At 41.9% G+C, this 71,587-nt stretch overlaps 5 protein-coding genes across 8 annotated transcripts; 1 reads left to right on the plus strand and 4 right to left on the minus strand.

Annotated features, from left to right (window-relative positions):
* The first annotated feature begins 10,258 nt into the window (after positions 1–10,258).
* Positions 10,259–13,490, plus strand: LOC307013353 (E3 SUMO-protein ligase ZBED1-like). Its single transcript, XM_079640715.1, has 2 exons — positions 10,259–12,134; positions 12,336–13,490. Exons 1-2 carry the CDS (start codon positions 11,908–11,910, stop codon positions 12,997–12,999), a joined length of 891 nt encoding a protein of 296 aa, XP_079496841.1. The 5' UTR covers positions 10,259–11,907; the 3' UTR covers positions 13,000–13,490.
* A 1,390-nt stretch (positions 13,491–14,880) lies between these two features.
* Positions 14,881–38,971, minus strand: LOC307045768 (uncharacterized protein). 3 transcript variants are annotated; one of them, XM_079691716.1, is made up of 10 exons: positions 38,719–38,971; positions 38,108–38,268; positions 36,907–37,096; positions 36,193–36,305; positions 35,872–36,091; positions 35,191–35,259; positions 22,446–22,508; positions 22,284–22,350; positions 21,753–21,914; positions 14,881–16,370 (listed from the first exon to the last, which is right to left on the minus strand). In XM_079691716.1, the coding sequence occupies exons 3-8, from the start codon at positions 36,926–36,928 to the stop codon at positions 22,292–22,294; spliced, it is 546 nt and encodes a 181-aa protein (XP_079547842.1). In that variant the 5' UTR covers positions 36,929–37,096; positions 38,108–38,268; positions 38,719–38,971; the 3' UTR covers positions 14,881–16,370; positions 21,753–21,914; positions 22,284–22,291. The 3 variants fall into 3 exon arrangements, with proteins under 3 accessions (XP_079547842.1, XP_079547841.1, XP_079547843.1); XM_079691715.1 differs by having other exon boundaries at positions 21,313–21,914; XM_079691717.1 differs by lacking the exon at positions 14,881–16,370 and having other exon boundaries at positions 20,429–21,914; positions 35,174–35,259.
* LOC307045765 (uncharacterized protein) lies at positions 23,301–29,342 on the minus strand. The gene is made up of 5 exons (XM_079691712.1): positions 26,912–29,342; positions 25,589–26,170; positions 25,337–25,480; positions 24,427–24,682; positions 23,301–24,300 (listed from the first exon to the last, which is right to left on the minus strand). Exons 1-5 carry the CDS (start codon positions 27,659–27,661, stop codon positions 23,639–23,641), a joined length of 2,394 nt encoding a protein of 797 aa, XP_079547838.1. The 5' UTR covers positions 27,662–29,342; the 3' UTR covers positions 23,301–23,638.
* On the minus strand, positions 30,242–34,589 carry LOC307045764 (uncharacterized protein). 2 transcript variants are annotated; one of them, XM_079691710.1, is made up of 7 exons: positions 34,283–34,589; positions 33,245–33,662; positions 32,393–33,016; positions 31,999–32,269; positions 31,756–31,892; positions 31,426–31,629; positions 30,242–31,085 (listed from the first exon to the last, which is right to left on the minus strand). In XM_079691710.1, exons 2-7 carry the CDS (start codon positions 33,659–33,661, stop codon positions 30,306–30,308), a joined length of 2,433 nt encoding a protein of 810 aa, XP_079547836.1. In that variant the 5' UTR covers position 33,662; positions 34,283–34,589; the 3' UTR covers positions 30,242–30,305. The 2 variants fall into 2 exon arrangements, with proteins under 2 accessions (XP_079547836.1, XP_079547837.1); XM_079691711.1 differs by lacking the exon at positions 33,245–33,662.
* Positions 38,972–52,279: 13,308 nt separating the features above from the next.
* LOC307045766 (E3 SUMO-protein ligase ZBED1-like) lies at positions 52,280–55,197 on the minus strand (the record flags this gene model as incomplete). Its single annotated transcript, XM_079691713.1, has 2 exons — positions 52,280–53,671; positions 54,279–55,197. The coding sequence occupies 2 exons, from the start codon at positions 55,195–55,197 to the stop codon at positions 52,656–52,658; spliced, it is 1,935 nt and encodes a 644-aa protein (XP_079547839.1). The 3' UTR covers positions 52,280–52,655.
* Between the last annotated feature and the right edge of the window lie 16,390 nt (positions 55,198–71,587).

Consider the following 71,587-nt stretch of genomic DNA (forward strand, 5'->3'; position numbering starts at 1 on the left):
GACCGAAAAGCTTCAACCACCTTGTACTTCTCAGCAACAGTGTGGTTCTTGCCTTGCACAAGCAGGTTAAGGTGATTTAGATGAGACATGATGTCACACAAAAAATGAACATCTGCTATCACCTTGGTGTCAGTTAAAAAGCTCAAAAACTCATGGGCTTTTTGGCTCTGCAGGCTTGATAAGAACGACACCAGTTCATCACGCAGGTCTCACACCCTCTCCAACACACGGCCCTTGCTCAGCCAGCGAACATCGTTGTGTAGTAAGAGATCCTTGTGTTCAGATGACATTTCCTCTAGCAACGATCTAAAAAGGCGATGCTGCAGACTAGAGCTCTTACGCACAAAGTTAACCAGTCTCGTCTCAGTATCCATCGTTTCTTTCATTTTTCCACACAGTTTTGCGCACAAAACTGATTTGTGAATGATGCAGTGAAATGTCAGAAGCGCCGGGTTAACGGCGGACAGCCTGCTTACCAAGCCTTTGTGCTTTCCAACCATCGACGGAGCCCCGTCAGTTACAACAGAGACGATTTGACTCACATTCAAACCATTCTTTTCGAAGAACTGTGTCAGCTCGTGGAAGAGCTCTACCCTACTTTTATAATTTTCGAATCTTAAATCTAATCGATAGAAGATAGATAGCGCCACTGCACCACTCTCACCGCCGTTAGAAAGTAGCAAGCAACTGAAGCAAGTGCAATTATGGAGGGTGGAAATGTGGAGTATTTAATCAAAAATAATTGTACTAAACTTCCGCTGCAGCAGCAACAACAAATACAATCTGATGACAGGCCAATGCCCAAACTGGAGCTGTGTACAGCGAGGAACAAAGGAGTGAACCGGACGTAAAACGTTAAAGGTCTCCTAATTTAGTTTGTGAATGAATGCTTATTAGAGTTTCGGCTGGAGAGTGCGTGCGGACCTGTCGGTCAGATAACAGGCGTGTGTAAGTCCTGCATCTGTATGATACAAATGTGTGTAAAATGATACCGGCCGCTGTAATCACTCATCTGGTTAAGTTATTACATTGACCACCACACCCCCCCCACCCCAAAAGAAAGGACGTATTATTGGCTTCCCCTAATTTTTTCCCCACGCCACGCCACTGGATATTTCAACCCCGAAGGGACTCGAAACCCTCAATCTTCTGATCCGAAGTCAGACGCCTTGTCCATTAGGCCACATGGTCACAAAAATTGCACATTTCACAAGTGCCATTGTTCATCAGCTTATCTAAAGCCAGTTGAGTAGCACTTGAAATGTGTTAGCTCTATGAAACCTGATGTACTTATATGATTCAGTTTTCTTCAAGTTTGTATCTTGTTGGTCGAACGCACTTATTGTAAGTCGCTTTGGATAAAAGCGTCAGCTAAATACAATGTAATGTATGTGTGTGTGTGTGTGTGTGTGTGTGTGTGTGTGTGTGTGTGTGTGTGCGTGTGCGTGTGCATGTGCGTGTGTGTGTGTGTGCGTGTGGGGGGGGGGGGGGTGTGTGTATGTGTTGTTGGAGATTGAGGATGTTTAAAACCAACCTCGTCTCCGCGTGTCGTTTGGTAAACTGGGTAAATTTGTAAAAAGGAAGGGATTAAGAAACACCAGAATGCAAGTTAAACAATAATCTTGTTTTAATGACACAAAGTAATAATACAAATAGAAAGGAAGTACTTCCTGCTCTTTCTCCTGTCTTACTCTCTGGTCAGCCTGAAGAAAAAGAGAGCGAACCAAAGGAAAACACAGGCTTTCATACTAAAAACACAGGAGGAGGTGTGTGGATGTTTTCCCCCAGAGGTCATCTTATTGGGAGAGACCAACACATGGCCTGTCGCACCCAATCAGCGCGACACAGCAGAAGAAACCCGGAAACAAAAAGTCTCTTTCAGTTTGACGAAAACCAGATACCTTTTGGTGTCTGGAACGAACCTGCTCTAAACAACAAGTTTCCTTATCTTATTTCACATCTTGCAGCCAGCACACAAACATTCCCCTTTATGGCTCTTTGTCCCTGTGTCCATCCCCCCCCCCTCAGGTTACCACACACAAGTTAAAAGTATGTTTTAAGATATAGTTGTTATAGTTGGCTAAATATACGTAATACATGTAAATTACTTCCATATCAATACTAACGAGGAACACATTACCTATGCTCTTAAGCAGTATTAGAGATGCTTTTCAAATAGTCAAACTTCACACAGGCCCAATATAGAGAACACACTCATTTGTCCTGCAGCCTTTCCAGCCATTTGATCTATTGTTCACATCTTTACTTCAAATAAAAGGTTTCACATTACATATTTCCAGCTTCCTTTACACATACTGTTATTATTAATACAAAGTAATTAACCACACACATCTATTTAAAACAAGTAGATTTCCCTGATAATTGACATGCTGAAAATCTTAAGAAGAGTGTCCCCTCCCCCAGCTCTCTCGTCCCTGTCATAAAAGCTGCTTCCATTTCATATAGAGTAATAAAACATGTTTAAGCTAATTTCTCCACAATGTTTGTAGCCATTTACAGATGGAGCACTGAATTTCGGACTCCAGCTTACAGCTTCCTGCCTACCACCAGCCAAAGACCAGTATAGAGGAATGTTAAGCCCTCCCACTATTTTCCAAGAGGGCGTTGCCAGATTTTCAATTTAAGGTTTTAACCAGGAGATGGCGCTTCATTCACAAATACAGAAAGACAAGTTTCATGGACTTTCAGTTGTGTTTTGAAGAGCATTTTAACACATCAATATTTTAGATCAACTAAAGTATATCTAATCTTGTAATTCAATAATATATAGTCTTTATATATTAAATAATCATAATTATAATGTAAATGTTTACATTACACTTCTTTATTTGTTATGCTCATACTTTAACCTTTACAATCGTTTGCTTTAATATGCAGTATATTTTTGTGTTTGCTACCTCCTGCTCCCTTTCGGACACATACTGTATGATTTATTATTATTATTAATATGAAGATATTATTAAGATAAGATAAGATGTTACTTTATTGATTGAACATTTTAGTTTAGAATGTGCTGTCCCACGGTAATTCAGAAGGCTCACAGGTCACATTCCGACCATTATTTAAAACAATAGGTGCTTTCACACCGTCTACAGTTTGATTTGTATAGAGGGAGCTCTGTCAGTTTTCGAATTACCCATTTGCTTTTGGGGAGCCCTATTTTTCAGAGCACATCCTGCTACTAAATATGTCACACGCACGCTCTCTTGACTGGCGCAGCAGCGCGGATGCGATCAATTGCTATAAAAACACTCTTCTACTAATACAGACGGTGTCACTATGCCGGCGGATGTGGCCGTTGTTGAAGCCTCTTCAGGCTCCGCATCGGCAGGCCTCTCCCTCGTGTGGAGCTGTCAAACTCGACCCTAACGCCGCTGACATCCGGCCAACTAAAAGTTGTTTTCCGTTCACGTTGTCATTTTTAGACTCCTTCGCTTCTTTGCTTGTGAATCCAAAAGCTGTGACGCTTGGCTGTTTTCGTTTTGCCATATTTTTTTATTACACAGCCAGAGTTAAAAAAATATCAATATGAACATTTCAAATACCACGCCGGCATCACCGCCATAACCATAGCAACGTAAGTAAGAATGCAGCGCCGCCACATACAGATGGCAACACCCAGACATATTCACAAATATAAAACAAATATTCAGAAACTGTAATGAACAATAACTATTATTTATTTCAAGAACTGTTATTTACAGAAACTCAACATTTCTAATCTGTGTGACACAAATATGCACGACTGTTTTGGGCTCCCCCTAATTATCTCAAAGTCAGCCTTCGGGGGAGCTCCCTCCCTCTTCGGGGGAGCCAAGCTCCTCCTAGCTCCCCCCCATTTCGAACAGTGTCTGTGGCTGAATGGCCAGCGATTAGGTGCGGCGCATTTGTCATAGGTGATCAGAGCTAACTGCCTGCCGTCAGATTTCATTTAAAAAACAGATCTGATTTTAAGACTATTTCTGCGCTCATAAAGAATGATAAGAATAAGAATAATGCGTATTGAACTGGTTTCATTAATTAGTGAGTTTATTTAATACTAGAACCGCCAATCGGGTCAATTTGTGTGATGTGTGTTGTGTGTGTGCAATGTAACTTTTTTTCAATAAAATATTAAAGTCTCCCAGTCCCTGACTTTTCCTGAAAGTGTGTTATGTAGCACCCTATGTTGTTAAAAATTGCATTCTAATAGCGGTATTTGACAGGTTTAGGTAGGCCTATACAAAAACCTCTGGCGGTTCTAGTGTTAAGGTAATTAGGTACAGTAGAAGCCCTTTTTTATCAGTAACGAATTTATCAGTTGAACATAAAAGTCAACTAACTGAGGGTCACTTGCAATGACAGTGTTGTGTCTAACTGTAAGCTTGTCACTCAGAGTAACCTACCGTTAATTTAGCTGCTGGAGAAGAAAGATCAAGGGGGGAGGGGGGGAGAGAGCTGTGGTTGATGGGCCATTAGTTGTGTAAATACACAGCTGAGAGCTGCCGTTTCATTCAGACTGTTTAAAAAACTGTAACAACGGACTATTTTTCTTAGCGGATGCATGTCAATTTAAATCAATACATACAACTATTTTTTAAATCAATACATACAACTATTTTTTAAATCAATAAAAACATTTTCTAAATCCATAAAAGCATTTCAATTAATATTGGGAGTCATGTCGTTACTTTGTTGAGAATTTGGCCGTGTAATAAGCGGGATAATTTGCAGCGACTTGTTCCTTATGGGGAAAATAACACCCGTCATGTGTGTGTAGTAGAGGTGTGTGTGGTTAAAACACTTTCATGAAGTGAAGGAATTTCCTTCTATAAAACAGCTGTGGGCAGCAGTGAGTGTCACGGACATGAATTCATAGATCAAGGCAGACTGTTGCACACACTCTCCTGTCCTGCCAGGCGACACGCCCGTTCTAAGCCGTGTCCCTCACTCCTCACATCCCAAGCATCCCCACAAGTGTATTATGTTGTTACATCGTTTCAGATGTTATGTTTCAGTTGTGCTCTGTCTATGTTCAGTGATGCAAACTTGTCACCTTTCGGCAAAATTCGCCGTTTTTAATCCAAAATAAGTCGTTTGTGTGATTCATGTAGATCTGCAATACAAATATTTTTGGGGTATGGGGGGGGCTGGGACCCGGAGTAATCTGCGGCCGTGAGCTGATGTGCCATCATGACACGCATGGTGTTCTTTTTTTATATATTATAATGAAGTACGAGCTGTGTGCTCGAGTCTTCCTGCCTGTCGGCTCTGCTCATGGATGTATAATAAGGCTCTGCTGCTCCGAGATGATGGTCTAGCTTCAGCAGCTACATTACCTACGGGTGCGTTCGTTAATATTAACTGTGCGTCCGGAGTCACTGTGGCACAGACTGGACCGCTGGTGAACAGCTGTTAGAACGGGCTGTTCAGGTGTTCAGAGCAGAGCTCCCTGTCGGAGCGGCAGAGCGTGATGTGAACTGAAAAGTTTTTCTGTGGCAATATTATTTAAGGAATCGTAGAGCTAGCTAGCTAGCATACATTGTCACTATTTGCTAACGTTAGCTTTAGCCTTCTATTTCTAATAGTTTTTTTCATAGGCTATAAACAGAGGTGGTATAAGTATATATAGTACTTGAGTAAAAGTAGAAGTACTCAGATCTTGTACTTGAGTAAAAGTAATAGTCCCAGAGTGTAGGAATACTCTGTTACAGTAAAAGTCCTGCATTCAAAATGTTCCTCAAGTAAAAGTAGAAAAGTATTATCATCAAAATATAGTGAAAGTAGCGACAGTAAAAGTAGTCATTGTGCAGATTGTTCCATTTCAGAATAATAGATATGATATGTTTTATAATGATTGATCATGAAAGTGTTCTCAAAGCTGGTAAAGGTGCAGCTAGTTTGAATGACTTTGTATACTGCAGGGTAGCTTGTGGATTTACTCCAGGTGGAACTAAAGTCTGATTTAACACTTGATTATATTTCACTTAATTAATCCAGATCTGTGAAGTAACTAAAGGTAATAAATACATGTAGTGGAGTCAAAGTACACCATGTACCTCTGAACTGTAGTGGAGTAGAAGAACAAAGTAGCAAAACATTGAAATACTTAAATAAAGTACAAGTATCTCAAAATTGTGCCCAAGTATAGTACTTGTTGAGTTTATGAACTTAGTTACTTTACACCATGTGGCTATAAAGATAAAAAGACTTAAGCCTTGCACAGAGGCCTGAAAATGAATTTTCAAAATGCTCAACAGTGCTGCCAAAATTATAAACTGACTGCTCCACAATTTGAAATAAATGCTTTTATATATTTATATTATGTGACTCTTTGGCGTTTCTGTTATTATTAACACTGCTGCTTTAGTTGTTCTGACTGCTAAAATCCTCTGTCATTCCGTGGGGTGGGGGAGCCGGGGGCTCGGATTCTTGTCACCTTTTTCATACCTGATGAGTTTGCATCCCTGTATGTTGAAAAGCCTCAGTCACCTTAATTCATGTAATAAAAACATCTCAGGTCAGTAACACTCAAAGCTAAATGTGCAATACCATGTTCAGCTATGTTACTATTTATAATGTTATTGTTGTTATATCAGAAGATGTACATATTAGAATGATTTCTTAACTTACAGTAGGCTATTTTTTACAATGTGTGTTGGAAGGATTTATTAAATTACAATGAATATTGTCATTGTTGAAGGATTTTAGAGAAGGGTGAACTATAAGCCTGAATTACATAACATTTTATACCTAAAAACATAAAAGCCACAATAAATAAGTCACAATTATTGTAGTTATTTTTACCTCCCGTATTGCTTTCAACCCACCAGCTTTTATGGTGTTGTTACGTCACTAACTGTAAGCTTGTCACATACAGTCTATGGTCACTCAGAGTAACCTACTGTTAATTTAGCTGCTGGAGAAGAAAGATCAGGGGGGGAGGGGGGGAGAGAGCTGTGGTTGATGGGCCATTAGTTGTGTAAATACACAGCTGAGAGCTGCCGTTTCATTCAGACTGTTTAAAAAACTGTAACAACGGACTATTTTTCTTAGCGGATGCATGTCAATTTAAATCAATACATACAACTATTTTTTAAATCAATAAAAACATTTTCTAAATCCATAAAAGCATTTCAATTAATATTGGGAGTCATGTCGTTACTTTGTTGAGAATGTGGCCATGTAATAAGCGGGATAATATGCAGCGACTTGTTCTTTATGGGGAAAATAACACCCTTCATCCAGATGAGGATCCCTCCGCTACACTTTGGGATCCTGATCGACCGACGAAACTCCATTAAAATATACATATTTTTGGTGAATTACTGAGTTTAGGCACGTTAATAACGTTTTAATGAAGTTGAATACAGTATATTCATATGTGTCAGTGATTTCATGTCAATTCGGCGAACATAAACATAAATGATCGTGGTGAAGATGATGATTAAATTAGGATTAAAAATCGAGAGCCGGGCTGCATTTCCTCCCGTTCGTTTTTTTTGAATAACAAAATTATTTTGTTAAATAACAACATGTTGATGTTTTGTAAATGATTACATGTCTCTTATTTAGCACAGAGTATGATATCCGTGACATATGGATCTTAATAAAGTTCCGCTGTACATCCAGCGTACTGTATCTGACTTTATTTCACATGAGCTCCAGTGTGGAACCCCACTGCACCTCCTGGTGGATCAATGATCCATTGCAGCTGGCTTCATTATAAATACATTTATCTATCACGGGGGCGGTCTCATGTCAAGCTGGAGTTTTTCCCTTGAGCGAGGGCAGATCACGTACCAATCACGGCCCTCGCGTTTCAAACTGTCCAAAATGCATCGCTCCATCTGTAGTACCCACACATGAAAGAATAAAAACAGAGGTATAGTTGAACAGTAATCACGCAGCACATATATTTACTGCAATGAAAACACACACATGTGCCCTAAGCATGTGTAATGCATCCTTTTCTTTTATGAGGGAAACATTCCAGAGTTTTGGAGCTATCCCCAAACAAGGATGTCCCCTGCTCACATCCCTCTCTAAACACAAAGACTTCACCTCAATATATTGGGGAGGAAAAATATACTTTGTCCCTTCAAATTTAACACACATGAATATATATAAGGTGACATTAAAATGAATATACCAGATTGAACTTTCCTGCCATAACACGTTACTTTAATCCTTCAAATAATGCAAATAATACTTCAGTCTGTGTGTGTGTGTGTGTGTGTGTGTGTGTGTGTGTGTGTGTGTGTGTGTGTGTGTGTGTGTGTGTGTGTGTGTGTGTGTGTGTGTGTGTGTAGGCATAAGTGGTTTATGAAACCAATATTCAGGTTTACATACCAGCATTACAAGACCGATCGGGTTATGAGACCAATTTTGGTGGTCTCGTAAACCTGGGAATTTAAATTAATATAATTATTGAACAATAATATTTTAATACATAATTAATAATTCTATACTCAGTACCATGTCTGTATTATTAGATAATATTGCTATTTGACTGTTTTCACCCCCCACACATGTTGTATGACCTTTACAAATATTGACCTCATACACCATGATGTGTGTGTGTGTGTGTGTTACACATTCTCCCGCCATTTTACACACAAAATGGCGCCAAATGTCAGCCTCGCGCATGTAAGTCATACGTCATACTAAGAGACCTCGCCCCCGCGTCTGAGTGTTACCCGCAAATGACGGCATTATTATCATCCTGGATCTTCAACGAGTCGCCTGGATAATGGAACATAGTGAAGTAAGTGGTTCAAATTTGATACATTAAAAACTATATGTCTGATAGATACAACTGAATAAAGTGAACGTTAACTTATGATTTTGATCATGTCCAACTGTCCATAATTTCCCTCTGCCTCGACTGTCAAAGCAGAACTTTAAGATCAATGTTAACATTAGGCTATAAATTATACATTATTTTATAAGCTACATAATACTTTATCACTTATTTTATTATTAAAACTTCAGTCACGAAAACAGTGAGGGCAGCAAAGTTAGGTTTGTCATCATTTTAACGTAATTAGTAAATGAGCATTCTGCTTTTAAAGAAAAATACAAAGCTTTTAAATTCATGAGGTTATTTTAAAGTGTTATTTCACCGTTCAATATTTTTCTTGGTGTCAAATAATCACCCTTAGATAGATAGATGTGTGCTTATAGAAGAGACGGCAGTAAAATGCCCCCAGATATTAGTTCTCAATAATGCTGTATTTGTGTGAACAGATTACAATATTACACATATTAATATTATTATATTGTGTCCGTGGAGACTGATTTGTCATAATATTTTTTAGTCAGCATGATGAGAAGTACAAGAGGACTTAACCCCTGTCAAGAAGCAGAACGTCAAATCCGAATGGGAAAAGATAAGGACAATTTGAGATGGGAGCACATCAACACCAGCAAAGATAAGATTTGTTTTCTGTTAACTTGTTTGACCTCTGTTATGTGATATAGAATGTTCTGGGGCCTCATTTATAAAGGGATATACGCTCAAAAAATGTTTCTACGCAATGTTTGCGATTGTGTTTGTTTTGCGATTTATAAAATACTAACTTGACGGGAAAACTTGCGGTCCTCCACGCAAACTCTAACCCATGCATACGCACTAAGCACAAATACGGGAGAGACGAGAAACTGAGACACCGTTGGCAGAAGGAAGAATGGAGAGAAATATGTGGAAATAATACCATCAATAAAATGTTACCTCTCATTTATGATATATCAAGAATTCATTTTCACAAATTGATTAAAGCCAATCTTAAAATGATTAAACAAACGCCTGTTTGAGACTCCTCATTGCACACAAAAACATAACTTGGAGAAATAAATAAATATGGATATGTTATTTAAAACCACCTCGAATATGTTGTGTTAATGTTATGAAATGTTTTCTCATAAATGATGTGGTAAGCAGGAGGACATAATTAGGTCTAAACTGATGCCGTTTTGCATTTCTATAGGTTGTAGATACGAGCATGGTTTTATATACTAACACGTTTAATCATGTTTTATGCCGTTTGCCAAGACTGGATAAGTCGCTCGTAAAACACAGGAGGCAGATCATGTGGTAAATTGTAGGCCTACAGCTAATATTACGCAACACATTAGTTGTATTTCCTTTAACTGGGGGGGGGGTTGAGATGCACAGGCTGCAGCGGAGACGCTGCGCACAGCTGATCGACAGCTGGGACACAAACCACCAAATACAAAAAAAAAAAATTCAGATCCAGTCGTCATGACTCCACTCCAGAGGGATTCCCCGATCATTTCTTAGAGTTTCTCATTAAGGGGGTGTCTCCTGTCGCCGGTAAAAACACACTGCCTGAGGAAGGTTAGGCTATGTGTATTATTTTTGTCATTAACCTTTTTTGAACCACTTATTTATTTATTTTGGTGATGACCCGACCTCCATGCTGCTACTCTGGTTCAAACTGCATCCACCAAACAATATGATTTATCTCGACCTCCCCAAAATAACCAAAATCTGACACGGTTTGAGATGTCTTTTTTAGCTGTTCTGTCGTCATTTCCTGCAATCTTCTTCATAAAGTAGTGATGTGTCGGTCGCGAACGAGCCGATTCTTTTGAACGGCTCTTTGGTACGAACGAGGGGAACCGAGTCGTACTTGGTGAGAGCCGTTCTTTTTATCGTTCAATCGTTGGTCCGCACTCACTGCCTGCCAAAATCCACTCGCCTTTTAAAAAGCTTGATTTTGTTCCCCAAACGTATTCTGTGAAGACCCGCCCCTACTCTGATTGGTAGGTTTCAGCACGAGGAGTGAGATGGGGTGGGTCTTAAAGGATTACGCGAGAGAGAAATAACAAGTGGTACAGGACAGATAGACGTCCCACGTGTTTTGCGGATGGATAATGACGAGCCAAACGCGAAAACGCCGCAGCATTTGGATGCACTTCAAACAAAATCCAGGCAGTGATAAAGCGGAGTGCACCATTTGTAAAGGAAAACTATCATTTAAAGCAGGGTCAACCAATAATCTTCATCGCCACTTAAAAACACAGCATCCGACGGTGCAAGTGGCCGAGTTGAGACAACAAGGTTCCAATAATAATGACGGAGACGGCGCCAGTGCTTCTGCTGAAACCCCGACCACATCAAGTCAGTCATCATCTGAAACTACCACTAGGCCTACATTAGTGCCTGGCCAGGCACCAAGCTCTCATAGAACCACTGGCACAATACCTAAAACAAAACAGACTCATCTCCACAGTTATGTAGCACCAGTCATAACCCCAATGAGACAGGGGAAGATAGATGAAGAGCTTGTTAAAATGATTGCAACTGACTTCCAGCCATTCAGTATTGTGGAAGACAAAGGATTCAAGCGATACAGCAATGCTCTCAACCCTTCCTACAGTCTTCCATCAAGGAAGACAGTATCCCAGACAATTGCAAACATGTATCAGAGAGAAGCAGCATCACTGAAGGAAAAGGTGTCTAAACTGTCAGCAGTTTGCTTAACCGTAGACTGTTGGACATCAAGGGCTACAACCTCATTTATGGCAGTAACATGCCACTTCATTGCAGATTTCAAGATGTCCTCCTGCCTATTGGACTGTTTTGAATTTAGTGAACGGCACACAGCAGACAATCTGGCCAAAAAGCTTCTCAATGTTGCAAAAGATTGGAAAGTGGAAGGTAAAGTGGTTTGCTGCGTAACTGACAATGCTGCTAACATTACAAAGGCTATACAAATAGCAAAATGGACCCACCTTCCATGCCTGGCACATACTATCAATTTGATTGCCAGAGATTCCCTCAAAGGCCTAAAACCCATTCTGGATAAAGTGAAAGAGGCAGTGGAATACTTTCACAGGAGCACAGTGGGTGCAGAAAAACTGAAGGCCACTTAAAACCAAATGGGGATGGCAGAGCTACGACTCAAACAGGACTGCATCACAAGATGGAACTCTACATATGACATGTTGAAGAGTTTTCTGAAATCCAAGGATGCCATTGTCTCCACCCTGGCCATCACAAATGCATCAGTCAGCCCTCTGTCCCAAGAAGAATGGAGCATACTGCAGGAGGTGTGCACTATCCTGGAGCCCTTTCAAGAAGTCACTGTTGAGATCAGTGCAGAAAGGTGTGTTATTAGTTAGAGTTGGTCAGCTGTAGCTTTCTATAGCATGCATGCAAAAATACCAGATAACGAATTATGAATGTTTGAGACCATTTTATTTGTATTATATAAATGATGTAGATACCAGTGTATATAGTATAGTGTGTCATTGTTGTTAACACTTTATAATAATTGTCTCAATATTCCCTGTTTTTTTCTCACTAGCTACGTGACTGCCTCAATGGTAATATTGCTGGCAAAGGGACTGCAGAAAGTCACAGTCAGCTATCAGAGAAGTGCAACAACACTACAAGTATCAGATTTGGGGAACTCACTATGTGCAAACATGGCAAGTAGATTCCTCAGAATGGAATATAACCACACCCTTGGAGATGCTACGGCACTTGACCCAAGATTCAAAAAGGTAGCATTCGGGGATGCCAGAGCTGCAGATGAGGCTTTCCAGAGAATAGCAACTGCAGCAGGAAGAGTCACTCTCAGCAGCAGCGAACCCAGCCAGCAACCAGATCAACAGGAAGGAGCGGGCAGTGCTGCAGAAGGATCAGTTGTTTGGAGGTATTTCCATGACCGTGTCGCTGGTGCAGTGTCAACAAGGAATCCCACAGCAGATGCCATCATGGAGGTGCGGTCTTACCTAGAGGAGCCCCTTCTTCCAAAATCCTCAGATCCTCTCAAGTGGTGGGAAATTCGGGCCACCTTATACCCCAGGCTCACCAAGCTCATGGCTGAAAGGCTTTGCATTGTGGCAACGTCAGTTCCGTCAGAGAGAACTTTCTCCAAGACTGGACAAATAGTATCAGAGAGGAGAAATCGCCTTAAGCCCTCAAAAGTGAGGGAACTTGCTTTCCTTAATGCAAATTTGCCATAGATTATGGCATAACGCATGCTCAAGCTGCTAGAAGGCCATAGGCCAGGAGCAGCTCATCTCCTGTTTTTGACAAAGCAGCTCACAGATTTTTCTCTATTTTATTTTAATCTGTTTTTATAATACTTTAAATATTGTTCAGAAGTAGTTTTCCTATTTATTCCTAAATGTTTTTGGTGTTGTTGTTCCATTTGCACTAAAATCTGTTTTGCACAAAAGTTTATTGTACTTGTTTTGTTATATTGCCAATAAAAAGTGTTCTAATATTAAGAGTTGCGTGAATTTCATTCAAGGCAAGGCAACTTTTTTTACTTAACACATACAGAGGGTAAATTCAAAGTAGTACATTCACTGACATGGATATGGCGCCACCTTGTGTCATGTTTACAATGCAGATTATTGACATTAGGTCTGGCAATACAGTCAATCATTATACTGGTGATTATTTCGCAGATACATTTAGTAACCCCGCCCCCTTTAACAAAACGGCTCTTTAGAACGGCTCTTTTTGAACGGCTCTTTGAAAGGAACGGAGCCATAAGATCCGGCTCCCTTCAAAGAGCCATAAATCCCATCACTATCATAAAGTCAGTAGGCTTGTTTGAGACGAGCTGCGGCTCGCCTAGAAAGTAGACGAGAATAGCCGATGACAGCCGGGGGAGGTCTCAAAAAGCTTACCTGAAGACGGACAGCTCGGAGTCGGCTTCTTCTTCTTCTTCTTCTTCTTCTTCTTCTTCTTCTTCTTCTTCTTCTTCTTCTTCTTCTTCTTCTCTCGGCTTTTTGGCGGATTGCAAACAACAAAATGTATATACTGTATATGTGAGCCTGTTTTGTAGAAGTCCTCGCTAAATATGGTCATATGACTTTTCGGGTATGTGAAATAGTAGATAGTTGGTATAAATGGTCTGAAATCTCCATTTTACTCGGTGCAGTATGATGTGTCCAATTACAACATTGTTAGTATCAGTGATTACGTTCTAAAAGTGTAATTCATTTGTGGTAAATGTATGAAATTCTGTGTTTAAAGAGAAGTTTATTTCTGTAGTAAGTACAGTGCAATGAAGAATGTCTGTCTCTTTCTTTACTTGTCCCTCTGTCCTTTCTACCTCCAGTGATGCAAACACAGGTATGGTGAAAAAAGAGAGAACTATTAGAAGCAGAAAGAAACAGCGTACTATACCATCTGACAAAGGCCTGCGCTATAATGCTTCAATTAAATGTTCTTTATAATTTACTCAGATCAATAGGAGACAGAGATGTTAAGTTATAAATCAAGGGTTTGTATTATTATTTACAGCAGGGGTGTGGAACCTTTTTCCTTTCAATGTTTACAACATCCTCCGAGTGCCGTACAAATGATTGAACTCAACCTCTGCTTAACAAAACTAAAATCACAGCCCATTCATTTGGCCTTTTTTTCATGCTGTGCAAAGAAAAAACAACCTCTGAATCCAGAGATCTCACCATGACTCGCGCATTCATGCATGTGCACGTTGTGGCATGATCACCAAAACAGAAAGGTATGGACCAAGATGTGTGCAAATGTATTTAATATCCTATCCATGTGAAAATGATTTAAGTAGGGGGTGGACCTAACCTCCTCTAGGGGGGTCCTCACCTCCTCTAGGGGGGTCCGGGGGCATGCTCCCCCGGGAAGATTTTTTTTAAAATATTGAGGTTAAAAGCATCAATCTGGTGCACTTTGAGAGCAACATGAGGAAATCTATGGATACATCTTTCAACACAAAATTGGATATTTTACAAATCACTCCCCTTTCAAACTGTATTCTTGTTATCTATAACAACTTTTTTGTTACAGTCATTGTTACGTTCCCTATTGGGCTAGGGGTACCAAAGGGAACAACACGACCGGAGTAGAATTGGTAACAATTATAAGTGGCTTTATTACAGCAGGTGGCAACAAAAGGACAAGCAAGCAGCCTGAAACAACAACGGCCACCAGCTGATGCAACACAGGAGAGAACTTCAAAAGGAAGTTTAAAAGGAAACAAACCCTCACGTGGTACAACATAGGAATGAGGAAAGCTGCACACACACAGCTGTAGCTGGTCTACAGGTGCTAATCACCTGGGTCTAAGCTAATACGTTTACACAGATAACAGCTGATCAACAGGTGCTAATCACCTGGGTCTAAGCTAACACGTTTTGCACAGATAACAACAGCTGATCAACAGGTGCTAATCACCTGGGTCTAAGCTAACAATCCTAAGCAAAGTTACACAATAAGAGGCACAACACACTACTTGCACTCTGCTAAGTATTTTACGGATTACAAGGGAGCTAACTAGTGATGGCAGTTTGACACTGAAGCTTCAAACGGAGCTTCAACCCTGGACTTCCTATTCCATAGAAGCAGTGCTTCGAAGCTTGCTTCAAATAACGTGACATGTGACGTCCGAACCAGCAACTGCTTCATTTCCTGAATGAATCAACTCACTGGATCGCCGTCCAATCAGGTGATTCAATGTACTGTCTCGTCTCAATTCTGACAGGTGACAGGTTGAAACAGTTTCGAATTTGAGCGCTTCAACACTTTATAACCGCTCTAAACAATGCGCAATGTGTGGGTTGTTGTCGTAGTTTGCATTGTTGCTGTTGAGTTGTTGTTGGCATTGCATTTGAATTGGATCATTATAGAGCAAGCCAGGAAGAAAAATAGGTCGTTCTGGCTCGTGAAACACTTCGAAATGTGGAGAAGTTGTGAACAAAAAGACAATGAGTAATATAAAAACACTTCGATGGTTTAAGGACTTGATAGCCCAGTGGATAGAGCCGGCGGCCAAGATGTGGCGATATCCTCCGCGCAGCTGGTTCAAAGCTCGGAATAGTTAAACTTTTAATCATTGCTTTTCAACTTTAATACTTTAATAACTGATAAAAGGCCCTCTCCGCCCAAAACATTTTCAAGCATTCTCTAGTCTCTTCTCAATAACCCAATACACACTATTATCAATCTTTAATTGCAAATAGAACATGATATTCAGTCTTAGTGTGTGTATCGAATATTTTTCAAGGCAAAGATGCGTTAAACCCACTGCAGCCTTGCACTTCGCCAGGAGAGGTCGCTGTAACTGAAGCTTCGAGAAATGAACCTATTTCCGACACAATTGTCCAAGTGGTTCGACGCTTCATTCAAAGCTTGATTTTGCCATCACTAGAGCTAACAGCATAAACACACGATTAGAGTATCACGAGGCTAGAGGCATCTGTCTCCCAACACAGAGCCTCCAGAATGATCTCCGTTCCCAGCCTTTGTACTCCTCCCCCGGGAGATGTGCCGGAAGGGGCGGGGATTGGATGACGTCTCATCCAATCACCTCTTCGGATGCAGCGAGGGCGGGACGTCGGAGGAACTGCGCCGCTCATGTGTACACACACACACACACACACACACACACAAACAGGTTTAACAGCCTTAACAGCCCCAGGAAGGCAGCGGCTGTAACACCCCTTCCCTTAAGACAAAACCCCACAGGGTTTTTGATGAACCATAACACACACAACATAACGAACACAGAAACACATTACTACAGTCTGGACAAAGCATCTGCAAACACGTTCTCTGAACCCTTTTTGTGTCGGATCTGCAGGTTGTCGTCTTGGACGATCAGAGCCCACCGCATGAGACGCTGGTTGTGGTTGTACATGCGGGACAAAAAGACAATGGGATTATGATCGGTAAATACTGCAACTGGCAAAGAACTGGATCCGACATAAACTTCAAAGTGCTGGAGAGCTAACAACAAAGCAAGGGTCTCTTTTTCAATGGTAGAGTACCGGACGTGATGTTTGTTGAACTTACGGGAGAAGTAACAGACAGGATGATCCACTCCATCCACATCCTCCTGCAGTAAAACCGCACCGGCCCCCACTGCACTGGCATCCACCTCTAGTGTAAAGGGCTTAGCAAGATCGGGAGCAGTGAGCACAGGAGCGTGACTTAAGAGTGTTTTTACGCACTCAAATGCATATTGGCACTCAGGGGTCCAAACGTATTCCACCTTGGGACTTATCAAATTAGTTAGCGGTTGGGCTACAGTGGAAAAGTTGCGGCAGAAACTGCGGTAGTAGCCTGCCATGCCGAGAAAACGGCGGAGGTCACTCCTGGTGCCGGGCACCGCACATTCAGTCACCGCAGCAACCTTAGCTTCCACTGGTCGGACTTGGCCTTGCCCAACCTGCTTCCCTAAGTAGGTGACAGTAGCTTTCCCAAACTCACATTTGGCCAGATTCAAGGTAAGAGATGCTTGTGCGAGGCGGGTGAATACCTGACCCAATATCTGCATGTGCATCTCCCAGGTGGGAGTGTACACAATGAGATCATCTAAATACGCATTACAGTTACTTATTCCTGATAATACCGTATTCACCAGTCTCTGAAACGTGGCAGGAGCGTTACACATACCGAAAGCCATGACTGTGTACTGTAGGAAACAGTCAGGCGTAGCGAAGGCGGAGATTTTTGAAGCACGGTCTGTTAAAGTTACCTGCCAGTAACCTTTAAGCAAATCCAATTTACTGACGTATTTGGCGGAACCTAAATTGTCGATGCAGGCTGCTTGCTTGTCCTTTTGTTGCCACCTGCTGTAATAAAGCCACTTATAATTGTTACCAATTCTACTCTGGTCGTGTTACGTTCCCTATTGGGCTAGGGGTACCAAAGGGAACAACACGACCAGCGTAGAATTGGTAACAATTATAAGTGGCTTTATTACAGCAGGTGGCAACAAAAGGACAAGCAAGCAGCCTGAAACAACAACGGCCACCAGCTGATGCAACACAGGAGATAACTTCAAAAGGAAGTTTATAAGGAAACAAACCCTCACGTTACACGTGGTACAAAATAGGAATGAGGAAAGCTGCACACACACAGCTGTAGCTGGTCTACAGGTGCTAATCACCTGGGTCTAAGCTAATCATGTGTACACACACACACACACACACACACACACACACACACACACACACACACACACACACACACACACACACACACACCCACACAAACAAGTTTAACAGCCTTATAAGCCCCAGGAAGGCAGCGGCTGTAACAGTCATATAGTATTTTATACCTGTTTTTCATTTAGTCTCTATTGTCTCATTAATAACTATAATGGTCATATCAAGGTGTGCCTTAACCTCACTGAGCTGAGGTTATTTGAGCCTCTCAGGAGAGCTCTCTTCCACCTGGTTATAGAAAAGCTCTTTAAATTTGTTAGCATAGCTAGCTAACCAGATGCTAATAACAACAGATCGCCACTGTGCTTACAACTAAAGACAGAGCCACGCAAACACTGCGGCATGTGTACGGCTCCTTATGGGTACTGCAATATTTGAAGAGCTGGAGCGGCGTTCCAGTGCTCTCTGTCAGCACTCCTTTCCGACGAGACATAACCACGTTACGCTCGTGTTGTGTTCAAGGAACCTTGGACAGGAAAAACAGGCACTCGCTCGTTTAATTATTTTGCGATCTAGATTTATTCTTCTATTTTGAAGTGAGAAGTTGTCGGTCAGTCGGACAGTCGCACGGACGGACAGACGGACTCCCCCCCCCTAACAAAAAAGGAAAACTCTTCAGTTCTCCACGAATTACACAAGTCAACCAAATCAGCGTTAAAAAAGCGGGAGGCGCCAAAAAGCGACTAATTTGCATCACTGTACCTCTCCAACAGTATGAAGCTCCAGGTCCCGTCCAGGCACAAGATGTCTGTCCTGCTGCTCCTCAAAATGAGGTTTGTCAGTATACTAACACTTTAATTGTGGCCCCCCATGAAGTTCTTTAACATGATGTGATATACTCCTGCTGCTACTGTTTCATGAAGAGGTAAAATATGATTGCATAACTCTTGTGTGTTTGTGTTTGCTTAGTGATGGTTTAGGGACTTACTTGGTATATGAGGTCACTGTATGGTTTCTATATGTCGCTAAGCACTATACCGTGATTGTATAACCCTTGTGTGTCTGTCTGCTTACTCCTGGTTAACAGGGCCTTCATTTGGGCTATGAGGTCTCTGTATGGTTTTCAAAAAACTACAGTGTCACATCACAACTAGGCATGACTTGAAATATTGGGCAATGTGAAAAGATGGACCTAAATCATAATCACTCGTAGGAGGCTATCAACTCTGCTAGCATTTGCTTAGCTCAGAATGTTACCGTAATTCTTTGTAATTTTAACCATTTGGTCAGCAACATGATGCAGTCATAACGCACAAGGGTACTATCATCTGATGTATTTGTGTAGAAAAATTGATATACTGTTTATGTGAGCCTGTTTTGTAGAAGTCCTCGCTAAATATGGTCATATGACTTTTCGGGTATGTGAAATAGTAGATCATTGGTATAAATGGTCTGAAATCTCCATTTTACTCGGTGCAGTATGATGTGTCCAATTACAACATTGTTAGTATCAGTGATTACGTTCTAAAAGTGTAATTCATTTGTGGTAAATGTATGAAATTCTGTGTTTAAAGAGAAGTTTATTTCTGTAGTAAGTACAGTGCAATGAAGAATGTCTGTCTCTTTCTTTACTTGTCCCTCTGTCCTTTCTACCTCTCCAACAGTATGAAGATCCAGGTCCCCTCCAGGTACAAGATGTATTTATTTATTTTATATATTTAAGTTTACTTTGTTTAATATAATGTTCAAGTTAAAATAAAACATATTTCTTTTTAAAAAAGCATTTTTTTCTTCGACCGGAGTTTTAAAAAAAGAAAGAAAAAAGTATAGGTTAAGGAGCGGTATCGTAAAAAAAACCAAACAATACCCAACCCTAATGGTTGATGTCACATTAATTAATTGACAATAGTAATATTCTTGATTATTCAATTGTTTAGTTATTACAATTTCAGAAGAGTTTAGTTTCACTCACCAAGATGGCATTTTTAATGTCATATAACATTTACATACAATCACTCCACCAACTCCTCTCCCCTCACTCCTCTCCTCACCCACTACCCTCCTCTCTCTCCTCTCCTACTGCCCTCCTCTCTCCTCTCCCACTAACTTCCTTTCTCTCCTCTCCCACTACCCTCCTCTCTCCTCTCCCACTACCCTTCTCTCTCTCCTCTCCTACTGCCCTCCTCTCTCTCCTCTCCCACTACCCTTCTCTCTCTCCTCTCCTACTGCCCTCCTCTCTCTCCTCTCCCACTAACCTCCTTTCTCTCCTCTCCCACTACCCTCCTCTCTCTCTCCTCTCCCACTGCCCTCCTCTCTCTCCTCTCCCACTAACCTCCTCTCTCTCCTCTCCCACTGCCCTCCTCTCTCCTCTCCCACTACCCTCCTCTCTCTCCTCTCCTCTCCCACTAACCTCCTTTCTCTCCTCTCCTCTCCCACTGCCATCCTCTCTCTCTCTCCTCTCCCACTACCCTCCTCTCTCTCCTCTCCTCTCACCACCCTCCCCTCACTCCTCTCCTCTCTTTCATCTCCCCTCACTCATCTCATCTCTCCACCTACTACCAACTCCTCTCCCCTCACTCCTCTCTCTCATCTCCTCCAACTCCTCTCTACCCACTTCTGAAATTAATTACAGTAGTTATCTTTTTTGGGCAGTAATGGAATTGTAAACTTGGTTCTTAAAGACCCAGTGAAGTGCATGTTTTTGCACCAAAATGAAATGGCAGTTTCATTCCTTACATATCATTGTGCCTGTTCATGGCTAAAATAATTTTTAATAATTCATAATTAATGAATTAATGAATTATTAATTTTGCCGTCCGAGCCTAACGGAAGTTGCAGACGATAGTGGCTGTGATGTCACAAGATGTACCCAGTTGCGATTGTAAACATGGCGGAGACTTTGAAAAGTGATACTAGTGAGAGAAATGATTGATTTGGACAGCTTTTCAGACAGGATAGATGAGGAAAGTGATCAATTTGGTGCACTTTGAGGGCAACATTAAGAGATTTATGGATACAGCTCTCAACACTCATATGAAACATATATTTAAATAATCAAAAAACATTGGAAGGATTTCTTAACCTATTTTATACAACTAATATTACATAGATGGAAATATTTGTTTACATAGATGACCAAACCCACTGAGATAACTTAGGCTACAGTTTACCTCCCTGAGCTGACGTTATCTCTCTCAGTCCCACAGGAGAGCACTCTCCCTCTCCTTATTGTTGAAACAGCTAATCTCCGTTAGCTCCGAGCTAGCACCAGATGCTAATGACAACACTGTAACTCTCTCAGTCTCTCTTTCTCTCTCTCTCTCGAATCGACCAGTGGCCTTTATTTATCATGATCAATCAAATAATCTACGAAACAATGACACCAGCCAGGCTCACCTTCATCTTTTGGGAACAGAAACATCGCCACTTCGGCAGAATTGACATTACTACAGCCAGCGGCAATGCATCGTTTCCCCTGAGTTTTTCATCCCTCTTTCTTCACTGTCGCCTCCATTGTCAGGTTTTCTCGATTGGCAATCACTTTCAGTCGACTCCGACACACTTTCCAGGAAAATACTAGCTCAAAAACGTTGAGAAATTCGACTTTGAAAAAGAGAAAAAATGAACGGTGTTGAATGTAAACAGTGCGGCGGCGTCCATCTCGTGACGTCACGCAAGCCACGCCCACGAAGGCGAAGGTCGACTGCAGATTTCCCCGGCAAATTCAAAACTCGTCAAATTCGTTGCTATTCCAACATCTTTTGATATGGGTTCCAATGGACAATTTTGGTCATTACTATACGTATTAGCATAACAGATCATGCACAGGTGCACACTTCACAGGGTCTTTAACGTCCTTCCAGCTCCGACTGCACAGCACAGGTTCTGCATCCAGAGCCGTTACACACGGTTCTTTTCCGGGCACCCTTTGTAGTGTGATGAACCGGCCGAGTTGGCGCCGGACTGCTGCTTTTCCTTTAGAGGTCCAAGGCCTGCGCCTGAAACAGAAATCACAAATGTAAAAGAGGTCGTCCTCACTGTTGGAACAATCATTCAGTCCAGCAAATTAATTTATATTATTTATGGATGAATTGTGGTTTTGAGTGTATGTGCTTGGTGGCAGCTTGGTAGTATAAAAATCTCTAACAACTGTTATCTCTGTCCTCTGTAAGCATCAAAACACAAATTGAAATAAAGTAAATATAGATTTATGACAAAATAAAGCTTAAATAGAAGTTAGTGCCTTGCTAAAGGGCATGTCAAGCAGAAATAGACATCTTGACTTCTTAAATGTGTTTCTCTATAGATTGTGTCTATTCATATTATGGATATTGGATATAATCCTGTTGTGAGTACATGAAATGTACCTGCTGTCTCAGCCCTCTTTGGCTCCTGTGAGCGTCTCTTGGTGGAGGTCAGAAGGTCGGCTTCTTCCTACAAGGAGAAGAAATCACCTTAGCATTAGCTTTGAATCATCATGCTAACAGATATCAAAGTGTCCCAGCAATAAACTGAAGTGATGTTCATACCTTCTGAATCCTCCATTAGTTCAGCCGTAGCCGTAGTGTTGGACCGCTTTGCTTTAGAAGGCCCTTTAAGAAAAAAAAAGGAGGAGAAATATAAAATATAAATATATATTTATATAACATACTGTATATTATATTATAACATTATATTTTCTATATGACTGTGTGGAGGAAGCACTTCACACACCACACTATGGCCCAATCCCAAATCACCCCCTCAACCCTACCCCTCCGTGACGGAGTGTCTGTAGCCACACCCTCAGCTGAATGAAGTTCCCTCCATTAAGGGTTAAGTAGACCCTCCAGAAAAACGCGATTCTGCAATCGCAGAATTTACCGCATAATCAGCAAAATGGCGCAGATTTGTAAAAGCAGGGTATCTGCAGGATTCATAGAGATGAATTTACTACCTTTTACTACCTTTTTTACTACCTCCACAATATTTTTTACTACCAACACGACATCAAGCAGCAGCCCTTTTTGGACTACTAATTATAAGGTATTAGTGTGACACTGTCACACCCGTCATACATATCAGGTACACTAATGTTTAATTGTGATCATTAAGTATTGTCATTGTCAATTGTGTTTTTTTTTGTAGTGTTGAGTTGACCCTTAGCCCTAATAAAGTGAGTAATAACCTTGACACTTCTTAAACACATATCACTTAACAACCATAAATATTAATAATAAAGTGTCACATCACACACACTTACTCACAAACACGCATTCTCACACACACACACACACACACACACACACACACACACACACACACACACACACACACACACACACACTTAAGCAGTTACTGGTGCGTATTAATAATGCGTATTAATGAAAAAAATTGAAAATCAATCAAATAAATAACTTTAATGAACAATATGCTCTGAGGACTACAGCTTTCAAAGATCTGCTTCAATATAACATTCACCATATTTAAACACAATAACGTGTGTGAGGAGTGCATGTATGCACATGTCTGTGGGTGCGCCTTTGTATGGATGTTGTTGTTGTTGCAATCTACATTGTATCTAAGTGAATCATTTAAAACAATAACTGTAGGGGTGTACGTGTGTGTGTGTTTGTGTGTGCGTGTGCCTGCATTCGTCTGTGGGTGTGCCTGTGTGCAGTTGTTGCAATCTACATTGTATCTAAGAGAAACATTTAAAACAATAACTGTGAGGGGTGTACAGTCACAGAAGTCTCAGTTGTGAGGACTTATCTTCAATTATTTTCTCCAATTTGCAGAGCTCTTCTTTTTTTTCTTTCTGCCTTCTGCGAAGGGTATTGGACTTGATTATCAGTTCAGCCATTTTGGACCCAGCCTTTCCCTCAGCCTGCTCGGCCAACTTGTCCGCGTCCTTTTCCAGTGAGTGACAAACACGGCGAAGTACCTCTTCCTGTCTTCTGAGGTCCAGAAGCTCCTCCCCCACTGCCTTCCTCCTCAGAGCATGGGCAGCACTCTCTCTCTTTTTCTTTTCACTGTCAAGGTACAGTCTGTACTGGGATCTAGCTGATGAGGCAGAGGCAAGGAGCTCCTTTGTGAGGGGCACTTTCAAAACACCACCACAACTGTTGATCCTGTCACAAACTAGTCTCAGTGATTCCAGTGTGCGGTCATGGAGATTCCATGTCTCCACCTCTTTGTTCACTGAAAATCCTCTTTCCACAGTGGCTTGGCCATGGGAAAGAAGGAGGAGACTCTGGCAAAACTGCAGCAAGTCAGGGTAAGGCCTGCTGAGGGTTGTGTAGAAGAACACATCAAGGCGGTCCTTCAGTGGCTTGAAAGCCAGGAAACGTTCATCCCGTCCTTCCACAGAGGTCAACGATTCGAACTGTTGAATGATAACATCACCTACAATATTGACAAAAACATAATCATTAATGACATTTAAGTACATTTCAAAGTAGAACACCCTTAGAACATGGCCTTCATTTGAATGACCTTCCCTGTCCCTAGACATACTGTATTTTTTCTTACCAGCTGGAATGCCACCTGTCAATCTCTTTCCCTGAAGGAATGTCTGCACTACACTCTTCATTTGCTTGATGCACCACTCCGGTTCTTGGTGGATTTGTGTGGGATCAAGGCATGCAATGTGCCTAACCATTGGAACCTTTAGGGGGGATTTGTCTTGCAATTTCATGACAACCTTAACAAGGCACTGCAAACATTCTTTCCTGAAGGTTAGCAGAGAGAGCTCCCCTATCTTGCCTCCTGGTTTGCTCTGAAGGGCCTAACAAATAGAGAACATTAATGTTCATACAAGGATATTTATTTGTCACATATATAGAGATACTTGTGTAAAACCTGTGGGGAAAAGATGTTGGTTGTCTGCTCTCTGGTGTGTGTGTGTGTGTGTGTGTGTGTGTGTGTGTGTGTGTGTGTGTGTGTGTGTGTGTGTGTGTGTGTGTGTGTGTGTGTGTGTGTGTGTGTGTGTGTGTGTGTGTGTGTGTGTGTGTGTGTGTGTGGGTGTGTTTGTGTGTGTGGGTGGGTGGGTGGGGGAGTGATGGGATATGTGAGTATAGTTCAGGATGAGTTCAGGATGCATAAACATTCACTGCTATGATTGGAAATTAAACTATGACAAGTTACACATTTAAAACAATCCTAACAATTTAACCAGAGTGAGAAAGAGGTTTGGTATATCCTCATGGCTGTGGTTCAGTTTAAGCCTCAATGCCAAAGGCCTGGTGGTGAAGACCACTGAAGTTTGAAAGATAACCATTAACAACCACACAATTACGATAGCTATATTGCTTACCACAGAGGTGGTTAAATAATGCCCAATGTTACTCATTCATTTTCTACCCTAATAGTTCGAAGTAACTATTTATTTGTGCCGACAGCACATTTCATGTATGACATTGAAAGTATCTGCAGTAATTACCTTGATGGCAGATTCAGCACCCAGGCCGATGTCCACATTTTTCAGAGCCACCCAGTTCTTCTCCTCAGACACCTGGATTGTGATAAGTTGCAGTGGGCTTCGGTCCTGTATAAGTTCCCTTTTAACAAATCGCCGCAGTAAAGCCTTAAAAGAACAACAAAAACTGTTAGCAATCAAGTCACACCTGTCAACTGATACAGTTTAATCACATTCAAATAAAGACAGTTACTCTACAGGAATTACATTTCTTACCATCAGGAGTTCTTTCAGATCTTTAGCAAAAAAGGGCAGCACAGGCTCGTCGGTCTGATATTTGGTCAGGAAGGGGTTGAAGCTTCGTGCAACTGACAAGAAGAACTGGAGCTTTGGAATTATCAAATTATCATCCCGTGCTGCCAAAATGATATCATATGACGCCGTGTTTGGGTTTGTCACCTTTTTCTTCTGAACAGCATCAACATATGTTAAAAGCACAGGCCAAATGTCGACAGCTCTCTCAGCCACAGGGACATTTTCCACCCATCTGTGGCCACAGAAAGATCGGGGAAAGGTAGAAGATCCTGTGGTGGCGGTGTAATCTTCTCTACGGGCAGGAACATTGTGGAAGATGTAGTGCATAGCTCGCAACAGTTTGTCTACCTGCCATGTTGCGAATCCTGCCTTCATGGCATTGTGGAGGGTGTGCAAGCCACAACTGCCAACACTGATGAGTTGTGCATCCCCATGAAGCTCTGAATGTTCGTTCTGAAGGAGCTTCAGCAGCTTGAAGTTGACATTTGGGCCATCCATACTGACAGACAGCAGGTGTCTCAAGTTGAGTTGTGCAACACATTCCTGTGAATTGTCACAAAAAACAAAGTTTATTGAAAATTTTAATCTGTCCTGTGGTTTTTGGTTATTCATAAAATAGACAATAGATAGACAGTAAATACAGTGCCAGTAAGTATAAGTCAAACGTGTTTCCCCCTTTGTAGTACCAGTATGCATCTTTCAGAAATATTAACCAAATCCTTCATCAAAATGTGACCCTGCAAGGCGAAACCAGTCGCTTTGGTAAAATGTACAAAACTAAGTTATTGTTCTCATATGAACGGCCATAAACTAAGCTTTCCAACGATATGTATATTGAGGCTATTGCTAGAACAATCGTTAAGATAACTGTATCCAAAGTGGCATGGTTCTCCTGTCATGATAATGCTAGAAGAGGAGAAAATCACCTTTTTAAGCGGCGTTGACAAATGGTATGACTGCTAATGTGTTGCATCTTCACCGGGCTTAACAGTCAAAACGTATGTTTTTCCGTGATTTGTCCACGATATGAAATGATATGTAGACTGTATACTGTCAAATTATGCGAAAACATGAAATTCAACATTTTAACCCGGATGTTTGTTTACCGTGGATTTTCTCAAAATAGCATTGAGCGCAAAGCGACTGATATCGCCTTGCAGGGTCACAAAACACACCCGACACACACGTCGTGTAGGCTAAAGCTTAGGCTAACTATGACATAAACATTTTCAAATGGGCATATAACGACAATAAGAAAGAACAAACAAGAAAATATCAACTCACTTTAATGCTTTGCAGCAAGTCTTCAGCCCTTGCATGTCCAAGAAACTGTGACCCAAAATATGAAGACGTCACGCGGTCATCTCTCCAGAACCGAACGTGAATATCCATTTGCTTCTTCTTGGCGGACTGGTTCAGAGACTCGTCAAACATGACAACATATGGCCCAGAAGCATTGATGCTATTTATAAGAAGCTTCTTAAAATGTGGAGCAATGCCAAATCCAAGGATATACGATGTCTTATCTTTGCCACAAAAAAAACTTTTGGCTATGTCGGAGTCAGTGAACATGTTTTCGAACAATTCCCCAATGCCCTCATTCGAATTGAATGAATGATGGTTAGCTGCTGTGTTCAGGCACCAGAGAACCTCAGCCCTGAGGGCTGATGTTTGTGGCGGTAACGTCTGCTGTTTGGCTATCGCAGCCGTGGTGGTGCTGGTGGCACTGGTTTGCTGCCGAGGTGGTGCGACTGTTGCTGATAAGTTGGCATGATCTGCCGCGATCTGTGTGGTGCTGCTGCTAGCATCGCAAAACAACGAAATCGGCAGCTGTCCCCCCCTCACCCGAAGCCGCTGCTGGTGTATAGCCGATCCACTGTGGGACTTGATAGCAGTAATGCCGTTCCAGGTAACATTTATAGTTTTTTTGCAGACACTGCAAAATGCTTCACGGTCATTTCCTATGACGGGTTTAAGCCAGTCTTTATATAAGGGGTCATCAACCCATAATTGCGAAAACTTGCACTTCCCCATTTCACACTAAATTTGCTCGAATTTGCTAACATCAGAAAAAGTAGACTGCAACTGTGGCAAAAGGCGGCTCTGCTAACGTCAATTGTTGGAAAAAGGCGGAAAATGTTGTAAGCGTCGCTGATAGGCTATGAAGTCCACACAGGTTACCTCTACGTCATTGCTATCAACTACGCCTCACTCAGGTCCTGTTAGCACCGTATATATTTTTAAACTACGTAGGCTAGATGAAATTCAAACATGCAGACACAAATAATAAGCAAACAATGGAAACTCATTATATATTGAGGCAGAGTTTTAAAAAAATTACTACCAAGTCAAATTGCGTTTGTTACCTTTTACTACCTTTCAAGGGCCTTAATTTGGGTAGATTCTTTTTACTACCTTTTACTACCTTTTACTACCGCGCGGACACCCTGAAAAGGCCGCATATTTATCAAAAGGCTGCATAATCCCCACATTTTTCCACACAAAATTGAGGGGAAAAAAAGTTAACTCGTCTTGACGTGACGTCATCAGCTCGCGCATCACAGAATGTAAACAACACTGTATAGATTGAACGTGTGGAGCTCACACGATAGAGAAAACACCAAGATGAAAAAATCTAATCCATCTCATTTACCGACGAACATTTCTACTAAAAACCGGGCAAAAGGTGGGGGGAAACTATTCTGCACCCCGTGCAACTGTGTGTTGGAGCATAAGAGAAAATCGACGGTGACGACCCACTTTGATTCATTCAAACATTCGAAAATGCTTTCTGCTGCTGCGGACAAGAAAGCCAAACAACCCACGTTCATCAACATCCAAAACCCTTTCGAGGGCTAGAAACGAAGTGAGTAGCCTACAAGATTGAAGCTGGTCAGATAACGAACGAGTAAATGAAAACAAAATGAGGCGGAGAAGTGTGTGTGTGTGTGTGAGATTAAAATAGCCCAATTGCTTTTACAATAAATAAACATTGAATGTGTTTAATTGAATAGTAAAGGAGTTTAACGTTAGTGGAAGGTTGTGTGTGAGAGAGAATAAATAAGACAGCCCAATATTTAAAAAATTGTTATTCTTTTTTCCCGCATATTTAGCATATTTCGCAACTTTCCGCATATTTCACAACTTTCCGCATATTTCGCAACTTCCCGCATATTTCGCCTCATAAAATCACATAAAAACCCCGCATGTTTAATCGCGTAATCAAGGATTTTTGCCCGCGTTTTTCTGGAGGGTCTAGTTAACGGTATAAATACAGCAGCAAGCTTTGAGACGGCCTCCCCTCTCTCCGGCAGAAACAGGAAATGCCGTAACTGAATGTAACAACGGTTTCAAATCAGCATTTATTTGACAAAAATGTAAATTCATAACTCAAATAAAACTCCAAACATCTTTCATTGTGTTACTTTTTTGTAAATGTATTTTAGTTTTAAACCTGATGTTTATAAGCTTCTTAGTTTTTGCAACAGTCTGTAAATATACACAACTTTATAATAAAATGCACACATTTACCTTTTTCTAGACTAAACACAGGTATGATCCTAAGTTAAAAACATATGAGGTTGTTCCCTTACGCAAAGAAAATATATTTCCCCATATACTAACTGTCAATATATTGCATTAGTTTGTTTTCTGATTTACTGGTTAATTGAAAAGATTTAATAAAGGAAATCTTGCTGTTGGCTACACCAACTGATACTGATTAATAATCAACATGAAAAACATATTTATTCATATCTACAAAATATATTGAAGATATATAGAATAATATATTGTGTTAATATATTACAATATATTGATATATGGAATAATATATTGTGTTAATATATTGTGTTAATATATTACAATATATTGATATATGGAATAATATATTGTGTTAATATATTGCAATATATGGGATAATACATCAGTAATTGCCGCTTTCCATATATTGAGATATATATGTAAAAATATATATATAATATATTGGTTGTGTATATATGTGAACATACATTTACTATATATTCAGATTTATATGGGGACATATATCAGGGATGCAAACACAGGTATGGTGAAAAAAGAGAGAACTATTCGAAGCAGAAAAAAAACAGCGTAATATACCGTCTGACAAAGGCCTGTGCTATAATGCTTCAATTAACTGGCTATTCTTTATAATATACTCAGATCAGTAGGAGACAGAGATGTTAAGTTATAAATCAAGGGGTTTTACTATTATTATTTACAGGTAGATATTATCGAGGGCGTAACTTTGGTTTAAGAAGTGGGGGACACACAAAACAGGGGGTCCTCCGCAATGAAACATATCTATTATCATTATATACAATGAGAGTGCAAACTTATCTAGTATCCTATCCATATGAACCTGTTTATTTGTGGGGGGACCTCACCTCCTCTAGGGGGGTCCGGGGGCATGCTCCCCCGGGAAGATTTTTTTCTTTAAATTGAAGTTAAATGCATCAATCTGGTGCACTTTGAGGGCAAAATTAAGAGATGTATGGATACATCTCTCAACACTCATATAAAACAGAACTGTATAATGCTTCAATTAACTGGCTATTCTTTATAATATACTCAGATCAAGAGGAGACATAGATGTTAAGTTATAAATCAAGGGTTTTTATTATTATTATTTACAGGTAGATATTATACACTTTTGACTTTAAGGGTTTTTCTTCTTCTTCTTTGCTTGCACAAGTGTTTCTACTGCTTTACGTCTAGCAGCATTCCGTTGCTTAGCTGCATGTCTCAACCTTGCTTCTTTCTCCTCTTGCTGTGCTGTCCTCTTGCTCTCTTGGGAACTTGCACATGTTTTCTTGAAGCCATACTCCACCTGTCTCCTCCCTTTCTCCATAAGCCTCTCCTCTCTCTGTGCTTTATCCCTTCTTGCAGCAGACCTCATGTTGCGGCACAGTGTTCTGTCAACTGGTCCAAACTTTTCGTCTTCTCTCTTAAACATCATGGTGGCAGTCATGCCCCTAGACTTCATGGCATACTTTGCTGTCTGAATTGCATCGAGCGTGGCAATGTTCATTCTTGAGCTTTTAGGGTCAAGAATATCTCCCATTAAGTTAAATGAGGACTCCACCATGGGCCCATGGAAGATAGAAAGAGCACCTCTGATAACCCCACTGAGAGCTGGATATTTCCCTGTGCTCATAACATGAGCCCACCACATGACCATGTTGTCTCCCTCGTGATACTGTGCCAGTGTTAAGTCAACGTTGTATCTGATTATTTCCTGGGTGATGTCACTCTCTGGAGGAACTAGGTGTTGCAAGATTCTTGCCAGCTTCATCAGTTGAGTCCCTGCTTCTGAATGGCCCCTCACAACAGGATCAATAGAGGACAAGGCTTGTAGGGTCTTACTTTTAAGTGGCAATTTGACCTGCATGTACTTGCCACAAGTCACATATGCCTTGGTCACCTTTTCAAAGAAATCCTAACACAAATACAAAACAAAAACAAAAAACACTTTGATGAATATCCTAAGTTTCATGCAGCACAGTGCTACGTTTCTCAATACTAAAGCTATCAGTGAAATGATGGCCTGCACTAGTCAACATCAAGCAAAACAATGTTTAAATAAGGCATGCAACAATTATTCATACAAAAATGACTATGGTAAAACCCGAGATTTGGTGTAAGAATAATATTCAAATGTATGTGAAATAGTAAGAGGTGTGCTGCCTTTGGGTTAACCTGGCCTCTTTCCACCAGGACTCTTTTTTACTTTAATATAACATTACCTAAATACTAACTAATCTATTTCACACACTAACCGGGTGTTTTCGACGGGCTGCTTCCAGGTTTTCTGCCACTTTACCAATATAGGGCTGGGAATAAAGTGTCTGGTTGGCCAAGTCCAATTCTGTCAATGCTTTGGGCGAAATCTTCAGATGCTCTGGTTTGATAAAGCAAGCCAGGAAGTTGACAAACACTTGAAGCTGCTTGTCATGCAGCTTGTGGACCAAGGTTTGACTTTCCTTAAATGCACAGAAAGGGCACGTTTCAGTAAATACTGAACCATCTTTTGTTTATAAAATTGCAATATGCATGTTATTTCTATATGGTGTGTGTTATATACACTGTATATACAAAAAAACACTCACCTGGAAAACCATCACATACTCTTTTAGTATTGGCAGTACACTGAGGTACACACTGAGATGCAGGTCCACTTTTTGGATCTCAAACCAGATCTTCTTTACCACTCGGCTCTTCCTCTTCTTCCCCAATTCAGTCATACCTACCAAAAGAAAAACAAAGATAACACATTTTATTATAGTATTAATAACTTTCTCAGAAACAGGACATTCACAATTTGAGTTCCTTGTTTAAACTAATATACATACCTTTCTTACTGAGGTCTTGGTGCACAAATGTGATCCTTCGCTGTGCTTTCTCGCTGACATGGTAGTCTTCATATAGCTTCTGCAATGGATCCTGGTAGAGAGCTTTGTCCTCTTTCCCCATGAAACCATAGTACAGGACCTTGTACACAGGCAGCAGTCTTTTTGTTTGCATCCCAACGTCATACGCAGACAACCAACGGTGGGAGACAAACCTCCTGGGATTTGTAGCAGGTATGTCCATGTATTCAGCGATTTCTTTCAGGTACATGATCTGCAAATAAAGACATAAGTCATTTTACAAGACTAAGTGTCACACAACTCAAAACATTAGAGTAAACACGGGGACAAACTCAATCTATCACTTAAGCTAAAATCAAAATTGACATTCAGTTACCTGATCTGATGCCCACAGGTGGTCAGTATGGAGATCTGTAAACAGCTGCTCCAAGTAGTTCTCAAAGGGCTCTGCAAACTTCTTTGCAGCATTGTGCACATGGTGACATGAATCACCATCAACATCAAGAAGCGTTTTACAATGGTTCTGTCTAATTCTTGTCTCCAGTCCTGACTTGCTGCCTCGCATCACATTGCATGAGTCTAACATTATGCTGACCAGGTTTGACCAGGGAATATCTTTTTCCTTAAAGAAGTTGCAGATGAGCTCCTCCAAGCTGGCAGCATTGACTTTAACAACTTCCAGAGAACCCAAATGTTCCACCACAACATCCTTCAGCTCTTGGTCAAAGTAGCTCACAAGCATTGCAAGCACCTTTTTATTACTGCTAGATGTACTCTCATCTACATTAAGAGAAAAGGGATACTTCCTTAAGTTGGAGAGCGTTCTCTCAGAGAATGTGTGGCCCAGACCATGCACCATCTTGTAAGAGGCAGCGGTTCGTGACAGTTTCATCCTACTAAGTGCTATTTTGTCTGCAGCCAGTTGTTGACTCAGTTCAACTAGGACAGGTGCAGTTGAGAGAGGTAGGGAATGTTCAGCAATAACAGCCAGGACCATTGCCTAGAAAACAGATTAAAATATATGAGATTACTCATTTCAGGAAAACAAATCTAATTTAGCTACAACGAACCTTCCTACTGACAGCACCTTTAACTTAGCATTTGCTCTAAAACAAAAAGCTCCCCCAACATTGCACAAAAGCATTAGGACAGTTGTGTTGGCTTGGCTACTCTTCTCTCCACACACACACACACACACACACACACACACACACACACACACACATACCTCTGCATTGGATATGCGATCACACATAGGTACTGGTAGTGTAGGCGCTATCCTTTCCCTGATCTTGTCAGCTGCTGCTTTGGGGGTTGCTGGGAATGGGCTCTTTCTGAGGAGCTGTGCAACACTTTGTGTTTCTGTGATTGTGGTCACTTTATGTTTGTGAATTTCTGTCTGACAGTGTGCCAACAGGCCATGCACGCCCCTGCTGCCATAATTAATTTCTTTTGTGCACAGAGTGCATCTAGCACATCCTTTTTTGTCAACTTTTTTGAAAAAGTCTGACAGTGGGAATGTGTGTTTGACTGACTTCACCTCAATTGTGACATCTAGCTTTAGCCATGACCACTTCCAGCTGGATTTGCAACCTGCATCCAGCTTTTTCACAACAAGTGCATCACTTTCCTCAAGATCTTTCATTCTGAAAATGAATGCAAATTAGAGTTGGCACTAAGGTTAAGTGTCCCCATTATTAAACACTCATTAGACTCATGGCTAGGCCTCTAAATCTTATTCAATATCAGATATGGCTACTTCAATACCAAACTAGTAAACTACACAGCAGTCATGTGTTCATTTCCACAGTGCACAGGAAAAATATGACTAAGTATTAAGCTCATGTCGTTTATGTTGATCAGTTTGACAGAAATATAGTTCAAGTATAAAATTACCGCGTGCGTAATGCTAATTTATTTTAGCGCGTTGATCGCTCTTATATGTTATTATTGAGCTTACGGAGTATTTGCCAAATTAAAATTAAAAGGGTGTACACGTTTGGAATTGTACCTTAATAATTAATGGAGTCATTTGGAGTGAAATTGCCGATTTAATCGGAGGGCCGATCACCTTTAGGTACAAATAAAGCTTATATAGCCTACAATACATTACATTTCATTTAGCTGACGCAATACAATTAGCTGATGCAATACAATTGTATTATACAAAAAATACCATTTATATATAGTCTATGGTAAAAATACATAACATACATGCACTTTAGAGCTAATGATGTTATAACAGCCAACAGAAAAATGTACTTACATGCGGTGCTTGCGCAACTGACTGGTGCAGAAGTGCGAGTCATTTGCGCATGACTGATGTGCAACAACATGTGACTCCTGTTTGTCTTCTGTTGGTTGCTTGTTAGCAAGCAGACCCTTCACGCGATAGCAGAGCGAACAGGTACAGGAGGCGTAGAGCGAGGGATCATTTGTCCACTAGTCATGCTCGCGGATGGATACAAAAATATACTTTGGCGGCCGTTAATAGGCTATACGTGGGCGGCCCGCCCAAGTAAAGTCTATGTTTTGAAGAGAGAAGTTGTCCGTCAGTCCATGAGTCAGACCCCCCCCCCCCCCCCCCAAACAAAAACTCTTCGGTTCTCCACGAATTACACAAGTCACCCAAATCAGCGTTAAAAAAGCGGGAGGCGCCGAAAAGCGACTAATTTGCATGTATGATATATGTCATATATTCAGATTTTATATGGGGACATGTATGTACTATATATTCAGATTTATATGGGGACATGTATGTACTATATATTCACAATTATATGGGGACATGTATGTACTATATATTCACAATTATATGTGGACATGTATGCACTATATATATTCAGATTAATAAAAAAACATGTACGTACCATATATTCCGAACAAGAGAGCAATATATGTTCACAATGATGAGGAGAAATGTATGTTCTGATAAAAAATCTTAAATTTTTTTTATATCAATGTGTAACTGTTAATTTGAATACATTTTCACGTCGTAATAATACCGAAAAAGAGCAGTCTGTTATTTAACAATCTTGTTTTGTTGTACTTAAAACATGAGCTGAACACTCGAAAAACAACACAAAACAAGGTCCGGAACAGGGCCAAAAGAACAGTCTTGTTTAATTTAATCGTCAATCTTGTTCTTTCGCTTCACCTGGTGCCGTAACTCACAGATTCTCGTGTTAATTGATTTTCTAAGGTCTGATGTCTTGATCCCTGGAAAGCGGTTTATTACAGCATCTGTAGAACAGAATAATTACAAATAATTAGACGTTCACAAAAGACAGCAGGAATTATAAAAATATCCATAATATCTATATTAAAGCATGGGCTGGCTTGGTGAATAATGTGGGAAAGCAAATAGTGGAAGAATAGGCTTTGTACATTTCCGTCTGAGTGTGGCGCTACTAGAGGAAAAGGTCTTGATGCCCCCAAGTTGGCATGGTTCATTCTTTGGGGTGCATTAATGTGCTAATCATATTTCCTGGCAATCTGCCCAACCGATTGTGAGATATTAAATTCAACAATTTGGCCTTTGATTGGTGCTTCAGGAAACATCATGAAGTCAGGAAACCCTGACAAATAAAACTAAACTGGAAACTAATAATGTACTAATAATTATTCAGTTAACCCCATGTTCTTGGCCAATTCCATAACCTGCATATGACATTGACGGTCACTGCCTCCTAAAACAAAAATTGGTTTGTAACTATAGCCTGTAATATTTCACTGATTTGGTTTGGAGGTTTTTGTTCTTTAACATTAAGAATAACTATCCAAAAAAATAAATGAATAAAGAGACAAACAAACTGGAAACCCCGCCACCAGCTCTGATAACATTGGATATCTTACCAAGCAAAGCTTGCAGTTTCTTCCCGTCAAGAGCCTGTTGTCGTTCTGCTGTAGGATCGACCTTGTTCAACCCTCCGGTTAGGTTGGACTTCAGGAGAACATCAACACTGAAGATGCCCATCAGCAGCGTTCGTGCCATCCCACCGGCTGTACTTTGTGCTTTGGCAGTCTCCCAACAATGAGCTGAGACAGTGGTTTCACCATCATTGCCCAGAGTCACCTTAATTGAAAAAAACAAACCAAAAAAGCAACAGAAAATGCTACTTATTGTTTTTTTAATTTTATTTCTCCTCAAAACGTACCAATTGCAAAAATACTTACTTCTGAAGGTTTGCAAGGTGTCACAGTTTCACCTTCACACTCAGAGACTTTGAGATCTTTGCTAGGATTATTTGAGAGACACTTTGTCATCTCCCCTAGCAAAATTGGAATTTCTGGAAAATAATTGGAACAAAAAAATGAATGTGCTACAAAATGATAATGAGAAAAAGGAAGATGGGCGTTAATGTTTGTAGCTTTGTATATTATTCCTTAACCTCACAAGCCAGATTAATCTTGCAGATTTTCCCATTGTGAGATACAGGCTTACACCATTTACCATTCATAACATTCTGGGAAGGAAGGCTTAACACAAAGCAGCAAGCTTGCCAAACTCGAAGGACATTTTCTTGGATATGGAATTTCTGGCAGCCCCTAATGTAATGGGCATGTTACTATTGAACATTTAAGGTTACACCTATAGATTTGAGTAATTTGTGGCTCATTCGAACTAATTTAATGTTGACAAATCCGATGATGGATACTAGCATGATCACAGGAAACACTCAAAATGTCTAAAAATGTATAAATTAAAACAAGACATATGCAAGCCCACTTATTTCCTAGCAGCTGAATGGGAATCATCACTAGACTGAATCTTGCGCTGTGAAATTCAAGATTCATCTGGCAGCAAAGCTATTTCCTCCTACAACATACATGTCTTTAGTCTAAAATGAGGAGTCGCTCATTACTCTTTCATCTAAAAGAGGTACTTGCCTTTAACCAGCATGTTGCGCATTTTGCTATTTTCCTTCTGCTAAGTCTTGACCTGGCTTTGGAGTTCTCGGATTTGGGTTTTTTCATTACTTGAAGATTCTCCTGGACTCCGGGTTCCTTGGGCAAGTTGTTTTTCTTCCGTAATGATTTCTTCCTCAGTCCGGCTCTGAACTGCAAGTGTGGGCTTTTTCTATAAGGGAAAAAAGTAGATTTTCAGGGTATTACACTATTATTATCATTTTTAATAATGTCCTATTATTATAAACAATTAACATACAGTATATTTTAGCTATTTTTAGTTGTGATGTCTTTTTGCTTCCCCTGTCGCAAATTCTGATCGCTCAGTGATGATACCAATGCCCATAGAATCTGAGGAATCTCAGCTTTAATCGGATATCTTGTATGTGCAGTTACGATAAGTAATAAGGGTATTTTTCCCTTGAGTTCTGTGCGTTAGCATTTTTTTGCTCAGGGCTCATTTAGATGCTTCTTGTGAGACTTGTGCTTTGTTGGTGTGGTTCATTTCTTCAGTTAGCTGAGTTTCTAACCGTTAAGTGAGTATGACACATTAATAGGTTTTTAAATATTAAGAAGCCCTGAGACACAGTTTGGTGAAAAAACTACCCGCCAGAGCCGGATTAGGGTCCTCTCAGGCTTAACAGGTTAACAACCCATGCACCACGGCACTCTGGAGAAAAGTATAAGGTTGGAGGAGTAGTTATTTAATTTAATCTGGCTTCGTATGATTAAAAACTAACCGACGCAGTCCTCTATTGATATTGTTGTGAGCTGTTTCTGACAAAATCAGAGACGTAAAACGCTGTGTTGTCATAAGAAGGCACGTAAACGGTTACGTCATGACGCAAACGATGACGCAATAATTCACATTTGAATCTGCATCTGTAACAATGAGTGGACCAAATAAATGAAAAGTCAACTGAGTGCCGAGTGTGTTTAATGAGGAGTGGATAGCTAAATCTTTTTTCACCGATCTGCTGGCCCGGCTGTCAAATGTAAAACTCATAGCGGCCCCCGAGCAAAACGTTTGCCCACCCCTGGTCTACACACACTCCAGGGTTCATACACTTTTTCACCAATGATTTTCAATGACTTTTCCATGACTTCACCTAATTTCCATGACCAAAACAATTACTTGTAAGAACCCTGACACACACACCCCACTGTACACACACACACAAACCTTTTTCTGAATTTCACAGTCTCCGTCTCCACTGGGAATTATATCCTGCTCTTCATCATCATCACCGAACAGGCGTTTGGGTTTCCTGGATCTCTTGTGGTCTTTTGGCGTGTCCGCTTTAAAAAGTTCCCGCTCTGCAGTTTTCAGTGTAGACTATTTTTCTACATTAATAATAGGAAACAAAAATAGCCAAACATCAACGCCATTACAAGCTATAAAACACTGAATACTTCACATATTGTATTAATAATGTGTCCCATTATTGATTATTGAAACATGACGGCGAATTTTGTCAGCTAACAATATCAGTGCACTGCCAGTATTTATGGTTAAGTTAACGAGGCGTTCTGGCTACCTCTGTCTTCTTTTCCCCTTAATATCTTAATGTATTTAGACATTCTTCTTAAAAAAAACGAATTACGATGTATGGCGGGACAATGCTATGGTTAAGGTCTGGTTAGGTATGTGCACAAAAACATGCTCACGTTACAGCTGGCTATACATTGCTAAATGCTAACAATATTAATTGTACCTTCATAGCATGCTGTCAGAGGAGTTTTGTAATGTAAGCTATGCTCATTGTTTAAATTAAAATGAAGAGCTGAACTTGCCTGCTAACTGCAGCACCACTGCATGCTCATCTTGCCATCCATTGACAGGCTTCTTCGTGTTAGCCATACGACATTCGACAAGATATGACCTGCTGGAAGTATCTGTCTGGTCAAAGTCAATAATCCAGGTTAGTGGTACAATGCTAACCGCATCTCTGTCTGGTCCCTGAGTCAAGGACACAAGGGCATATCGATAGTTTGACATTTGATCTAGTGAATGACAAGGTGAAAGTTAGCTTCTTCTTCTTCTATGCTGTGAAAGTTAGCTATGAATTTGGCGGTCTTTTCAGCTCAACTTCCGGTTGTGTGCACGCAAGATAAGTCCCTCCCACATTGAAGAAGACCTACCAATCACATTCGACTTGTCCGTCTGTCGTGCACAGTGGCGCACCTCCCCCACAACCGTGCGCAAACTACTATGTCCCAGGGGGGAAATGGACCGACTAAAAAGGAAATATATTCTCCCTGGCTCCGATAAAACGGAGATTCCGCCAAGAACAAAATGGTGGAAAAAGAGGTTAGTGTTTTGCTTCATCCTGGCCAACTACGGTGAGAATCAGCATGTCGTCATTGACGTTGAATCAGAAACCGATCAGCCGTTAGCTGTTAGCACACAGAGCTCACATATCATTATGACTGTTCAGAAACTGGAGAAAAGTTATACATGTATAAACCACATAGGCCTACTGTCTGTGTCATGGCGAATACAGTCGCTGGTTTATTTATGTCTTTAGGACGTTGTTGTGAGTTTGGACGGAGCAGATACAGGTTAGACCTCCATTCAGAAAACACGCATTTTAAAAGGTTTTCGCCTGCTGTCTTGTAAGCACACTTGTCGAAGCATTAATTCATGGTTTTTACTAACCGGTATCAGCATGTACTTATTTCGGAATAATTTTAAAACATGTTTTACAAATGAATAATGCTCAAATATGTTGAAAGCTGAAAACCCCCTAAACTCATCTTTCAAATTCTCAGTTAGCTGGATTATGACTGTGATTTTTTAAACTTGGTAGGCTACTTTCATGAAATAATTTCCAGACATAACTGCTAATTTCCTCAGAGGAGCCAACACATAGAAATGTCATTATGAATAGACAAGCTTTTAGAGGGAAATATTACAATATTTTGGTGTTTGAAAGATACATATTAATTAAAATCAAGCATTCTTGTCATTTTAATCCTTTATCCCAGGAAAACACTAACAGACAACAACATTGAGATTCGTAAATCAATCCAGGATCTGGTGAGTCATGAATTTGTATAATATCTACATATATGTTTTTTTTAGACTTTTTTGGAAGTTTCTTGTGCATTGTATCTATTCTGTCGACAGGCAGGCAGTACACTATATTATGCTTAAAATAGAGTGGAAAAAAACATCCGATACTCAGTCTTGTATTGTCAGACCCCTCTCCTGCAGCAGAGGTCATTATCAATATCTTGAAATATTTATGATACTTAAACGTTGACAATGCCAAGCTATTGGATTGGGTGTGATCTTGCATACTCACTTTGTAATATTCCTTTTAGTCTGGAGACAGTATTGGAGATACTGTTTTTTTTGCAAAATGTGTGCACATTACATATAAAGTGTTTTGAACCTAATATGTGGAAGCTTCCTTTTAAGCCAAATGACAGTGCTGAGGTCTGGAGCCCCATAAGTGGACTATCATCACAAAATCTATCAGGAACTACAGAAGAAGTAGATGTAAGTGTCAGCCTATACGTTTCTGTGTTTTATACATATTTTTGACTGCACGTAAATATGTCATAAGTTATTCAGGATGTTGATATTGTTTTCATAGAACCTGAATCATAATTCCTCCGACCACGACTTGGATATTGGCTCTGAAGATGCACATGATGTCAGCCACACAGCCGTAAGTATAGTGTCCTTTTTTTTTTAAATTGCACATTTTATGTGTAAGGTTTTAAGATTATTTTAAGAACTAACCAAACTACATCTTGGTAACATTGGTCACATGCAGGTTGTTTTGTAGATTATGTAATGGATAATTTTGTATCTGTTTTTTAGATAACTGATGAAGATTCTGAAGCCTGGCCTTCTCTCAGTGGGCAACAAAGTCTGTCAGGAGCAGAAGTCTCTGTAAGTTTCAGCTTTGTGGTGTGTTGCTGAACCATGTATTCTTTAGCAACGCTATAAAGTATAGCAAGAACCTGGCCTGATTTTGCACTTAGAGAGTAAGAAAATACTCAATTTCTGCTGGTACCCACCCAGCCAGCATATTAAAAAAAGAAATATTGCACGTGGATGGTTGTACAGGGCAAGGCACAAGAGGATATATTTTGCTATAGGATTCAGGTCATTGTCTCAAGCCCTACTTGCTTCTGTGCTTGACTATTTCACTGAAGCTACTTAAAAAATGTAAGTTAATTTATACTTTATATTCTTACACAACAGAACCTGAATCGTAATTCCTCGGACAGTGGCTCTGAAGATGGGCATGATGTCAGCCACACAGCCGTAAGTTTAGCGTAATGTTTTTTTTTTAAATTGCACATTTTATGTGTAAGGTTTTAAGATTATTTTAAGAACTAACCAAACTACATCTTGTTAACATTGGTCACATGCAGGTTGTTTTGTAGATTATGTAATGGATAATTTTGTATCTGTTTTTTAGATAACTGATGAAGATTCTGAAGCCTGGCCTTCTCTCAGTGGGCAACAAAGTCTGTCAGGAGCAGAAGTCTCTGTAAGTTTCAGCTTTATGGTGTGTTTCACACTTATCATGCCATATCATACACACTTATCTGTGTCAGCTTCTTGAGCCATATGTTGCAGTTCCACGTGCGCTTACAGTCACATAGACTGTATTATACACTGTAGGTGATTATAACATATGAAAGTAAGCCTATTTACCGCTTTGACATATGTTTTTATATAATTTTGTATTGGCTCCCAAATCTGTTTTACACTGTTGGGGTGGCAGCTGAAATCTTTTGCTTTTTAGTACACCACAGGTATAGCCAAGGAAATTGTGGCAGAACCTGGTGAAATCACACAGAAGCTATCTGGATAGATTGCATTAGGGCTAAGTGGCAAAAAAAAATTAGCTTGTATTTTGCAGGAACAGGTTCTTCAGAATTGTTCTGTTTGGCAGGCTGTGACTTAACTTGTATTATTAAAAAGGCACAATGCTCAAATGTCATAATCTACATTTGTCAGAATAAGATATTTAGAATTATTGTCATGGTCATATTTAGCTGGTCAAAGGTTCAAATTCACAAGCTGCTTCCTCTAAATTGGTATTGGTTATAGTTTGTCCTAAAGTCCAGGCAGTTCCTCTAAAATGTAATTTGTCCTAAAAAAAAATACATTCATTGGTAAAATGTCTGTGGAGGTATATGGATCACAATGTTTGTGTTTAATGCATCTCTATTTTTGTATTTATTGTAGGGCCGGGACTTTAACGCATTAATTAAGATTAATTAATTACACAAAAATGAACGCGTTAAAAAAATGTACGCATTTTAATCGCACTTATTTTTGCACCGCGGAACGTTTCTCACTGGATGAGTTTCAGGGGTACCGATTATACTGGAGCACCAACTAGGGCTGGGCGATATGGTCTCTAAATGATATCGCGATATTTACTGACTATATCGCGATTTACGATATATATCGCGATATTCTGAAATGTCCTCTAAAAAAAAGGGAAAAAAAATGTTTTATTTAACCCCCTGATGTTTACAGTCACGCCAGTATGATGATTCTAGTAGTCCCTGCAACATATGTCTGCATAAAAGAAAATCGACTAATAATGAAGAAAATTAACACATTTGTTGCAATAGTAATTTATGCACTAACTACATTACTACTTGTACTACAACATTTTAATCATCAGTTCTTCCTCATTTTCCTCAATTGTTCATATTTGGTTTATGAAAATAATGATATTGTGGTCATTGTTCAAAAATGTCTGCTATTATTATGAGTAGTATTATTATTATTATTATTAGTAGTATAATGCACTTTCTGTCTTCCTGTCATTATCAGGAATTAGACATGTAATGGCTATGTATTAGATTAGATTATAACCTTCATTCTCCTAAACTGCTGGGACATTTCCCTATAGCCAATACCTTTTATATTTTCTACTCTTCACTTACTTGTCATGTTGGAGATTTGGAGGATGTTGAAAACCAACCTCGTCTCCGCGTGTCGTTTGATAAGCTGGGTGAATTCGGGAGAAGGAAAGGATTAAGAAACACCAGAATACAAGTTAAACAATAATCTTACTTTAATGATATACAGTAACAACCCAAAATACACATACAAACACAAAGACAAAGGAAGTACTTCCTGCTCTACTTCTGTCCTACCCTCCTGGTCAGCCTGAAGAAAAAGAGAGTGAACCCCGGGAAAACACAGTGTTTCATACTAAAAACACAGGAGGGGGTGTGTGCGGGCTTTCCCCCCGAGGTCATCTTATTGGCAGAGACCAAGACATGGCCTGTCGTACCCAATCAGTGCGACACAGCAGAAGAAACCCCGTTCACATCTTGTAGCCAGCCCCCACCCCTTTTATGGCCCTTTGTCCCTGGGTCCATCTTCCCCCCTTCAGGTTACCACACACAAGTTAAAAGTATGTTTTAAGATATAGTTGTTATAGTTGGCTAAATATACGTAATACATGTTAATTACTTTCATATCAATAATAACGAGGAACACGTTACCTATGCTCTTAAGCAGTATTAGTGATGCTTTTCAAATAGTCAAACTTCACACAGGCCCAATACAGAGAACGCACTCATTTGTCTTACAGCCTTTCCATTTGTTTGAGCTATTGTTCACATCTTTACTTCAAATAAAAGGTTTCACATTGTATATTTCCAGCTTCCTTTACACATACTGTTATTATTAATACAAAGTAACCAACCACACACCTCTTATTGAAAACAAGTCGATTCCCCTGACAATTGATATGCTGAAACTCCTCGGAATGCGCTCCCTCCCCCACCTCTCTCGTCCCTGTCATAAAAACTGCTTCCATTTCATATAGAGTAATAAAAGATGTTTAAGCTAATTTCTCCACAATGTTTGTAGCCATTTAGTACCCACACATGAAAGAATAAGAACAGAGGTATAGTTGACCAGTAATCATGTAGTACTTATATTTACTTCAATGAAAACACACACACATCTGCTACAAGATTGTGTCACGCACACCCTTCTTTTACGAGGGAAACATTCCAGAGTCTTGGCCCTATTCCCAAATAAGGGTGTCCCATGCTCCCATCTCTTCTCCAAACACCAGGACTTCACCTCAATATATTGGGGGAGGGAAAGGATACTTTGTCCCTTCAAATTTAACACACATGAACATATATAAGGTGACACCAAAATGAATATACCAGATTTAACTTTCCTGTCATACCCCGTTACTTTAATACTTCAAATAATTCAAATAATCCTTCAATTTCCCCCTTTTGGTCTCGCATTAACGAGACCAACACACATAAGACATTTGAAACAAAACTACTGTCCTTCTTTAATACTGTGTCTGTCCCCCTTCATTAAACCTTTGGGAACAGAAAACAACCTCCAATGACAGTTAAGAAAGACCAAACTATGTTAAAAAATTGTGTCCTTGTTTGCCGAATCATCATACTCGTCCTCTCCCTCCGCATATGCCAACAAGGGCATTTGGTACAGTGGGGGAGGAGCAGCTTTTCCTTCAATGGTGGAAATTATAAGTTTGACACACAAGGAGCGGATGCACGGCACACAACAACAACCACATGTTATTAAAATGGCCACAAAAGTAGCTACAGAAATAAAGAGAGACATTATTAAACCTTTCCATTGACCAAACATGTTAGCGAACCACTCCTCTAAGAAATTTTGTACCCCTGATTGTTCATGCATAGTTTTAGATAGGGTGCGAAGGCCTTCCAAAGCCCTTGTGACGGAACCGTCTGGAGCCGTGTTATTGGGAATAAATGTGCAGCACATCTCCCCAAACATTGCACAAACTCCACCCTTCTCTGCAAGAAGCATATCCAACGCCATCCTATTTTGCACAGCCATAAGGGATGTTGGACCCAATTGTTCAGCCAGGCCCTCTACCGCGTCCCTAGTGAGATTGGCCAATCGGAGTATGTTGTAATGTACATAGTTAATCCTTTCTACATTTTTGATAGGGGTCACAGGGAAGAAGGCAGAGATAATTGGCAAACTTTCAAACCCTGCAGCGATTTGATCAGCTAGTTTGTAGTCGTTAGGGACCCCTCGTGGGATTCCGATGGAATCGATGTAGGTGGGAGAGTCGACAGACAAATCGAAGGAGCCCGGGGCGTGGCGTTTGGACAGCGCGTGTCTCCTACGTCGAGTGATTAGGTTGGTATTAAGTGTGTCTTTAGGGTCCGTGAGCCCCAGTTTTTTGCCTAATAACATTAGGGGTGCCTGGAGGCGCACCATAGCACACAATCCTACAGATAGTTCGGGAATACGGGTGAACAGGCGGTGACCCCCACAATAATAGTAGAGCCCAGCTCTGGCCCAATGTCCTATATTAGTGCTAGACAGGGTGAGGTTACACCAATCCGGAGAGACATTTCCTAGGTCAAAACGTGGGGATTTCTGAACCATGGAAAAACATGTGTACTAGGGCTGGGCGATATATCGAGTTTTGAATTTATATCGATATATTTTCATGCGCGATATAGGATTACATCATATCGTATATATCGATATATATTAAAACAAGCTGCAAGTTGCTGCAAACTCCGCTGCAAACTCTCTCTGCCCCGCGGCCCGCCTCTCTGTATCTCCAAGCAGCAGCAACGGCGCCCTGCCGCCTCCCCCTCACTACCCCCTCGCCCTCACCCCCACCTCCCGACATTTGCATGAAGAAGCATGGCAGCAGCAGCGAACAATCCGGAGATAGAGGAGGAGACAGAAAGGAGAGAAGGTGATACAGAAAACGAGGATGAACTGGTTGTTAAGAAGAAAACAAACGGCTCTCTCATTTGGAGATGGTTTGGTTTTCAAGCGGCAGACGTGGAGCAGAAAAATGCACTTTGTAGACAATGCCGGAAAAAAGTTGCAACGAAAGGGTCGAGCACAACAAATCTCTTCCACCACTTACAACAGAAGCACAAAGTGCAGTATGAGGAGTGTATTAAACTGCGTGCTGCAACCCAGACCGTGAAGACTTGTCAGCCTCCTGCCTCAAAGCAAATCACGCTACACAACTCACTCACACGTGGTGTGCCTTATGAAAAAAAAAGCGAAAAGTGGCGTGAAATAACGAAGGCAGTGTCATATCACTTAGCCAAAGACATGGTCCCCACGTCGACTGTGGAGCAGACCGGCTTTGTAAAGCTGCTAAAAGCTGTTGACCCCAGGTACGAGTTACCTGGTCGAAATTACTTTGCAAGAGAAAGCAGTAATTGAGGGAATGAGGGAGGATGCAAGAAAGAAGGAAGAATGGTATCTTTATTTATTTATGCTGGTAGTTTTTGTTCCTGAATTATTTCATGCATGTTGATGTGCAGCTTCTAAACGTTAAATAAAGTGCCTGTGTGAGGTTTGGCTTCAAACTAGGACTGTCTGTTTTGTTTTTACTTTACGGAAAAAATATCGAGATATATATCGTATATCGCCATTCAGCTAAAAAATATCGAGATATGAATTTTGGCCCATATCGTGCAGCCCTAATGTGTACCCACCGGCGCCTTTGTCAGGCGTAAATGGGCCTGTCCTAGTGTCATTATCAATTGGAGGGAAAACTTTGGCTAGGGTGGTACAGTTAGGAGGGCTGGCCATCCTAGTCAGTTGTAACATACAGTTGTACCCCCAGGTATCTGTGGGAAACAGGGGCGCAGGGTCAGTGGCTAATTGCGGGCGGGCCGTAGCACAGGCTAGACAATCCCCGGCCATTTGTTCTTGGGCTGTTTGGGCAACCCATTTTAACCATAGGTTGTCATCTGTGTATCCTGTGGCCATTTGGATGACGTCTAGAGGTTGAAGTTGGCTATAATCCCCCGTGCATTTATCCGTACATGTAATTTTAGACAGGTATTTAATATTAGATGCTGCCCGAGGAAGGTTTCGTTCCACCTTAGGTTTAACTTTAATTTCGAAGAGGCCTTGTGGCGAACCCCCCCCTGCATGTACCGCGAGGACATAAAGTCCAGCGTCGGAGAGCACTACATTTTTTAGCGTTATGCGTACGGGATTACAAAACCTGACAACGCATGGGACGTTTGGGTTTCTCCTAATCAATTTCATTCTATGTTTGAGGGATCTAACGATTTCCGCCGATCGGTAAGGTGGCATGTATCCCCAGTCATCAGGACCCGAATTTGCTAGGACACCGGACCAGGACTCGCAGGTGCACCCGTATGTGTATGTGACGGACACAGCAGGGTCGCCTTTGGTCCTGTATGTACTGCCTCTGTAAATGTAAGGAGCACCTTTAACCGTATCTGTGACGGTTTTGTTACATACCGCAGGGGCTAAGCAGACATATTTGGCTAGGTAGGAATAGGTACGGTCGAGGCTTCTGCAGGGGGCAATTTTGCACAAGTCGAGTTGTATTATTCCATCACTACCTGCATGGAGAGTGAAGGTTTGTCTAGGAGACATTGGGGTAACTACTGTCTCATAATGGCCCCGTTTGACTCTAGTTACGGATTCATTTGGCGGAGGAGTGGAGTCTGGGTGGTCAATGGAATCACATAAGATTAAAATAATGGTAACAATCACAGTAGAAACCAGGGCTAATCCTGCCAACCATTTCCAGTTACCATACATAGTTATACTGTGAGCTCCAACCCTTCTAGTGTCAGTATACGTCTATTCTAACCCCCAAGTTATTAAAAAAAAATGCGGTGAACCACTGGGTCACTCAACCATGATTTTAAAGGTTACAATGTACATACAGCAGGGCGAACAAGTAGATTATTACTCCTAACACTAGTAGTGACCAACAGGTTATCAGGAAATTCAGGGCTCCTTCAGACATTTTCTATTGTTCTCTGAGAGGTTTTGGTCCCTGTGTCAGTATCACATGAGGTAAAAAGAAAGACAAATCCCTTAAATATAGATTTTTTTTAGAAAACAACTCCCTAAATTTGGGTTTATAAATGGAGTCTTCTTATAGGTTAATAAATGACTTTAACCTGTGGATTAAGATACCACTTCCCTCAAAAAATGGGTTATTAAAAGAACTTTACACTGTGGGTTAAGATACCACTTCCCTCAAAAAATGGGTTATTAAAAGAACTTTAAACTGTGGGTTAAGATACCACTTCCCTCAAAAAATGGGTTATTAAAAGAACTTTAAACTGTGGGTTAAGATACCACTTCCCTCAAAAAATGGGTTATTAAAAGAGGTGCTATGTGTAGCTTATAGCAACCTGATCAGAGGGGAGCAGGTTCCTCTGTCTTCCCGTGAAGTCCTGTGTCTTCGTGCTTCGGCCCGCTGATGGCGACTTCTGGGCTGTCGGTTGTAGGGATGTCCTTGTTGTCCTTCTCCTCCAGTCCGCTGATGCCTGCTTCCAAGTCGTCTGCTGTAGGGATGTCCGCGAGGTCCTTCTCCTCCAGTCCGCTGATGCCTGCTTCCAAGTCGTCTGCTGTAGGGATGTCCGCGTTGATGATAGCCAGGTCCGTCCGGATGTCGTCGAGGGTCCTTCCAGGTGATTTCCCCGCTGCACACTGGCTCCAGTGGTACCAGATGTCCCCCTTTCCTTCTAGGCGGACAGCATGGGATGTCCGCTGGGTCACTCTGTAGGGGCCGGTGAACCTGGGGTTGAGCCACTTGGGCCGGATGACCTTCAGCCAGACGAACTCCGCTGTGTTGGCCTCGTGTTTTTCGGGTCCCCCTTTGGCATCAGCAACCTGTGTGGAAAATCCTGACACCAATCCCTTAAGCTGCTGGAAATAAGGTTTCGGACTCAGGACCTCTACTTCCTTTCCTACACTCAAGGCTCCTGGGCCAGGAAACTGATGGCCATGTGTCAGCTCAAATGGGGAGAAGCCTGTCCCTTTGTTTATAGAGCTCCTAATTGACATGAGAGCCAGAGGCAAGGCCTCTAACCATTTCATGCCTGTCTCCTCACATGCTTTGCTGAGTTTCTGTTTGATGTTCTGGTTCATCCTTTCTACCTTTCCCTGAGATTGGGGGTGATAGACAGCTCCAAAACTGTGTCTTAGTCCTAAAGACTGTTCTACTGTGCGTAGGTCGTGGTTCTTGAAATGGCTGCCATTGTCTGACCTCACTTTCCTAGGAAACCCATGTAGTGGAATGTAATGAGTGACTAAGAACTTGATCACTGAGTCTGCATCTTCTCTCCTGCATGGCATAGCTTCTGGCCAACCTGTGTATGCATTGACTACAACTAGTAAGTATCTGAACCCTCTTACTTTGTCAATCATGTCAGTGTAGTCAATTATGATTTCTTCTCCTGCCATCTTAGGTAAAGGAAACTTTCCCTGGTGCGGTTTTACAGTGGCTCTGATGTTATGGGTTAAGCAAATTACACATTCCTCTAGGTAATTAGCTATCATGTCAGGTAGGTAGGGGTGCCACCAGTGAGTCAGGTGTCTGTTCATTTGAGTTTTGCCGCAATGTGTTGGGCCGTGTGCTTCTTTAAGCATTGATCTTATCCATCCTGGGGGTATCACTGGTCTCCCATCTGGGGAGTACCATATCCCGTCTTTGTTGGTAGCTCCTCTGTCTAACCATACTGTCTTGTCTTGAGGAGACCCTGTTGCTTGAGCTTCTTTAAGAGTATCATCTGTTACTGCGGGCAGTAAGTCAGCAGATTTTAAGACCAGCATTTGAAACTGGGGTATATACCCTGCTCTGGCTTTAGCTGCCTTGTCTGCTGCATTGTTACCCCAAGCCAAATAGTTGTCCACCGTGCTGTGACCTTTACATTTAAGTAAAGCTAGTTTGTTGGGTAACATTACTGCTTCTGCAAGCCTTTTGATCTGTTTCTCGTGTTTGATGGGAGTATTGGTGGATGTTACAAATCCTGCTCGCATCCATTGGCGCATCTCCACATGTATGACACCATGAACATATGCTGAATCTGTATGAGCTCCTGCGGATGATGTCACATATGCTGGTCACGTGACGAGAAACGAAGGGGGCAGCCATTTTGGCAGTAATCGCGTCAGTAAATTCATTGGCAGGCACTGGCAGACTGTCGAGGATGGTGGATAACTGCTGTGCACCAGGTTGCACAAATAGGCGTGGGAAGAAGAAAGGTGTATCTTATTATCGCATTCCAAAAGACGCGGAGAGGAGGGAAAAGTGGATCGCAGCGATTAAAAGAGCCAGGAGCCGTCTGAACAAGACTGAAAGATGGGACCCCCCGGCCGTTTGCTTTCGCTTATGCAGTGATCACTTCATATCAGGTGGGTGAAGGAATACAGTACAATGCTACAAAAATAGATAAATAAAGGTTAAAAACGCCAGCCACTTTGGTTGAGTACGTTCAAAAATACAAACTAGTTTCAGACGCACTGCAGTAGCTATCCAAGCTAATAAACAAACATGCTAACGTGACACTGCCGTAGCTAGACAAGCTAATAAACAAACAATGCTAACGTGACACTGCCTATCAAACTGGAATAATTTAATACTTACCCTTGCAGTGATGATGCCGAAGTTTTTGGATGTAAGACTCCACAGTTGAATGTTGTTTACGAAGCCGGACTGACACCATTTGTAAGCCTCCAAGCTTTTGTAAGCTCTGAGGGAGTCTCCTGAGTACACTGATGGAAAGCTTACAAGATAGCTGTGGATGTCCGCGTAGCGCAAGTCGGGTACATCGTCTTCAGAGCAGGAGGTTATGCTCTTGAAAAGCACACCGGGTGCATTATATGGGTCGCTTATATTTAATCTTTCTAATTTTGTACTATAAAGCCGAATTTCACTTGAATTAAAATGAGATGTATACTCGCACGGTAGGAAAACGCTGGCGCCGGTCGTCATGTTTACTGCCAAAATGGTGGCTGATAACCAAAAGTCACGTGACCGCAGGAGCTCTATAGATGTTTACATCTTTTCCCTTTGATAGCTCTAATGCTGCAATGACTCCCATTACTTCTGCCAACTGTGCTGAGACTTTCCCTGTTACTTCTCCTGTTGATCTTTCTTCAAACTCTCCCTCAGCTTTTTGACTCACGACTGCGTAGGCCGCTTGGAGCCCTTTGGTGGGGTGTCTAAAACAACAGCCGTCTGTGAACAGGTTTTCTGCATGTGGCATAGGCTCGTCTCTGAGATCTATTCTTAGCTTCACATCCTGGATGATTCTTTCCTCACACCTATGGGGTTCTCCGCTGCCAATGGTGTCTGCGCTGTTAACTCCTTCATGTGTGTAGGTGATGTGTGCTTGCGTCAGAGTTTTCTCTAACCTGGTCTGTCTTGTGGAAGTCATTGTGAATGCACTTGAGTTCACAAAAGAGACAATGCTATGTGTTGTCAGTACTGTCAAAGGGTGTCTCATCACAATGTGTGAAATTTTGTTTAAGATACGTGCTGTACCTGCTGCATGTCTTGTGCATGGAGGTTCCCTGTTCTCCACTCTGTCCAGTGTGACACTAATGTACATCAGTATTGACCTACATCCCCCCTTTTTCTGAAATAGAACACCATTTACTGTGTTCTCATTTTCAGAAACATCAAGGAAAAATGGCAATGCATAGGATGCAGAGGCGAGAGAGGTGACCTGGGACATGGATTGTTTGAGAGAAATGAACGCAGCTTCTGCAGCTTGTGTCCAGGCCAGTGTGACAGTGAGATTGCGCATGCCTTTCTCATTGATCAGTGTCCTCAGTACAGCTGTTCTTGGGTTATACTCTGGGATATAGTGTCTGCTGTAGCCTGTGAGACCCAGAAAAGATAACATGTCTTTGACTGTCCTGGGTTTTGGGTGATGCAATATAACCTCCTGATGTGTTGCTGACATGCCCGTACCTGCTGGAGAGATAACTCTGCCCAAAAATGTCACCTCTTTACGGGTGCATTGTAGCTTTTTCTTGGAGACCTTGAACCCTGTTGCATGGAGGCGAACCAGTAGGTTCCTGGTGGCCTCTAAACAAGAGGCTGCGGAGGGTGCTGCAATGAGAAGGTCATCTACATACTGGATCAACACCACCCCCTCTGGTAATGAAACGCCATCTAGCTGTTCCCTGAGTATTTTGTTAAATATTCCTGGAGACAGACTGAAGCCTTGGGGCAGTCTCGTGTACTGTAGTTTCTCCCCTCCCATTGTAAATGAAAAAATAGGCCTCATCTTCTCCGCCAGGGGTATGCAGAAGAAAGCGTTGGCCAGATCAATACAGGTGAACCAGGTATGTTCAGGTGTGATATTACAAATAGCCGTGTATGGGTTAGGCACTGGTACCAGAGCTGTAGTTGTAATAGCATTAATGGTCCTTAAATCATGAGCCATTCTGTACTCCCCGCTAGGTTTTGATACCGGGAGTATTTGAGTGTTCCACTCGCTTTGTGAGGGTTCCAACACCCCTGCTCTCTTCAGACCCTCAACTAGGGCTGGGCGATATGGAAAAAAATGTTATCACGATATGTTTTTCCATATTGATCGATCTCGATTCTTATCACGATATGTAGTTTTTGCAGATGCTGCCAGTGTGAGGGACATCCTGAAGCTTGAAGAAACAAGAGATTCACTGAAACTTTATAATAAAGTTTAATGCCTTCCAATAGTGAGAACAAAATGCTTTCGCTCATACAGAATAAAAAAAAAAAAACAATTATTAAATAATAATAATCTCAAATATTTGTACAAAACCAAGGCAGTACAAAACCAAGTGGGTCAGACCCTCTGACACATTAAAGTGCTAAACATAAAAAACATGTGTAATGTGTAAACATAGTAAACCAGTCACAGTTATTCTACATCTTGTGCAGTAGTGAACATCATTTACCCCATTACAGGTTTTTTGCAAGAAAGACAAGTCTGTTCACCACATCTGGCTTTAAAGCTGCCCTATGGCAGGACACAATATTGCCACTTGTACTAAAAGCACGCTCTGAGGGTGAGCTGGTGGCAGGAATACATAGATACCGCTTTGCCAGGAAGCTCACTCTGGGGTATGATGTGCAGTGGATTTTCCACCATGCCAGGGGGTTGGTCTCACCGTCTACTTCTGGAGCTAGCAGGTAACTGTTCAGTTCAGCCTCAACATCCTGCTCATCTGTTAGACTAGAGGTAGAAACAGAGTAGGACTTCTTGAAAAAGCTGCCCAGTGTCTTCCTCTGCATTTTGGCTGGTGGAGCTGAAGCTGTAGCAGTAGCAGTAGCTGTAGGTGTGAGAGTAGACTGTGGTGTGCTCTGACAGTCACCCAGGATCTGTGCCACAGCTCTGGATTTCACAGCCTCTACCTTGTCACCTTGGATGTAGCGGGTCTTGAACCGAGGATCAACAAGAGATGCCATGTTAAGGAGGTCATCAGTGGCATCATCATCATACTTTTCATTCAAATATGTGGTGATAGTAGTTTTGATGGCCTTCGTTAGCTCTGTGTCATCCTCTCCTGGCTTCAAGACCTCTGTATTGAAGAGCTGTAGGACAGGTTTCACACAAGAGACACTGACATGTGCTTCACCAGAGAGGGCATCAGTGAACTCAACAAGTGGATTAAGGGCCTTGTGTACAGACTCCAAGACCTCAATGTCTTGCCATGAGAGAGCCAGGTGCCTTGTTTTTCTATCAGCAGATAAAACCTTTGAAATGGCCTTCTCCTGCTCCAGTACTCGTGCTATCATTGCATGGCGAGAACCCCACCTGGTAGGTGATTCTGTCATCAACCGGTGCTCAGGTAGGTCGAGCTCCTTTTGTGCAGCTGTTAGTTCTTTTTTCTTCTTCCATGAGTATGAGAAAGTACTAACCACTTTTTTGCTCACACCCATGGCTCTCTCTATTCTCTTGTCTCTCACACTTCGCTCTGTAGATGACAAAAATGTAGTATTATTAGTATTAAGTATTATTTAAAAATTAGTTTCTGTCTTATAATAATAAATCATAATATTGTCATGACATCCTTGATATGAAAATCAATTAGACTACACACATAAACATATTTTTCCTCAATTTAAGTTGAGTACAGTGATAGAATATAAACTCTTCATTCAAATACATCTTAGATGCAAAATGTTAGTAATGATCGAATTATCACCTAGTATCAGTATCAATAGTTATAAAGTGATAGCCTGTACATTGGTTTATTGAGGCATGTAAAGTGAAATAATTTTGTTTTCAGATACATTCCTATTTCTATTCCAATTTATACACATCAGTAATTACCAGGTGCAATAATTACATAGGCTACTAAGTCCCAGTTACCAATTTTGAGAATATACTTTATGAAGAATAAATCACATTGTTACTATCATTTCATGAGAAGAGGTAAAAATATACATTTTATTCCAGCTTTATGGGCAACAGTGTATAAGAATACGAATCATTACACTGAGCTATTATTAGAGCTGAAAATGTAGCCTTTGACATCATCATGAACTTTTTTTATTATTAGCCTATCATCATGAACTTACCAATGGCAAGGTGCAGTCGATGACCAAAGCACTGCAGCCGGGACCAGCCTTTGAGGGAAACAGCCTTGACAACGTTTGCACCGTTGTCTGTTGTGATGCACACCTGTCGGTCTTCCCTAAGGCCCCAGGATTTGAGTGCATCCTCCAGCCCCTGGCTGATGATTTCCCCAGTATGGTCCTCTGGGAAGTATGCTGTCTGTAAGCATTTGCTGTGTAGAGCCCACTCCTCGTCAATGAAATGAATCGTGAGACTCATATATGGCTCCGATGTACGGCTAGACCATAGATCGGTGGTGGTGGCAAAGTATTTAACATCATTCAGATGAATTTCCACCTTACGACGGCATTCATTATAAAGCTGTGGCATCGCCGTCCGAGAAAAGTATTTTCTACCAGGGAGCTCGTACCTGGGGTCTAACACTTTGATCAGTTTCCTGAAGCCTTCTTTTTCCACTGTGTACAGGGGCATCATATCTTTAGCGAGGCAATAAGTGATAGCGCTCGTTATAGTTTTGCTCCGCTTTGACTGTTTTTCATACGGGGCAATGGCTGCAAAGCACGACTGGATGGATTGTTGTTTATTGATGTTACCGGGTGACGTGTGTGTGTGGCTTAGCTTCGTGTGTGGTGTGCTAGCTTGAGCCCGCAGTGTCACACTCTCTGTGTAGTTAGTGGGGTGGTGCCTTTTCAGGTGATTGAAAAGGTTAGTCGTATTCCCCGTCCTGGCTGGTACTACCCACCGGCATATTTTGCAGACCGGCTTCGTCTGCTCCTGGTCGCTTTTGCCATAACCGAACCATGTCCACACAGCTGACGTGGTGTGACATTTTTTGTCAACTATGTCTTCTAGTAGGCCTACGGTGTCGCTTTCGCGTTCGCCAATAATTTCACTTTCACGGTCCTCTTTAGTTTCGCTCATTTTTGACAACTTCTTTGTTCATCCCTTTCTCCCTCTGTCTTCAGTCTCACTCTGTGGCCACGCTGCTCGCTCGTGGGCGTGTCCTACCGGCATACAGCAGCCAAACTGATACTGGTGTTGTTGCGCCTAGGCGGCCTACTTTTTATTAAGATGTCATATCGAATAATATGTCCCAAGCATAATATCGCAATCGATCAAAATTTTATCGCGATCCCGAACCGAGATCGAATTATCGCCCAGCCCTACCCTCAACTGCCTTGCTGATTCCCCCTTTGGCCTGTGGTTTAACAGGGTACTGTGGTTGATATACAGGCATAGTGCTACTCACTTCAAATGTTATTGGTGCAGCCTTTGAGCAGAAACCTACGTCATGAGAGTCAGATGCCCACAGGTCAGGTGGGAGGTCACGCAACATGTCTTCAGTAAATGAATGGTCAGTCTTTTCTCTACCATGATGTCTCTCCACTTCGTGTCTCTCCATGAAGATGCATTCTTGTGTGCAGATTTTTAGAGCATAAGCCTTGTGTGAGGGAGAGTATGTGAGTGCTGCTATTTGTGTTGGTTCCCAATCCTCGACTTCTAGCAGTGTCTTTACCATAGGACCAAGTTCCCTGGCTTCATAGCCCCTCCTGATAGCTAATGAAATGTGTGGTGTGGCCTCAGCTGACATACGGTACCAATAGAGTTGCTCATCAGTGAGTTCAACAGATGCAGCCACCCCCGCTTGACCCATAAATAAATTGGTTGTGGCTACGTCCCAAATGGACATAGCCACCTCTGCGTCATACGCATATGCATAACTTTGGTCGTCCATTCTATCATAATTCAGCGTCAGATGGGGAGGATCTGGAGGGGAACCATAAGGCCTGAGGAGGTTAATCCACGGCTTCCATTGTTGAAAAATGGAAAATAGTCCTGGTGTGTTGTCTTGGGGCCGGTCGAGCAACCCCCAGTATATAGTGGCCTGCTGAGTTGCTTCTGCTGCAGTGGATTGGGCCAACATCATTTGAGAAGCTGACTTTATGGTTGACAGTGAACAATTGAGGCGAGTGCCATTTGGGAATGATATTATTAGTCCGTCGGGGGAACAGAGGATCGAGGCGTTAGCTTTGATAAGAACATCCCGCCCCATGAGGTTAGCCGGACTTTGGGGTGCCAAAATGTACTGATGAAGAAATAGCTGGCCCGCTATTCTGGTGGGTAATGGCGTAGTGAGCGGCACCTGCTCTATTGCTCCCGAAAACCCTATGACTGAGACCGTATTACTGGACTTGGATGTGTTAAAAACGGGGGAGTTGATAGTTGAATATCGAGCTCCTGAATCAACAAGGAACGGTAATTTCGCGTGTTTTACAGTCATGTCCATGTAAGGGTCCGCCAGGCCCGTACATTCAGGGTTCCCTGGGCGACCTCATTGTGGTGGGTAATAGTCTTGTTCGTACTGGACAAACTGGCCATAGGGAGCAGCCATCACATTTGGTGCAACGTGACCCTGGCCTTGGTGTTGGGCCTGTGGGGCTGCCTCATGGGGTTTCTGGACATACTGCATATCTGCTCTGTTCCCTTGTCCATGCCCTCTCTGTCCCCCTTGTCCCCGCCCTTCCTGTGGAGGGGTTCCCGTCGGGCACATCTTGTACCAGTGGCCGGTCTGTCCACAGATGAAACACCCCCTCTGTTGATATTGGTACATTCCTGGAGCTGTTTGAAACCCTCCTCTACCCCTAGGCCTGCCTCTGAACCCGCCCCTCTGTTGCTGAAAACCATTATTGTAGCCGTATTGGGGCTGGTTATAGAATGGACCTTGGTTGGGAAAACCCCCATTTGGGTTTTGCGGCCCCGGTGCCTGGTCTGCCGGTGCCACAGGATGAACAATCAGCTGTTTGGCACTTTTCTTCTCATTTTGAACTGTTTTACGGGCTATTTCTAGCTGAGCACGGAGTAGTTGCACTCTTAACTCTTCTTCCTCAGTTTTATTCTTTGTAAGTTGTTTGTTAAATTTTCCTACATGATGGCCCAGATGACGCTCCCATGTCTGCGTGTTTAGTAGATCAACTTCTGGGTTGTCCTCCATAAGAGCTTTAATCTCGGCAGGTACTGCTGCTAATATGGCTTTACGGAACATCTGCATATGTTGGTCACTATTTTCTGGACTACAGTCAGTAGCTACTATGTATTGTGGCGTGACCTGAGCAACATGGTTGCTGCGGCCTCCCCAGGTGTGAACGTGAAAGACAATGAGCCGTAACCTCCTCCCGTCTGTGGGAAATGTGCTCTCATTGCCAAGCTCAGCAAGCTGTGTATGTTGTTGGAAGAGATAGGCTGGTTATCGTTCATTGTTACTGTTCCTGATCTTTCCTCAACTCTCTTTACGTCATGGCTGGAAGTCTGTTGTGCTAATATCCTCCTGAAATCACCAAGGCAGATTGTTTGTCCTACTGACATATCAGCAAACTTTCTCATCCAATGTCTCCCTCCCTCAGTAGGTAGCGGCATTTTGTCAACCAGTGCATGCACATCTCCTAGTGAGAAAGGGTGGTAAGCGGTATTCCCATTGGGGAGTGCCACCAAAGGAGCCTGTAATACTGGAACCATAAAGGGAAGAGGTGTGTTGTCCTCTGAGGTGTGTTGGGATCTCAAAGTCATACGGGGAAGTGCAAGGACCTGTGTAGCAGTCAGTTCAGAGATTGTTCCTGTCATACTTATGTACTTAACCTTGCTCTTGCACACCCTGCCGTTGACATCTCCCTGTTTTGCTCCAGAGGAACACTCACCCCTCTCATCCCCCGATGCCCCTCCCTTGCTGGTGTAGTAATGGCCTGTTTGTGCCTGCCGTTCTTGGAACGGCAGGTCCCTCAAACTGCCCTCGCCCTCGGAAGAACTTTCACTGTACCCTTCCCCACCTGCTTGTTGTTGGCTACTGCCCCCTGCTCTTTATTCATGCTGTCCTGGAGTACTTGTTCTATTTCTTCCTTCTCTCTTCTCAATGATTCTTCCGCTTCCTGACCATGGACCCCCTCCCTATCCTGATGGTCCGCACCACCATAAGCTCTTTCCCTGTCCTCATATTTTTCTACAATGGCGATCAATTCTTCCGGTGTGGGGCTGCTCTCGCCCTTTTTAATGGAGGTCTTCCTTAAAGGAGTTAGCGAAACATCACCCACTATTTTAAAGTTACCCCCCCTTACACCTGCTTGTTCTTGGGCTGACTCAGAGCCCACTCTTTCCAGTGGCATTTGTAGACTATACCTGGGGGGTGCGTTCGGGACAGGGGAAGGGTAAGGAGGCGGTTGTGTAGATACACTGGATAAATCCGGATAAATCAGGGGGGATTGAATGGAGACATCCTGATCCCCTATATTTCCTGTCTGAGACCCCTCTCCTGAACTAGCCGTTCTTGCAGTGCACCCGTTATTTACAGCACTGCTGAGATTTCGTCTCCTCCTGTCTGAGGCCGAGGTGTCCTTTTGAGTCATATCCCTATAAAATGCGATACGTTCTGCAACATATTGATGTATGTCGTCATCTGTGGGTGGTGGTGTCAGCACGCATGCCTCCCTACTGTCCTGGGGGAACAGGAGAGTGCCAACGTCACTAGAGCGTTGAAACTCCCCCCCCTGTGTTTGGGCTGCTACCATGACTGGGGGATTGTTGACTGGGGGGCGAACCACAATCATCCCCTTCCTGACAATTGCTGCGTTGTGGCAAATCCTCCTTAATTTATCAACCGCCTCTCTCTCTCCCTTTAGTTTCTGACGGGCAAAAAATCCGGGCTTCTGCTCGTTTAGGTTACCCAGTTCCTTTACCAGCTGTCGTTCATACTGATTCAGAGCTGAGCCTAAATTTCCTAGAGTGTCATCCCCTCCCACTCTATCTTCTTTTATCATTTTATCATGGAGGAACCTAAGGTCGGCACAAGCCGTCTTCTTGTCTCCCTGTTTTGTTCCACTTAGAATCAATCCCTCAATCTATCCCCATTGTTCTCGGAAACTCCCGGGAATTGGGACGTCTAAATCACTTTTGTTGAACTGCCCTTCCATATTGACTTCGCGTGTATTTATCTGACTAGGTTAATATGTGTTCACTAGTAATTTGTGATATACAGGACAATGCTCGTCGTCACTCCTAATGTAGTTATTGTATTTATTTAGCTTCCCTGCCTTTGTCTAGACGTGTAAATAGTTGGAGTGTACAAACACCTGTATTTGAACTCCACCTTGAGGGATAAATGTAATAACAGAAAAGTACCAATAAAGCGCTTCTATAGGAGCAGCGGACTGACTTATTGAAAGCCAGTTGAGTAGCACTCGAAATGTTTTGGCACCTATAAACCCTGATCGTAATTTAATGATCCTGTCTTCTTTGATTGTATGTTCCTGGTGAAACGCAGTTATTGTGAGTTGTTTTGGATTAAAGCGTCTTCCAGGTGTAATGCAATATTGCAAGAGATACTACAAAATACGTCCAGCAGATGGAGCCAACAAACTATACCATTAAGCAATACTCGAACCGCTAGTCTGTCCTTTCTGTGCCACACCCTGTTTGCCACCAGATGGCGGCACCCGACCAGGAATGAGCTCCACCTCACTGAGGGGAGAAATGATTTTGGAAGCAGCAGGCTCAAACTTTGCTTCTTTATCTGACCAGTAAATATTCACAGAAAAATTCCCCGTACAGTCTATTCAGCCTTTATTGTCCGATGTTTATTTCAACAAGTTTAGCAAGCCTCTCAGCGCGCTTCAACACCGTCTTTCAACGATGTGACGCTGACATGGAGTAGTCCCCAGGCTTCACAGAACTCTTTATCGTGACGTTTGGCTTCATAGATTCAACCCTCACAGAACAAAGGATTAATGAGGTCCGGTCACTCCAAAATTGGTTTTTGAAGGTTGCGTTACTCTCCTTTGGATCACTTATAACATAAATAACTAGTCCCCCGCCCCGTCGAGCTGTGGATTCGTTATTTTGAGTCAGTCTTATATGGAGACTTAATACAACCTACTGACTACTCTAGACAGTTTAACTGTGGGGACTCAATACCGCCACTTCCAAGCCCGGGACTTCAATACCCTTCTGGCCTGTCGGAACTTGATATCCGATTTTAACTGTGGGGACTCTTATACCTCCACTTCCAAGCCAGGGACTTTAATACCCTTCTGGCCTGCCGAAACTCAATATCCGGTTTTAACAACTAAAACACGCATTTGCATTGTTACTATAAAAAACACTGTAAACTTCGTCTGACAACCCTAAAATTTGGAATATGGTCAAATCACAGATTTCGAATTAAACTGGCATCTGTTTACCTGTTATTGTCAGAGCTCTGTTGTTAGTTGTCAGAAGAAGCCGAGATGTTTAGCCCTGGACTATTCCGTCCGCTTGCTGCTGGTGGTCTCTTCCCCGAAAACACCCCACTCAGAAACGTCGGGTCACCACTTGTTGGAGATTTGGAGGATGTTGAAAACCAACCTCGTCTCCGCGTGTCGTTTGATAAGCTGGGTGAATTCGGGAGAAGGAAAGGAATAAGAAACACCAGAATACAAGTTAAACAATAATCTTGCTTTAATGATATACAGTAACAACCCAAAATACACATACAAACACAAAGACAAAGGAAGTACTTCCTGCTCTACTTCTGTCCTACCCTCCTGGTCAGCCTGAAGAAAAAGAGAGTGAACCCCGGGAAAACACAGTGTTTCATACTAAAAACACAGGAGGGGGTGTGTGCGGGCTTTCCCCCCGAGGTCATCTTATTGGCAGAGACCAAGACATGGCCTGTCGTACCCAATCAGTGCGACACAGCAGAAGAAACCCCGTTCACATCTTGTAGCCAGCCCCCACCCCTTTTATGGCCCTTTGTCCCTGGGTCCATCTTCCCCCCTTCAGGTTACCACACACAAGTTAAAAGTATGTTTTAAGATATAGTTGTTATAGTTGGCTAAATATACGTAATACATGTTAATTACTTTCATATCAATAATAACGAGGAACACGTTACCTATGCTCTTAAGCAGTATTAGTGATGCTTTTCAAATAGTCAAACTTCACACAGGCCCAATACAGAGAACACACTCATTTGTCTTACAGCCTTTCCATTTGTTTGAGCTATTGTTCACATCTTTACTTCAAATAAAAGGTTTCACATTGTATATTTCCAGCTTCCTTTACACATACTGTTATTATTAATACAAAGTAACCAACCACACACCTCTTATTGAAAACAAGTCGATTCCCCTGACAATTGATATGCTGAAACTCCTCGGAATGCGCTCCCTCCCCCACCTCTCTCGTCCCTGTCATAAAAACTGCTTCCATTTCATATAGAGTAATAAAAGATGTTTAAGCTAATTTCTCCACAATGTTTGTAGCCATTTAGTACCCACACATGAAAGAATAAGAACAGAGGTATAGTTGACCAGTAATCATGTAGCACTTATATTTACTTCAATGAAAACACACACACATCTGCTACAAGATTGTGTCACGCACACCCTTCTTTTACGAGGGAAACATTCCAGAGTCTTGGCCCTATTCCCAAATAAGGGTGTCCCATGCTCCCATCTCTTCTCCAAACACCAGGACTTCACCTCAATATATTGGGGGAGGGAAAGGATACTTTGTCCCTTCAAATTTAACACACATGAACATATATAAGGTGACACCAAAATGAATATACCAGATTTAACTTTCCTGTCATACCCCGTTACTTTAATACTTCAAATAATTCAAATAATCCTTCAGTCAGCATAGGTCGGCATTGATGTACAGAGCCGACAGAAGACCTTGTTTATATGGGCATCATATTGAGAGGTGGAGTGACGCGTCCTAAACCAGGAAGGAAGCTGCTGGTTCCCTCGACAAAAAAGCAATGGGATTTCTCCACAGGGTTTTGGAAAATAGCTGGAAATAAGGTCTGTGGAAAACAAACCTGTTTGATAAATGCACGTTTTGTTCAGCCGGATAATCTCCACATGTCTACCCTACTTTTATAATTTTCGAATCATAAATCTAATCGATAGATTATAAAAGGGTTTTAGGACGCGTCGCTGCACCACTAGAAGCCAACTCCATCGATCAAGCTGGCTGAAACTTTCTCTCCCTCTTCTTCTCATGCTCCCTGTCACTCTCCTTTAACTCCTCCGGTGACTTTATTTTATTTGAAGATAGTTTTTTGCCCGGCGCTCACGGGCAAACGGGAGCCTGCTCGCGCTGGCTCTGCAGCAGCTGCTGCGGAGCCAGCGCGAGCAGGCTCCCGTTTGCCTTTCACCCAACAACGACAACCGCCTCACGAAACGCTATGTTGTAGCGTTAATAAACGAAACAATTTAACAAAATTGCTTGTCAAAGTACCTATACCACTGGACAATTTTATTTTTTTAAGCAATATTTTTAGTGGCCCGAGCGGGCAAGTGGAAAGTACGCTATGCTGGCCCGGGGTGTCTAAATAGTGCTTCCGAGCCAGCGGGCCATTTATAATGTCGAGCCCTGCTCTCTGTCACTGTGCATGTGTGTAATGTTTGTGTGCAAGTTAGACGGGGCCTGCGTGTGCGACTGTGTCTATGAGGGAGAAAGGAAAGCTCATTTTGGCCGCGGCGGGAAATTGATTTGACAACATAATACTCGATGTTCACGATGTGGTCATTTAGGACATCGCATGGAGTGCAATCCACGATGTATCGTGTAAACTCGATATATCGCCCAGCCCTAGCACCAACTAACGTTCATGACTTCAGACAACAACAAACCACAGTGAACAATAGTCAAACATGAACGAAGAAGCTGATGAGACCGATTTGGTTGGCCCCGTGGATGGGACATTTTGTTTTAAAAAAACGGACGGATGGAAGCGTCAATAAGAGCACGGTTGTTTGCAAATTATGCAAAAAGGAATTCGCATATCACCGCAGCACATCAAGCCTCAAGTATCACCTCAATGCAAAACATATAGCAGCTAGCGTGGAAGCTAGCGTGGACGTTAGCCCGACTCGGAGTACAAGGACCCACCCAATTCGCGTTGATCAAACAGTGGCCTATGCAACAGAGAGATTTTATTTTTCATCAGGATATTGGAAGAATAGGAGGGATTGAGGTCAATCACTGGCACGTTTTTATTTTATTTTAAATGGTACACTTTATGTTGAACTATTTATTACGTTGTTGGTGCAACTGGCACTTTATGTTGAACTGTTTATTGTTTTGGCCAAGGTTATTGAGAGAGTTGGACTGAAATTGATTAGATTTTTTAAATCAACAAAGTCTGTTATGGCCTCTGAAGCAACAGAGAGATGTTTTCTAATAGTCAGGGTTTCCAATGTTCTGAATGTACTTGAAAGTATTGTGTTTTACTTAAAAAACAAAGTGTTATAGTTTACAGAAGGTCTACCTACCTATAGGCTACCTGAATCTCTGAAATGTACTATATTCCTAAATATGCTATTGCTACACTTTATGGCAAAAATTGCACTTTTCTGTTGGTCTTGGTTAAGTACCACCTTGAAAAAAATAAACAATGTTTTGTTGCTTAAGTTTATGTATTCAGTCATTGTTCAATGGTATACTAAAATCCATGTGAAAAAAATTGCTTCTCACTGTTCTCAGGTCAAATATTTATATGTGATTAAAAATGCGATTAATTTCGATTAATTAATTACAACGCCTCTAATTAATTAGATACATTTTTTTAATCGAGTCCCGGCCCTAATTTATTGTTTGTGTCTCTTATGTAATTTCCCCCAAAAAATCTGATTCACTTTTTTCTCCCTATTACAGAGCCTGCAGGCAGACTGTGATGAATTTACACCCAGCTATCCTACATCGCCACTCTTGTTTGAGGATGAATGTTCCACAGAGTCTGATTTTCACTTCAGTGATCTACAACATTTGAGCCCAGCGTCAGAGTCATCAAATAACTTAATTCCTGATAACTTTGACGGTATCGGTGTGTTTGAACCGAGGCAGTCTTTTACAGACTCTGACTCTGAATCAAATCTTGGCAGTGGAGAACACATTTCCCTTGAATATGAAGACAGTATTGATGAATCAGTAAATGAGGAATCCCATTTGGGAGAAGTCGGTAATGTTAAGTTTCCTCAGGTAAATGAAGAGCCACTTTACACTGGTTCACGACTCACCAAAGCTCAGAGGTTTTTACTTATACTCTCATTTGTTTTGAGACACTCACTCGCTGGTGTGGCCCTCTCTGATCTTTTAGATTTGATTAATATTCACTGTCCAGAAAACACAGTGTCAGCCTCAAAGCATCTGTTCTTAAAAGAGCTTAAGCCAATAGAAGGTCACCTACAATGTCACATATACTGTCCAAACTGTGAGTATTACATTGGGGACCAAGTTAGTGAAAGGCAGTGTACTGTGTGTGCAACACAACGTGGGATAAAAACAGCTCACTGAAGAATGGACATTTCTTCATATACTTACCAATCCAAACACAATTGGAACATCTTCTTCAAAGAGGTGATATTGAAAATTGTCTCAATTCAGGAAAAAACACATGTAATTCAGAAAATTATGAAGATATATGTAGTGGTAAAATGTACCATAATCTGAACAAAAAAGGAGGCCCACTTGATTGTCCTCATGGATACTCCTTAACACTCAACTGCGATGGTGTGCCTGTTTTTAAGTCATCATTATATAGTATTTGGCCGTTACAATCGATTGTAAACGAGCTTCCTTACCCTGTACGCAAAGAAAATGTTCTACTTTTTGGCTTGTGGTTCGGCAGCAAAAAAAACAAATGTTAATACATTTTTAAAGCCGTTCACTCTAGAGCAGGGCTATTCAACTACACATTCAGTTGGGCCGGATTTTATAACTACAAAATGCAGCTGGACCAGACATTCAGCGGCCTGTAAAAAGCGGGTAGTGACCAACAAATATTACTGCGATGAAAAACATGCCATTTTTATTCATTGTTCATCTAACAAAGGTAGGTCAAAAAGTGCATAAAAACACAACAAATTAGCATTAATTGAACAGAATCTGAAAAAAAAGTGCACAGTTGTAGCATTACATTTGTTTGCTTTAGAAGTCAAATATTCAGATTTAGTTTTTTTGAACCAGGCACATCACAAAGTGCATTTACTGAATACAATAATAGCAGTCTTAATAAACGTCCTCACATACAAAAAAAACAGCTAAAGAGCTCCAATGCAACACAAAGAGGTAGTACTGTAGCAATACTATTTTTTCACTTTTCAAGTAATAACAAAAAAATCATACGTTTTGGTCACATTTGACCCAGACACATTACAAAGTGCATTTAAATGAATACAGAAAGAACTGTCAAACCCTTCAGTGCACAAACCCAGCGCCGTATAGACTCTATATGGCGCTGCACAAACCCATAACAAGGGACACGGGTAACTATATGAATGAATACTACACTACACGTCTACTATAGTAAACTAGGTGCTTACTATCACCTCATTTGTGATTTGTCATCGCTGACTTTCTCAATGGGAGAAGGGACATTTTTTGTTTTGAACAAGAGCAGTGATTTTTGGCTCATAGGATGTCAATGCAATCCTAAGACATTGGTGAAGAGTGCTGTCAGTCAGGGAGCAGCGAGTGCTACTTTTGATTGAGTTCATGTGTGAAAAGCTTGATTCACATGTGTATGTTGATCCAAACATACTAAGCACAGAGATCGCTACTTTCTGAACGTTAGGGAACTGCTGTTTTTTGACATCACTCCAAAACTTCGCTGGCCCATTAGTGCGCTGCATGTCAATAAGTTCCAGTGTATATTTCCCCTTGTCGATGCAGGGGACCACTTCCTTTGCTCTGGTTGATACGTCCCTCTCTATTGCAACAGTGAAGGGGTCTCTGGCAAAGCCCATCATCACCTCTGTGGGCAGAGCAAGTCCATAATCGACCGGCAAAGTTATCTTTCAACCTCGCAATGAAATCTGTCATCACATCCGTGATTTGTGTGATGTGATGTGATGTGTTTGGGGAGCGTCGGAAAATGCAGCATCCGACCCGTGCTCAAGTCGGTCGCGAAAAGGTCCAGCTTGACTTGGATCTGCATCTGCTCCACAGGATAAATGACCGTTTTGTCTCTGTTTACGCTTCAGAGTTGAGAGAGACATATTTTAGAGTTGCTATCATAGGACCACCGTTACTAGCACCACTAGATGCACTTTCAAAAAACGTGCTGCGTTGTGGTTTGGTGGTTTCTATGCAACAAGGAGTGTTGCGTTCAAGGTCTGTACTAGTGTAGGAATTTGGCTACGGGAGGCTGGGCCACTTGGGAGTTGGTACTGGGCCGCATCTGGCCCGCGGGCCTCCAGTTGAATAGGCCTGCTCTAGAGTGTCAGAAGTTGTCAACTGTGGGCTTCAAGTTAAGAAGAAACGGCGTTTTGGAACAATGTAGACTTGTGACAGCTCTTATGATGTGTGATTCAGTTGCCAGGCCCATTCTACAAAACATGACACAGTTTAATGATCAATACGGGTGCAGCCTCTGTCTGCATCCTGGTGAACAAGTTCAAAATGGAAAAGGTACTGTTAAGGCCTACCCATTCAAAGATGTTCCGAAAAGGGATCATGCGTCAACCATAAGTGATGCAAGGGAGGCTCTGCGTACCAACAAATCTGTGAGGGGGGTTAAAGGGCCCACATGTCTGATAAACATTCCACACTTTGACATCATATCTGGCATGCCGCCTGACCATATGCATAATGTACATCTTGGTGTGGTTCGGCAAATGGCAAGTATGTGGCTGGACAGTGAAAACCATGAGAAACCATATTATCTTGGGACTAGAGTGACCGAACTTGACCAACGACTCTTACTTATTAGGCCTCCTTGCAATGTGACAAGATTTCCCAGATCTCTTCAGCAAAGAAGGTTTTGGAAGGCTAGTGAATGGCAGAACTGGTTACTGTTTTACAGTATCTTTGTGCTAAAAGGCATTCTGCCCCAGGTATTTTACCAGTATTTTACCAGCACCGGTTAATCCTTAAGTTGCTCTGGAAAACTGTCCGACACCTCAGGACGGGGAAGCAGGGAACCATCCAAGCTGTGTACAGTAAGGATGGGACGTTGTTGACCTCAACTGATGGAGTGTTAGGGCGTTGGAAGGAGCACTTTGAGGAACTCCTGAACCCGACAACTCCGCCCTCTATGTTAGAGGCAGAGCTGGAGTATGACGGGGGATCGACACCAATCTCCCGGGGGGAGGTCACTGAGGTCGTCAAACAACTTCACAGTGGCAAAGCCCCGGGGGTGGATGAGATCCGCCCAGAAATGCTGAAGGCTCTGGGTGTTGAGGGACTGTCATGGTTGACACGTCTCATCAACGTTGCGTGGAAGTCGGAAACAGTACCGAAGGAGTGGCAGACCGGGGTGGTGGTTCCCCTTTTCAAAAAGGGGGATCAGAGGGTGTGTGCCAATTACAGAGGCATCACACTACTCAGCCTCCCCGGGAAAGTTTACTCTAAGGTACTCGAAAGGAGTGTCAGGCCGATTGTCGAACCTCAGATTGAGGAGGAACAATGCGGATTCCGTCCTGGTCGTGGAACGACGGATCAGCTTTTTACTCTCGCAAGGATCCTGGAGGGGGCCTTGCAGTACGCTTATCCAGTCTACATGTGTTTTGTAGACTTGGAGAAGGCGTATGACCGGGTTCCCAGGGAGTCACTGTGGGAGGTGCTGCGGGAGTATGGGGTGAGGGGGTCTCTACTCAGGGCCATCCAATCTCTGTACTCCCAAAGCGAGAGCTGTGTCCGGGTCCTCGGTAGTAAGTCGGACCCATTTCAGGTGAGGGTTGGCCTCCGCCAGGGCTGCGCTTTGTCACCAATCCCGTTTGTAATATACATGGATCGGATTTCGAGGCGTAGTCGTGGGGGAGGGGGTCTGCAGTTCGGTGGACTAAGGATTGCACAACTGCTTTTTGCAGATGATGTGGTTCTGATGGCTTCATCGGTCTGCGACCTTCAGCACTCACTGGATCGGTTCGCAACCGAGTGTGAAGCGGCTGGGATGAGGATCGGCACCTCCAAATCTGAGGCCATGGTTCTCAGCAGGAAACCGATGGACTGTCCACTCCAAGTAGGGAATGAGTCCTTACCCCAAGTGAAGGAGTTCAAGTATCTCGGGGTCTTGTTCTCGAGTGGGGGAACAATGGAGCGTGAGATGGGTCGGAGAATCGGAGCAGCGGGAGCGGTACTGCAGTCTCTTTACCGCACCGTTGTGACGAAAAGGGAGCTGAGCCAGAAGGCAAAGCTCTCTGTCTACCGGGCCATTTTCGTTCCTACCCTCACCTATGGTCATGAAGGATGGGTCATGACCGAAAGAACGAGATCGCGGGTACAAGCGGCCGAGATGGGTTTTCTCCGCAGGGTGGCTGGTTTCTCCCTTAGGGATAAGGTGAGAAGTTCGGTCATCCGGGAGGGACTCGGAGTTGAACCGCTCCTCCTTCGCGTTGAAAGGAGCCAGTTGAGGTGGTTCGGGCACCTAGTTAGGATGCCACCTGGGCGCCTCCCTAGGGAGGTGTTCCAGGCACGTCCAGCTGGGAAGAGACCAAGGGGTAGACCTAGAACCAGATGGAGGGATTATATCTCTTCTCTGGCCTGGGAGCGCCTTGGGATCCCCCAGTCAGAGCTGGTTGATGTGGCCAGGGAAAAGAAAGTTTGGGGCTCTCTGTTGGAACTGCTACCTCCGCGACCCGACCACGGATAAGCGGGAGAAGATGAATGGATGGATGGATGGTTAATCCTTGTCACATTCATGTTCTTACTATGCAAGGACATTATTACAACAGAAGAGTTAAAAAGATGTGAAAAACTGGTTGTAGATTTTGTCAAACATTTGAAACACTCTATGGAAAGCAAAATGTGTCATTTAACGTACATTTATGTCTTCATTTGCCTGAATCTGTAAATAATTGGGGACCTTTGTGGGCACATTCAGGATATATTTTTGAGTCATTTAATGGGGAAATACTTAAAATGTTTCATGGCACTCAGTGTTTTCCTTTACAAATAATGAAAGAATTCACATATAGACAAGTATTGCCTCTTTTGAGAAATGATGCACTGAGAAATGCTGTGCCTGAATTCATTCAGCTGTATAACCACTTAATTGGTCAAAAAAGACTGAAGCAATTTGAAAGAGTAGCAGATCAGATTGTCACCCTTGGTTTGCATTATTCACGAAAACTTACTAGTGAAGAGATACTAGCCATGAGAGAGAAACTTTCAGTCACTGCAGATACAATCGTGAAAGTATTCAGTAGACTTCTAGTCAATGGACAACTGTATTACTCACAAGAGTTCACTAGAGTAGTGAAAAGGAACAGCTTCACTGTTATGTTACAGAATGGACACATAATCACGGTTTACTATTACATTATCATAGAGCAACAAGGTACCAGAAAATGCATTGCTCTTGGTCGAGAGTATGATAGATCACACAGTACATTGATTAATGTAGAAAATGTAGTTGGTCTGAAAAGACTATTGCGGGGCAGGAAACAGATCTTTGATGTGACAATGTTCAAAGGAAAATGTATGCTCATTGATCTACCACAATATGCAAGCCTCTATGCATGCATACCTCCAAGATGCAGTGGGGAGGATTGAAAAGTGCAAATTTGGTGTATATTACCAAGCAGAATGGTGTCTATACTGCAACATGTTATTTCATTACATTACATTATCCTTGAAATCCTTGAATATTTTTTGAAATAGACATAAATAGACATGACCAATGTAAGTCATTTTGATCATCTCTTTACCCCGAATGTCAGAGAACAGGGTTACGTTGGTAAACTAACGTGTTGTTGTGATGACGTAATCAAAACGCGGCGACAAGCACGGCGCGCGACAATGCTCGCGGCTGGCTCACAGCCAACATGTCTGCCGCTTGGAGATATTTAAAAATATCAGAGAAAGAGGCGCGGATTGCGATTTGTAAAACGTGTTCAGCTGACATTTCTCGAGGGGGTGTAACTGCAAAGACTTTCACCACTTCGGGATTACTCCACCACTTGAAATCAAAACACCCGGACAAATATGCGGAGTAAGATCAAATCACAAGCACTGACAGCGAGAGACTCTTCAGCGCTGCCTCTCATGTGCTTGATGAGAAGAGGAGCAGATTTATGGCTGATAAAGCAGAGAAGCTACTGTTCATTAAAAAGAACCTCCCACTTTTCCTTAATAAGTAGACAAGACTGGCTTATCATAAGCTTATCTAATTCTACATGCCTACTCTATACCCACTTTCCTGAACAATTTTCATTGTGAGTTATAATTCACCATCTCAGGTTATCATTAGGGGGAAATGACAGCAGCACAGTGTTCAATATATATTGTACTATCGGTATCTAAATGATACAATGTTGTTTACATTGCTCATGAGGACAGACCACCTTATTTGCAGATTCTTGAAATTGTAATTTAATTTGTAATTGATTGTGGATTTTGTATCCAGTTTTCACTTTATGTATCTATACAATGTTTACTACTTATTTACAGATTCTTGAAATTCAATTGTAATTTCATTTGTAAATAGTTACATTCATGTGGATTTATCAAGTTTGCACATTTGTATGCATGCACATATAGGTGCATTTGTTGTTGTTGAAGGCCTGGCTGTTACAGTCTTTATTTACACTATTTTGTTGTAGGCCTACTGGCCTAGATGTTTATGTAGTTTTAAAGCACCTTGGCTTTGTTCTGAATGCACTTTGTTGTAGTTATCCTACAGAGAAAAGAAAATGCACTTGACTTGGAATTAATGTACTGTATGCATTCAAAAGTGCTGAATAAATGTTTTATGGACCCATAATAGTGATTATTATTTAAGTTAAGTTTTGCCATAATCATTTATTTTTCCATAATCAGGTAGCTGAACAACATTGGTAAAAAAATGTATACATTATATATATATATTTTTTTATTAATCATTTTCGGCATTCGGTTTTCGGCCAACCGTTTCCTATTTTCGGTATCGGTTTCGGCCAAGAATTACCCATTCGGTGCACCCCTACATAAAAGCCTCTCTTTTTAATTGTTGTGTTTGAGTTTCCGTAAAGCCTGCTAGTTCTCTTTGTAAAAATGGTCAGTGTTTTAACAGTAATTATTAACCTTGACTGTGTCTCAAACAATGCCGAAATGTTAGGGAATTGGGCCTGGAATGCCTTGAAAGTTCTTTGAATTTGATATTTAAGAAGGTGTGGGATCCTTAATTACCACTCAAGGTGGCCACATCTAATGAAGCATTTTTAAATAGCATGCTTGTTTATATTTCGGTATTATAGCAATTATCAAGTCACAACTTGATGCATACGCTAACCAGGTTTAGAAATTACCATTGTGTTATATTTGGGATCAATTTATTGATTAGGTTTCTTAAGCTTCCATT

Source organism: Notothenia rossii (assembly GCF_949606895.1).
Source record: "Notothenia rossii genome assembly, chromosome: 7".
NCBI classification, from domain to species: domain Eukaryota; kingdom Metazoa; phylum Chordata; class Actinopteri; order Perciformes; family Nototheniidae; genus Notothenia; species Notothenia rossii.

Coding starts and splice junctions, on each gene's coding strand:
- LOC307013353 (XM_079640715.1), top strand. CDS start 11,908: ATGGGGATGGCAGAGCTACGACTCAAACAGGACTGCATCACAAGATGG. Junction 12,135..12,335: donor GTTGAGATCAGTGCAGAAAG/GTGTGTTATTAG, acceptor TTTTCTCACTAG/CTACGTGACTGCCTCAATGG.
- LOC307045765 (XM_079691712.1), bottom strand. CDS start 27,661: ATGGGGAAGTGCAAGTTTTCGCAATTATGGGTTGATGACCCCTTATAT. Junction 26,171..26,911: donor ACTTGCTGCAAAGCATTAAA/GTGAGTTGATAT, acceptor GACAATTCACAG/GAATGTGTTGCACAACTCAA. Junction 24,301..24,426: donor GACAGGTGGCATTCCAGCTG/GTAAGAAAAAAT, acceptor TCAATATTGTAG/GTGATGTTATCATTCAACAG.
- LOC307045764 (XM_079691710.1), bottom strand. CDS start 33,661: ATGAAAGATCTTGAGGAAAGTGATGCACTTGTTGTGAAAAAGCTGGAT. Junction 32,270..32,392: donor ACCTGTGGGCATCAGATCAG/GTAACTGAATGT, acceptor CTTTATTTGCAG/ATCATGTACCTGAAAGAAAT. Junction 31,630..31,755: donor AGTATGTGATGGTTTTCCAG/GTGAGTGTTTTT, acceptor TGTGCATTTAAG/GAAAGTCAAACCTTGGTCCA.
- LOC307045768 (XM_079691716.1), bottom strand. CDS start 36,928: ATGCGCAACATGCTGGTTAAAG. Junction 36,306..36,906: donor GCGCAACATGCTGGTTAAAG/GCAAGTACCTCT, acceptor ATTATTTTCCAG/AAATTCCAATTTTGCTAGGG. Junction 35,260..35,871: donor GAAACTGCAAGCTTTGCTTG/GTAAGATATCCA, acceptor TCTGTTCTACAG/ATGCTGTAATAAACCGCTTT.